This window comes from Nicotiana tabacum, chromosome 10 (assembly GCF_000715075.1).
Source record: "Nicotiana tabacum cultivar K326 chromosome 10, ASM71507v2, whole genome shotgun sequence".
Lineage (NCBI taxonomy): Eukaryota > Viridiplantae > Streptophyta > Magnoliopsida > Solanales > Solanaceae > Nicotiana > Nicotiana tabacum.
This window is the reverse complement of record NC_134089.1, coordinates 116,791,158-116,863,246: the sequence shown is the minus strand read 5'-3', so window position 1 is coordinate 116,863,246 and position 72,089 is coordinate 116,791,158. Positions and strand designations below refer to the sequence as shown.

General features: G+C 38.6%; 2 protein-coding genes across 2 annotated transcripts; both read left to right on the top strand.

The window, feature by feature from the left end:
* The first annotated feature begins 41,418 nt into the window (after positions 1-41,418).
* LOC107767431 (seipin-2-like) lies at positions 41,419-44,660 on the top strand. The gene is made up of 2 exons (XM_016586441.2): positions 41,419-42,447; positions 43,192-44,660. Exons 1-2 carry the CDS (start codon positions 41,506-41,508, stop codon positions 43,675-43,677), a joined length of 1,428 nt encoding a protein of 475 aa, XP_016441927.2. The 5' UTR covers positions 41,419-41,505; the 3' UTR covers positions 43,678-44,660.
* A 7,967-nt stretch (positions 44,661-52,627) lies between these two features.
* Positions 52,628-54,466, top strand: LOC107767430 (NAC domain-containing protein 96-like). Its single transcript, XM_016586439.2, has 2 exons — positions 52,628-53,141; positions 54,107-54,466. Exons 1-2 carry the CDS (start codon positions 52,650-52,652, stop codon positions 54,296-54,298), a joined length of 684 nt encoding a protein of 227 aa, XP_016441925.1. The 5' UTR covers positions 52,628-52,649; the 3' UTR covers positions 54,299-54,466.
* The last annotated feature ends 17,623 nt before the right edge of the window (positions 54,467-72,089 follow it).

Below are 72,089 nucleotides of genomic sequence, written 5' to 3'. Positions count from 1 at the left end.
TTTTTTTCTTGTGAAAAGCCCTCGAGATCGGGTACCATCTCGAGTCTTGTAATGATATCAATGGCCCTTTGGATCTTGTCTTCTTCTTGGTGGAGGTCCTCGAGATCGGGTACCATCTCGGGACATATAGTGGGGGCATTGATCTCCCAGAGCCTGTTTTCTTTTTGATGGAGGTCCTCGAGATCGAGTACCATCTTGGGGCTTGCAGTGGTACCAATGGATTCCTGGAGTCTAACTTCTTTTTGATGGAGGTCCTCGAGATTGGGTACCATCTCGAGGCTTGTTTGGTGCGGGGGTCTCCGACCCCAAAACATCACACGGCGTTCATCAAATGGACGATACAGCTGCAAAGTGACTGAGGCGATCCCGCCAGCACCTCTTCCCAAAGTGATTTCGGCTAGTATTTTAATCGGCCTCTAAGGCAGGCGGATCATCGCTGCTTTTTCCATTTATATGGTTGTTTCCGACCTTTTGGAGATTCCACCATTCTAAGTAGTTACCCTTTTTCTGTGTTAGGCCTTTCATTATTTCAATATTAATGCTCTTGCCTAAATTCCTGCTCTAGTTCTCTTATTTTGCTGTAGTCATGACCGTTACATCATGATCCGTTCGGCAGGGAAGAGAGAGTTATGCCCCCAGTTCTCTTCTTGTTGGCGGAGCGCCACTGATGCCAGGTGGGCCTAACTTGTGGCATTTTGCTTCGAGAGGGGGACTTTTCATTAGAAAAGTACCCTGATGCTCAGGATTAACGGGAGCATACCTTGAAGTTTACTTCTTCGATAGGAGAGGGACACCTTAAGTTGGTGAGGAAGGACTGTGGATGGGGGGAAAAGGTAGTAGTGTAGATACCTTCCCCAGAAGAAAGCATCACAGACCGCGTCGAGGGGTTGTTGAATGTGTACACGTATCCTTTCATACTGGGCCCTCTTGATAGGGTTGTGCTCAACTTCTGTTTAAAGTATTGGGTTACCTTGGCATAGATTCACTCGTCATTTTGGCGGATAGTGTTTATAATGAGGTTCTTTGTGGAGAAGGCAGGGCTTGAATTCATGTTTAGTCATCATATCAGTTATATCGACCTTTTAATCATCAAGGTCTGCTAACCTTACGATGTCACCAACCATGCCTTTCATTGTTGATGATGAAGAAGATAGAGGTCGGGCGTGGATTAGTCGATTCGTACGAGTACAGACTGTTGACATTATCCCCGTGGAGTTTATGCCATTCCCTGAGGATTGGAATTATACACATAAATGGTACACTCATGCCTTCGCAATTTTTTAATTATGGCGAAGGAGTGTTCTGTAATTGTGCCTTCTTTCCCTCTTATGTAGCAATTTCATGGATGTCGTGCGAGGTCTCTGATCTGCAAGATTGGGCTCGGGAGCTGGTGACCCACTTGACCTGCGATGAGCGTAAGTGGAGAGCTTTGAATAGGGGCAGATGGGAAGAAAAACATCACGGTATGCATTGTGCGATCTGTTCCCTTCTCTTCTTTTAGTTGGAAAAGCACTTTCTCTTTCTGTGTACTAACGCTGTTATTGTAGGCATCGGGGGGCCTTCTGAGACGAGGCCATTCCCCCTTGGAGATAGAGAAGGATTGCTAGCTTATGGGCTAAAGAATGATAATAATAAGTAAGAGATACCTTTACAGGGCGACGGTGTTCAAAGAAAGGCGAAACTAGACCGAGGGCCCGGAGTGGAAGTATTGACTGAGCCTGCCGCGCCCATGATTTATGGTATTGGAAAGGCGGTTTCTCCTCCCCTGTCGTCTTCTTTTTTCATCGGAGGTACTTCAAGGGATACTTGAAACCTGGGATCATATGTACCGAGCGACCGTTCCCCAACAGGGTCGACTCTTTCGGAGCTGAGGGAGCTAGGCTAGTAGATACGCGCTCGACCTTCGAGGAAGCCCAACAGCTTAACTCTGTAGTGAGTTTCGGCATAGGCCTTTCGAGTTTCGCGCCTTCCCTTCCTTATTAAGTTTTCTTTTGCATGCTTTTAACAAGCTTAAGTCTGAGCTGCTTCATCATGAGGCCAAACTACGGAAAGCTCTGGATGAGGAGAAATCCCTTAGGCTCCTTTGTGATGAGAGGGAAGTCGAGTTAGCACGCTTACATTATGAGGCAAGTCGGAGCTTGAATTATGAGAGCTATTTGAAAGAGCAGGTAGTTTTTGTTCCGAGCGAGTGTGCGTTCCTTCTTCTAGATTCTGGTGCTAATGTTTCATTTATTTCAGTTACAGAAAAAGACGGAGGATTTGGAACACCTTCGGGATGAGGTTGGCCGAGCCAAGCATGAGTATGATGAGTTAAAGGCTTAGGCGGACGCTCAGGCTTCGACGAAGAAGGGTGCTCTAGCTAAAGCTTCTGCCCTTGAAGTTCAACTTCGCTTAGCTAGTGATAATACCTCAGTTCAAACAGATATGATTACGAAACTCGAGTCCGAGCTTTTGAAGGTCAAGGCCGAGGCTGTGGATGCCCGAGCTAAAGCTTTAATAAGCTGAACTAAAGTTGACTAGAAGGTAGCGGTCTATTTGAAAGATGCTGCTGATGCTCAGGATGAGCTGAGAAAGATCCTTGACCGTGAAGATAGGAGCAAATAATATGCTCGATGTAAGTTTCAGAGGAAAACCTTTGAGGAAATTTGTGCCAGGGGATTTGACCTCTCCGAAGAGTTGACGCGGACAAGGGCGGACGAGCGTAGTGCTCGGTTACTTCTATTTAACGTCGAGGATAGTGAAGATGAGGCCGACGGGCCATAACCCCCAGGGAGGATGTAGATTTTACTTTCTAATTCAGTATATAGCACTTCCAAAGCACGTTTGTAAATGGAGCTTGTGTTTTTCTATATATGTGTACAAAAGAAGACCTTGCAGTTTTATTTCTTCTATATCTCTTCCTATCTCAAATTTAGCCAGATGAACTGGTCTTTGAGTTAGAACGAATCCTTAGATTCACAATATGGCCTTGAGGCTTATCGGGCTGGCCCGTAGGCTCTTACGCGCTTGGCCGATACGAGCCTTTAGAATAAGACGACATTTGAGCTCTTATGCTTTTGCTCTTAGGCATGTTTTGGTCAACTATTTTGGGCTCAGTCTCTGAGTTGAGTATCGACTCGAGCTCATTTGACCCTCAAGTTGTTGAATTTTAGGCTGGCGACAGTGGCTCTTACGCTTTTGGTCGATGCGACCTTTTAGTGTAAGCCGGCGTTTGAGCTCTTAAGCTTTTGCTCTTAGGCATATTCAGTTAACAGTTTTGTGTTCAGTCTCCGAATCGGGTTTTGACTAGAGCTCATTCGACCCTCAAGTTTTTGAATTGTAAGCTTGCCCTTAGGCTCTTACGCGTTAGGTCGGTGCGACCTTTTGTGTGGGCTGGCGATAGTGGCTCTTACGCCTTGGGTCGATGCGACCTTTTATATGAGCTGGGGACAATGGCTCTTATCCCTTGGGTTGGTGCGACCTTTTATATGGGTTAGCGACAATGGCTCTCACGCCTTGGGTCGATGCGACCTTTTATGTGGGCTGGCGATAATGGATCTTACGACTTGGGTCGATGCAACCTCTAATATAGGATTTAATTTTCCCTCATTAAGGACATTTTGAAATAATGTTTCCCTGACTCTTCCACAGTTTAATAAAAAACCTCGATTGTGAATCATTATATGGCGATGGTCGAGAACCTTAAGAGGTTTGGCTCGGAGGCTAAGTATTTCGAAGTCAGTGTTTAGGAGCTAACGTGGTCGAGGCTCTTTTGCCTATGTCAAGGGTAGCATGGTTAACCGGTTCTTTCCGAAGTATATTCAAAGTAATTTAAGGCCTGTGATTTATAGCGACGGTCGGGCATCCTCGAGTCACGTTAGTTTGGCTGGTACAGCCTTGTGATTGGAGTCATTTGTGTTTGGCTAGAGCCTTTAAGTCCCGAGTGAAGTAGTTTCTGCATCTATATCGAGGGTATGCCTTTTTAGGGGTCTTACAAGTTCGATATATAGCCTAAACTTTGAGATCGAGTTTATGCCTTTAGTAAGGTCTTACAAGTTTTACATGCCTTTGAGGTCTTACAAGTTTGCATGCCTTTGAGGTCTTACAGTTTTGGATACTTGGTACAAGTATGGTTCATGCCTTGCTTGAGGTCTTACATATATTGTTGTTTCCTTATGTAAGTCTTACGAGACCGAGGCTACCCATATGTGGCCTTACGGCCTTGAGTTTTGATAAGTCGATGTAGATAGTGATTGACGCCAGTCCCTAAGTCATCGTGGATTCCTTGGCTCCGGAGCCATTACTTGTGAACTTGGTATTGCCTCATCGAGGGCTTATGATTTTGGAGTTTCTGATCCAGAGGTCATGTAGCCTTGAGTTTTCGATGCTAGTCCCCGAGTGTTCGGGACATTTTTTGGCTTTGGAGCTGTTTTGTGGTCTCATTTTTGCCTCATTGAGGTCTTATGAGTTTGAGGTTCCGACCCGGGGGTCGTACTGTTTCGAGTTGTTGACGACAGCCCCCGAGTGTTCGGGACATTTTTGGCTCTGGAGCCACTTTGTGATCTTGATGTTGCCTCATTAAGGGCATATGAGTTAAGAACTCCGACCTGGGGGTCGCATTGTTTTATGTTGTTGACGCCAGTCCCCGAGTGTTCGGGACATTTTTGGCTCTGAAGCCATTTTTTGCAAAAATATCGAGCTTCCTTGAGATGCGAAACGCTTTTGGAAAGTATTCTTTTATTACATGGTACAAGAATACATGTTTTTGTTGTTGCGGACTTGGTTATTCTACGCGGACACGGTTCGTTCGACCATTTGGCCCGGTACATTATTTTCCTACCGATACCCTTCTCGGCATATCTTGGATTCTCTGAGTTGGTGACCTTCCCGGGGGATTCCCCCCAATATTCGAGGTTGATTGCAAGAGAAACCTTGAATACTTGTTGAGTCTTCCTCAGGTAGCATATGGGTGTTGCCTCGTTAAAAATCTTGCCGGTAAAACCCTTTTCGGGATAAAAACCCGGTCGAAGGAAAAGAGTACAACGCATGTTTTTGAAACCTAAGGCCTTAGAGTCGGGGAGTGCTCTGGCCATTTCGATCGGATACCTGCACTCAGGTCAGTGTAGAATGTAATTGAAAGAGAAAAGAGATGGTCTACCTTAGTATAGAATGTGTCGACGACGTTTCGAGCCCTGATATATTTCAGTCGTTTGTGATGAGGGCGCGGTATGGTCCCCTACTTTATTTAGTCGGGGATAGCCAAGAGTGTGGCTTGTTATCGCTATTTTACTATTTGTTTATCCTTCAGCTCTTTCGAAGGTGGAGGTACCGGTGTCGGGGCCACATCGTGCACTACGAACATTTCTCTCGCCGCATGTTGTTCCCCATAGACGGTCTTAATCCCATATTTTGTGGGGAATTTCATCATTTGATGGAGGGTGGAAGGTACCGCTCTCATGCAGTGTATCTATGGCCTTCCAAGCAAGGCGTTATACCTCATGTCTCTCTCGGTGATATGAAATTTGGCATTTTGGGTTGTGCCGGCCACGTTGACTGGGAGGGTGATTTCCTTATTTGTTGTTTCACTCGCCATGTTGAATTTATTGAGGACTCGAGAGGCGGGTACGATTTGGTCAAGCAGGCCGAGCTGCTCTACCACCCTCGACCTGGTAATGTTGGCCGAGCTACCTGGATCCACAAGTACATGTTTAATTTGAAATGTATTTACAAGAAAAGAGATTACTAATGCGTCATTGTGAGGCTGAGACAAGGTCTCGACGTCCTCATCGCTGAAAGTAAGGGCATCCTCGGGTATGTAATCCCGAGTTCGCTTTTCTCTAGTGATGGATAATTTTGTTTTTCTCATCATGGGCTCCTGTGGGGCATCGATGCCTCCCAAGATCATGTGGATGACATGTTGTGGCTCATTCATTTCGTTTTTCTTGGTCGCCTCTCTCTTGGAACTGATTTTTGGCCCAGTTGCTGAGGAACTCTCAGAGGTGACCTTTATTGAGTAGTCTGGCTACTTCCTCTCGGAGCTGGTGGCATTCCTCGGTCCTGTGGCCATGCGTATTGTGATATTCACATACTAAGTTATGATTTCTTTGCGAAGGATCTGGCTGCACAGGCTTGGGCCACCTGTCATCTCTAATTTTACTGATGGCGAAAATGATTTCTGATACATCTATGTTGAAGTTGTACTCCGATAAGCGAGGTGCCTTTGTTGGCCCCGTGTTCCTGTCGAATCCGGCTCTGTTGACGAGTCCCTAAGGGTTCTGGCCTCGGTCCATCCTTCGGTCATTGCAGGGTATGTTACGCCTCGGGGTGTTTCTCCTGTCGTCAGTGTATGGCTGGTACCTTTCCTTGTTTGGCTTTGGCTCCTTCACCAGAAGCCTGCTTGGGTTTACCGAGCTCGAGTGGGCTCCTAGTTGGTTGTCCTCAACCCTGATTTTCGATTGACATCGATTGTGAATGTCGCACCAGGTCACGGCGGGATATTCGACTAGGTTCTGTTTTAGTTGCTTTGAAGCCACCGAGCTTCGCTCATTAAGACCTTGAGTGAAGTCCTGTACTACCCAATCATTAGAGACTGGTGGTAGTTCTATTCGTTCCATTTGAAAGCGAGATACGAACTCTCGCAGCATCTCGTTCTCCCGCTGCTTGATCTTGAAGACGTCAAACTTCCTTGTTGCTACTTTGATGGCACCGGCATGTGCCTTTATGAAAGAATCTGCCAGCATGGTGAATGAGTCTATGGAGTTAGAAGCTAGGTTGTGATACCACATCATAGCCTCTTTCGAGAGTGTTTCCCCAAACATTTTTAGCAAGACAGATTCGATATCATCATCCTTTAGGTCGTTGCCCTTCACTGCACAAGTGTAAGCAGTAACATGCTCATTGGGGTCTAAGGTTCCATTGTATTTCTGAAGGTCTGGCATTCTAAACTTCTTTGGAATGGGTTTTGGAGCCTCTTTCTCTAGGAACGGCCTTTGTATGAACTTCTTTGAGTCCACACCTTTCAGGATCGGGGGTGCGCCCAGAATTTGGCCGACCCTGGAGTTGTAGGTCTCGACCTTTTTGTCGTTGGATTCTATCTTATTTTGCTCGATTTGATCCTCTTTGTGAGGTCCTCGAGCATATTTACAATGGCGGGGTTGGCTACCGACCCATTGTTGCTTGATCTCTACGGTACCTGCTCGGCTGGGGGAGCCGTCCCCGATGCTACTGTGCTGGGAGTTTTCTGATGACTTTGTAGCTGAGCAATCGCTAGTTGTTGTGCCTGCAATATTTCAAAAATAATGTGAAGGCTAACCTCTTGTTCTTCCCTAGCCAGGGTTTTCTGAGCTTTTTGTTAGTCTCCTAGGTGCACGCTCCTGTTCGTGTGGGAGCTTACATCAACATGTTGAGCATCGCATGAGACCGCGTTTACGGGAATTGAATATTGCGCGTTCTTAGGGTTTCGTGGTAGTACACCAACACCTGGAATATCCACACCATTTTCTCCGTGGTTCTCAAGATTGTTGTTCACTGAGTCAGACATTTTGACCTGAAATCAAAGATCTTGGGCAAGAAAAAGTGTGAAAGATAACTTGCGTTATGTAGTTAAACCAGCAAGAAAATAATCACTATTATTGTTAGCCCCACGGTGGGCGCCAAACTGTTTACCATGAAAATGGTAATAACAATTAAATTTAATTTAGTGGTTCCAAAAATACGTGATCTATTTTTATGCTAGTTGTTAGGTAGTTGATGCTATGTGAAAGATTTATAATCAAGAAAAAACTTAGAAACGAGATGTTAACCAAACCGAATCACTATCAATCGGGGCCCCGAGCTTGCCTATTTCAGGGCCTCGGGGTTGAGTTTGAAGCTCGTTTGGGAGCTATCGAGGGTGGTCGATGGAGGCTAACAGTTATAAATAAATCAATGACGGCTCTTTATGGCCAATACTAAGCAATAAATGATAAACATTAAGTAGAACACAATAGATACGAGCAATAAATTAAGTAATGAAATCAAGAAAATATGTTAGAGAGCTGAGAGAATGTTCTTGAGTCTTTTGTATTGAGCAACATATATTTACAAAATGATAAGGAACCCCCTTATATAAGGGGGGAATCCCAACATAGTACAAGTGAATTGATTACAAAGATATGGAGATGGGACAACTAGTTAATGCCATGATATGGGCTCAGACTAGCCTGACAGACTTTGTCGGCTTTAGCTTCACATCTTGGGAACTCCCCACTTTCTTTCCGTAACCGTCAGTCTCATACCGTCCTGAGGTCGAGCGTCGATGGCCCTCGAGGGATGAAACTCAACCGTGGTCTCGAACCTTGAGACGTGCCTACAAGAGGTCATAACGATTGATAAATCGGACCCTCATATTTTACAGTATACACCTTTTTAATTGCATAATAAGCATTTGATTTTCTTAATACCACGGCTCTTTCTAAATTTGGTTTTTGTTTGAACAAGATGACTTTACATGCTTTCCTAATTTAGTTTAGCTTCTTTAGCACTAGTAATAGCTATTATGAATAAAATCTTGAATTGAGTTCCTCCGTTGGTAGATATTTGTGTCTCATGTGGTACCAACACATTTATCTACTTGCATATGGTTCAAAACAATTGTTTGATTGGTTTTTGTGATGATATGGTTATCTTATCTAGTGACTTTGAGGTTCTTTGGTTACCTTTGAGTCATTGATTGGATTATATGAGCCATTGAGATCATGTGAAATGATTGTGACCTTGGTGAGTTTTGAACTCTATCTTCTCGTACGGTTCATTAGCATGAGAGCTAAGGTCATTTTGCTAGAGTTCACTTGCATAAGTCGATAGTCTCAAACTTGCCTCGAATGTGCTTCAAAGTGAAATCCTAGACTACGCTTGGTGAAGAACATGATTTTAGGCCTTTTTTGGAACATTTGAACCTATAGCCTCTTCCCTTGGCAACCCTGTTACAATCCCTTTCCCCTTTATTCGTATATCCACATTTGATGCCCCGACCTTCTGAGCACTTGAAGTCACAACTTCCATAAGTCTAAGTTTGGGAGAGAAGATAGGAGAACTGTGATTAGGAAGCTACTTGAAGTTGAAGAAACAAGGAAATTACCAAAAAGAAAAGAAAAAAACAATGAAGAAGGATACAATTGTTGTGAATTGAGAAAATGACAACAACAACAACAATTCAGTAAAACCTCACTAGTAAGGTTTGGGAAGGGTAGTGTGTACGCAGACTTTATCCCTACCCCGAAGGAGTAGAGAAGCTATTTCCGAAAGACCCTCGACTCAAGAAAACAAAAATACAAAAGGAGAAAATATCAGTATTACCACATAAAGGAGTTGACAAAAATAAGACAAAAAATAAAGTCAAATATGTAAGCCTTGAGGAGCATAAAGTTTGGATGAAACTGACAACAAAGAGTGATATCAAGTCTCTTTAACTCCAAGTAAGGTGGATTACACGAATTCAGTTCATCATTTTGCCACACCTTGTTGAAAATTAAAAAAAAAAAAGGAGAAGAAAAGGATTGTGCTATTGAATTGATTGTGTGAAGTGCTTAGGAAGGTGTTAGCTACTCTTATCCAAATTTGTATCTTACCCCTAACCAAAACTTTTCATTACAACTCGAACAAAGTCCTAATTGATTTGGAGCCGAGCATGCTTATATTAGTAGAGTCGTACATAAGGGACAAGCATATGGTACTTAAGACCTAACTTGTGAATATTCTTTGTGAGAGAAGAGTGAATTTTTGCGAGAAGTCCCTCTTGTGTGCTATAAGTTTGAAATGAGAGACATGGCTCCTTTGAAATGGGTGAGGCCAATGAAAGGCAAAGGAGGAAGAGTTTAGACTTACCATGATGTGCATAAATGAGCAAGAACTCTTGATGACTCAAGTTAACCCTTGAGGCTCAAGTGTCACAATTGGATTGCAAGTTTGAATGTAAGACCTTGAATTTGGAAACCTTGTTAAGAATGCATATGTCATGTGGATAATTGTTGGTACCAACTGAATCATGAATGATGTGTGCTTGATTGTCTTCTTGGGTTGGGATTTGCTTGAGGATAAGTAAAAGCTTAAGTTTGGGGGAGTTGATAAGTTGGTATTTTTCTAACTTATTCATTCCTTTTTCTTGAATTTTAAGGTCCTTTAAGTAGGATTTAATAGCTTTAACTAACATAATGTGGTTGATTTCAGGTGTGTCAGCTTAAATGATATAGTTGATGAAAGAGTGGATCAAAAATAATGAAAGAAATGGAATTTGGAGCATAAGATTGAAGAAATTAAAGATTGAAAAGTGAAGAACAATGTCTCCACAAAGGTCAATTGTGGAGCCAAAACTAGGGGTGCAAAAGTGCATGAAAAATATTCCAAGTAGAGAAACTTTAGAGCAAACTTAGCCCAACTCAATAATCTTGATCATCTCCACAAACTACTTCACGATCTTAAAGGGCATCTGAAGCAAAGAATTGTGCAAGTTCTGTCTAGCCATTTCAGCCTGCGAACTAGGCCGCGAACATCATCGTCTACACGAACAAAGCCACAATTGGACACCGTATGGGCACTTTTGTCAAATATAGCAAACGATTATAAATAGCAATTTAGGTAATGTTTAGTACATCTTAGATCCTTTTAAACATAGGAGAGCAGCTTTTGGAGTATCCCTTAAGGGTTTTGGGTGATTTCATCATAGTTTGTTTGATCTTTCTCTATTATCTTAGCTAATATGTTTAGATTATCGTTTATCTTTGTATTTTCTTTCTTTATTATGGCTAACTAAGCGTCTTAAGCTAAGAGTGTGAACCCTAAGTATAGTTATATATTTGGGTTATTAATATTAGCTCTATATTTGATTAAGCTTTGTGTTATCTAATTACTCCAGCGTTATTGATTGATTTTGTAGTTGCAAACACTAAATCCATGCCTATTTTGCTTGTTCTAACTTGGAAGAGTAGAACTTAGCTTAGGTACAAGGTAATTAGAAATTAATTAAGTGGTTTAATCACTTGATTAATGAAATCTAACTAGGAATATTGTGATTTCTACTTGGGCTAATCAATTGTTCATCATTGAGCCTTAGTTGACTTGAAAGAGCAGCTTGGGGTAAACACCTTTTAAGTATTGGAAGACATTAAGTTGATGGAATAGAAATTGAAGTCATAACACATGCTTAATTAAGTAGAATTGAACATTTATATACTCGAAATCATAGCCTACACGAAGGGGAAGCAATCCTAGTGTCTTTCTCTTATTTGTTACAACTACATCTTCACTCGCACTCCCAGTGTTCGAGAAAATTCCTAGACTAGTTTTTGTAGTAATTTTAGAAGTAATTGAACAACCACTCTTTGTTTGAAAATTACATTAAGAATCTTCAAGTTTACACACATTTAGACACTCTAACACACACCTACTTGAGGCTTCAGGTATGTTTCTTGAAAGGTTCGAGGACGAACGTTTGTTTAAGAGGGGGGATGTAATGACCCAGCCGGTCGTTTCATGAGTTACTGCCATGTTTTCCCCATTTCTACTTCTTTACATGTTGTTCAGCTATATTTCATCGCATTGTGTTGGTTAGTTTGGGTTCGGAGTGGTTTTGTAGAGAAATAAAATACTTAGTCTCCTAAGTTGGCCTTTTTATTGGAAAAATCAACCAAAAGTTGACTTGTGTGAAAATAATCTCGAAATTTGGTTTTTATGGGTCAGATAGCTTCGTTGGGTGATTTGGACTTAGGAGCGTGATCGGAATGTGTTTTGGAGGTCCGGGGTAGATTTAGGCTTGATTTGGCGAAATTGGAATTTTGACGTTTTCCGGTTGGTAGTGGAAATTTTGATATAGGGTTCGGAATGAAATTTTGAAAATTGGAGTGGGTCCGTTGTGTCATTTGTGACGTGTGTGCAAAATTTTAGGTCATTCGGACAAGGTTTGATAGACATTTTGATCAAAAGTGGCATTTGGAAGTTTTGTGAACCTTAGACTTGAATCCGAGGATGTTTTAGTGATTTGATGTTATTTTTAAGTGTTTCGAAGATTGGTATAAGTTTGGATAGCGGTATATGACTTGTTCGTATCCTTGGTTGAGGTCCCGGGGGCCTCGAGATGAATTTGAAAGATTTTCGAAAAGTTTGGCTTTGGAAATGAGCAGTTGAAGCTGATGCCCCTATCATAACCGCACCTGGGGATTGGGGACCGCATGTGCGTGATCGCAGAAGCGTTGGGGAAGTTGTAGAAGCAGCCAGGGGCTAGAGGACTAGAAGTCTCAAGTGCAAAAGCTTGAGTGCACCTACGAGACCGCAGGTGTGGAAGGTGAGGCGCAGGTGCGGTTCCAAGAATTTAAGTGAAAACCGCAGAAGGGGTAGTTTGACCACAAAAGCGGTAGCGCAGAAGGGGGGAAAGGGACCGCAGGTGCGAAATCCTTCGGTCAGAAAATATATAAGGTTTCCTTCGTGAATTTTTGCTAAGTCCTCCATTTTTTAAGGCGGGAAGTGAGCTAGGGCAGTGATTCTTCAAGGGAAATCAAAGGTTATCAGTTGGATAAGCCACTTAAGCTTTATTACTTGTGTTTATGACCATTTTTCCGTTGTTTAATCATGGTGTTAGTGAAAATTAAGGGATTAGGGTTTGATATTGGAGAGCTTTGAGTGGGGATTTGAGGGGCCATTTGAGGTCTGATTTCGATGCTTTTGGTATGAATAAACTCGTGGGAGGATAAGGATTTTATTGATGTGATTTTTATCGGATTCCGAGTCGTGTTCCCGGGGGGTCTGGTTAGACCAATTTCGGGATTTTTGATGTAATTTGATTATTTTTGCATGGGCTTCGTTCCCTTAGCATATATTGATGTTATGATTCTGATTTTAGATAGATTCGACGCGAGTTGGGGCCGAGTTGAGAGGCAAGGGCATTGCGGAGTAGTATTTCACCCGGTTTGAGGTAAGTAGCCATTGTAAATCTAGACCTGAGGGTATGAAACCCCGGAATTTTGTACTGTTTTGATAAATGAGGTGCCACACATGCTAGGTGACAGGCGTGTGGGCGTGCACCTCTAGGGATTGTGACTTAGTCCGTCCCGTGGCGACTGTAGAGTTGCATATTTTGATATATTGTATATGATATCCACGTGTTTTAGAAATTGGTTTGTTAACTTGGGCTGAATGCCATGTTTGGGGCCTTTGTGCCGACCTGTTTAGACCCTTAGGGGTATTTTTACTAATTTCCACACTCTGTTTAATTTGAAAGCATATCCTCAATCATGTTTTACCTGTTATTTATTTAAAACTGGTTTCATCACTCTATTTCCTAATATCTGAAAATTGTTTGGGCTGAGTTGCCTGATTTTTCAGTGATATGCCCGAGTGGTCGTGAGGTTAATGACTGAGAGACATTTAGGACCTAATGGTGAGGATTACATATCTATTATGGATCGGGCTGCATGCCGTAGCGATATTATATATATGGATCGGGCTGCACGCCCGCAGCGATATACATATGGATCGGGTTGTACGCCACAATAATATATTTTGGATCGGGTTGCGCGCCATAGCGATATGATGCTTGGGTTGTAGGAGCCCCTCTGGAGTCTTTACATCCCTAGTGAGCGTAGTCGACTATATATTACGGATCGGGTTGCACGCCGCAGAAATTATAACTATTATTATGAGATGTTTATTAGGCTGGATTGCTGGGTGTGAGTACTGTGTGACGAGAGTTGAGTCACGAGTGACTGAAAGGCTTGCCCGAGAGGCTATACTTATGAGTGATACCTTGCCCGAGGGGCCTATTCATGACATTTTGCTGCTTCCACTCTTCTTTTATACTGAGCCTCTATTGAAAAATGTCAAATAAATGTTTTCAAAGGATTTTGAATTGAAACTGGAGTTTTACGAGATAACTGGCTATTAAACTACAGATTTTGACTTGATAATTCTGTTGAGACTTCTTATGTGATTTTAAATGCTCGTCACTGCACTCAGACTTTATTTACTTTAGTTACTTACTGAGTTAGCGTACTCACGTTACTCCCTGCACCTTGTGTACAGATCCAGGTACCCGACCATTAAAGTGAGAGCTTCCTGCACTCTCAGAGCTTTACCGGAGATCGCAAGGTAGCTTCACGGCGTTTGCAGCCCTACTTTTCCTCCTTCCTATCTTATTATTATGTTTTTCAGACTTATTTTGTATTATTCAGATAGTGTTTTGGTTGTATTTAGAAACTCATGACTAGTGATACCGGATTCGGGCTGTGTTATTATCATTTTTTACTGGTTTCCGCATATTTATGTTGATTTATTTATTGCATATGAAGAATTGAGACTTAATTGGTTCTAGAAAATGATTTTTATCAAAAGAACTCAATGTGGTAAATGTTGGATTGGCTTGCCTAGTACTGTAATAGGCGCAATCACGAACGGGGTATTTGGGATCGTGACACTACTCCACGATCTTAAAGGGCATCTGAAGCAAAAAATTGTGCAAGTTTTGTCCAGCTCCACGATCTAAATCGTGGAGCCATTTCAGCCCGCAAACTAGGCCGCGAACATCATCGTCTCCACAAACGAAGCCAAAACTGGACACCGTATGGGCACTTTTGTCAAATATAGAAAACAATTATAAGTAGCAATTTAGGTCATTTTTAGTGCATCTTGGATCCTTCTGAACGTGGGAGAGCATCTTTTGGAGTTTCTCTTAAAGGTTTTGGGTGATTTCATCATAGTTTTCTTAATCTTTCTCTACTCTCTTAGCTAATATGTTTAGCTTAACATTTATCTTTGTATTTTCTTTCTTTATTATGGTTAACTAAGCTTCTTAAGCTAGGATTGTGATCCCTAAGTGTGGTTATATTTTTGGGTTATCAATATTAGCTCTCTATTTGATTAAACTTTGTGTTATCTAATTACTCAATGCGTTATTGATTGATTTTGTGGTTGCAAACACTAAATCCATGCCTATTTTGCTTGTTCTAACTTGGAAGAGTGGAACTTAGCTTAGATACAAGGTAATTAGAAAGGAATTAAGTGGGTTAATAACTTGATTAATGAAATCTAACTAGGAATGGTGTGATTTCTACTTGGGCTAATCAATTGTTCATCATTAAGTCTTAGTTGACTTGGAAGAGCAACTTGGGGTAAAAACCTCTTAAGTATTGGAAGACATAAGTTGGTGGAATAGAAATTGAGGCCATAACACATGCTTAATTAACTAGAATTGAATATTTGTATACCCAAAATCATAGCCTACACGAAGGGGAAGCAATCCTAGTGTCTTTCTCTTATTTGTTACAACTACATCTTCACTTGCACTCCAAGTGTTCGATAAAATTTCTGGACTAGCTTTTTTGTAGTAATTTAGAAATAATTGAACAACCACTCTTTGTTTGAAAATTACATTAAGAATCGTCAAGTTTATACGCATCTGGACACTCTAACATACACCTATTCTTTGTGGGATTCGATCACAACCTTTTTTCGGTTTATTATTGCTAAAGGCCGTGCTACGCTTCCTTTGAAGGTGTAGGATTGGACGTCACCAGAAGACTCGTCTATTAAACCACTTCAATTAAGATTAAGATCAGGAAATGAGTTTACAGCACTATTAAGATCAGGTATATGTTGTGCAACACCATAAGAATTATCAGGCTCAACAGGAATATTTAGATCTATTTGGTCCAATGAGATTTGATGATTATGTCTTGTATCCATTGTTGTTCGAACTCTCATTACAATGAAGCATGTTTTATAGTGTATGTTTTGGTGGGAAAATTTTAATTTCATATACTCTGAAAATTAAAATAATGTTTGCCTCCAAAATATTTGGTTAAGGATTTTCTGAATGGTTTAGCTTCTTTTACTCATTCGTTTGGCTCCAAAAAAGAATCAGGCTTTTAAACTAAAGAGATGGTTGTGTAAAATGTTGATATCTATAAAAATTAAACGTAATTGGAACTTCATAGTAGCTATTATAAATACGTATGGGAATTTGGTTTCAATTATTGAGATTAAGTATCAATTAATAGGGTTATTGTGAAAAACATTTTATTGTCAATCGTGTTTCTTAAAAATGTGTAAAAAGTCAAAACGTGACAACTAAAAATATACGAAGGAGGTACATGGTTGTGGTGCTGAAGCACCCATTATTCCTCACTCAGTACTTGCATTTTACTTGGCAGTTAGCACCCATTAATATTGAATGCTAGTGGGTGCTTTGGTCTTTGGGGCGGGAAATGGAGCGATTGCACCATATAAAAATGCAAGATCAAATCCAGTGGCATGCTTTTATTTCCATTCAATTAATGTTTTTTGCCCTCTCTACCACCAACAAATTGCTTTCCTTTTTATTCTCTTTTCCCTATTTACTTTCTGTTACAGCGAATTGCTTTCATCTCTTTCTTTTTTAATTTTTATTATCTTTTTCATTTCCTAGACCTGTTATCACTTATCCTTCAATAAAATTCCTTGTATACGGTAAAATCAGAGAGTCCTATTTTCGGTCAATAAGATGCTTCATAAGCACGTTTCCATAAGCTCGAGATTAACACCCGAGGGGTTACTGACATACAGCCTCGAGGCAGTGCAGATTGACAGCTATGGTGAAAAGTGGGAGGCTCCCAAGGCATATGGCTAAAGGTGACCTAGTCTATTTGGCTAGCTCCAGCCCGTACTGTAGCATTAAATAGCTGTGCTAACCATGTATTTTTGTAATAAATGCATTTGTACTATATTGGGATTCTCCCTCATATATAAAGGGGACCCTTGTCATTTTGTAAGGGGCCCTATTCTTAATATTAAATATACAAGAACATTTTTTTTTGCTCTCTAACATATTCTCTTGATCTCATTACTTACATTTATTGCTTATATTCATTGTGTTCTATTCATTGTTCTTCATTTATTGCTCATTATTGATCATAAAGAGCTGGTATAGCATCTTTCATAACTGTTAATCCCCCCTCGATTGCCCCTAGCCAAGCGTCCGACTGAACCTTGAGGCCCGTATACGCCAGCTCGAGGCTCCGATTTCCAGCCATTCGGTTTGGTCATTATACTATCTACAAGCTCTTATCTCATTTTCCAATCTTTTACTTAGTATCTACTGCCTAACAACTAACATAAAAATAGATCACATATTTTTAGAACCACAAAATCAAATCTAATTGTAATTACCATTTTCAAGGTAAACAATTTGGCGCCCACTGTGGGGCTAAAATAATAGTGATTATATTCTTGCTGGTTTACTACCTAACGCAAGTTACCTTTGACACTTTTTCTTGTCCAAGAATCTTTGATTTCAGGTCAAAATGTTTAACTCAGTAAACGCACGTGAAAACAACAATCTTGAGGACCATGTAGAGAATGGTGTGGATGTTCCAGGTGTTGGTGTACCACCACGAAACCCTGGGAATGCACTAGAACCAATTCTCATGGACGTGGTCTCGCGCAACGCTTAACACGTCGAAATAAGCTCCCACACCAACAAGAGCATACACCAGGAGGATCAACAAGAAGCTCAAAAAACCCCGGATCAGGAAGAACAAGGTGTTAGCCTTCACGTCATCTTCAAAATGTTACAAGCAAAACAGCTGGCGATTGCGCAACTACAAAGCCACCAAAAGACTCTCAGCATGGTAGCTCGGGAGACGGAACCCGAGCTGAGCAGGTACCAGAAAGATCAAGCAACAACGAGTCGGCAGCTGACCCCGCCATCATAAAGATGCTCGAGGACCTCACAAAGAGGAGCGAGTCAGGTGAAAAGAAGATAGAAGCCAATGACAAGAAGGTAGAGACCTACAATTCAAGGGTCGATAAAATTCCGGGCGCACACCCAATTCTGAAAGGTGTAGATTCAAAGAAGTTTGTACAAAAGCCATTCCCATAGGAAGCGTCCCAAACCCCCATTCCAAAGAAGTTCAGAATGACCGATCTTCTGAAGTACAATGGAACCTCGGACCCCAACGAGCACGTCACTGCTTACACTTGTGCAGTGAAGGACAATGACCTAAAGGACGACGAGATCAAATCCGTCCCACTAAAAAAGTTCGTAGAATCACTTTTAAAATGGGCGATGATGTGGTATCACAACCTAGCCCCAAACTCGATAGATTCATTTTCCATGCTGGCAGATTCTTTTATAAAGGCACATGTTAATGCCATCAAAGTAGCTACAAGAAAATCCAACGTCTTCAAATCAAGCAAAGGGAGAACGAGATGTTGCGAGAGTTCGTATCTCACTTTCAAATGGAACGAATGGAACTACCACCGGTCTTCGACGAATAGCGGTGCAGGCCTTCATTCAAGGTTTGAACGAGCGAAGCTCGGTAGCTTTGAAGCAGCTGAAGCAGAACTTAGTCGAATATCCCATTCTAACTTGGTCGGACGTCCAGAACCGATACCAATCAAAGATCACGGTCGAGGATGACCCACTAGGAGCCCCATCAGGCTCGGTATATCCTAGCAAGCTCCTGGCGAAGGAGTCGAAGCTGAATAAAGAGAGATACAAACCATACATTAAAGACAGAAGAAATGCCCCAAGGCGCAACACACCCCGCAATGACTGGAGGATGGATCGAGGCTAGAATCCTCAGGGACTTGTTAGTAGAGCTGGATTCGATAGGCACACAGGGCCGACGGAGGCAACCCGCTTGTCGGAATATAACTTCAACGTTGACGTTTCAAACATCGTATTCGCCATCAGTAAAATAAGGGACACCAGGTGGCAAAGGCCTGTACAACCAGATCCTTCGCAAAGAAACCATAACTTAATGTGTGAATTTCACAACACGCTCAACCATAGGACCGAGGATTGCCAGCAACTCCAGGAAGAAATAGCCTGACTACTCAGCAAGTCTGAGAATTCTTCAGCGACTGGGCCAAAAATTAGTTCCGGGAAAAAAAGGCACCCAAGAAGAATGAAACAAATGAGCCACAACATGTCATCCACATGATGTTAGGAGGAATCGATGCTCCACAAGAACCCATGATCAGAAGAAAGAAAATATCCATCACTTGAGAAAAATGAACTCGAGGTTACATACCCGAGGATGCTCTCACATTCAGTGACGAGGACATCAAGACCTTGTCTCATCCTCATAACGACACACTGGTAATCACTTTTTCTTGTAAATAAATTTCAAATTAAACGTGTACTTGTGGATCCAAGTAGCTCGGCCAGTATTATCAGGTCAAGGGTGGTAGAGCAGCTCGGACTGCTTGACCAAATCGTGCCCGCCTCTCAAGTCCTCAACGGGTTCAATATGGCGAGCGAAATAACAAAATGGGAAATCACCCTCCTAGTCAACGTGATCGGCACAACACAAAATGCCAAATTCCATGTCATCGAAGGAGACATGAGGTACAACGCCTTGTTTGGAAGGCCATGGATACACTGCATGAGAGCAGTACCATCCACCCTCCATCAAATGATGAAACTCCCGACAAAGGATGGGATAAAAACCATCTACAGGAATAGCATGCGGCAAAAGAGATGTTCGCATTGCACGATGTGGAACTGACACCAATACCTCTGCCATCGAAGGAGCCAAAGGATAAGCAAATAGTAAAATAGCAATAACAAGCTATATTATCATCTATGCCCGACTAAACAGAATGAAAGATTGTACCGAGTCCTCATAAAAAACGATTGAATCGTGCCGAGGTCCAAATCGCTGTCAGCAATAAGGTATGATCATCCCCCTTTTTCAGTTACATTTTATACTAACATGAATGCAGGTATCCGATCGTAATGGCCGAAGCGCTTTCCAACTCAAAGTCCTTAGGTTCCAAAAACATACATTGCACTCTTTTCCTTGGATCGAGATTTTATCCCAAGAAGGGTTTTACCGGCAAGGTTTTTAACGAGGCAGCATCTATATGCTACCTAAAGAAGACTCAACAAGTATTCAAGGCTTCTTTTTCAATCAATCTCGAATACTGGGGGGCATCCCCCTGGAGATCGCCTCCTCGGACAAGCCAAGATGTGCTGAACGGGGTCTCGATAGGAAAATAATGTACCAGGCCAAACGGTCGAACGAACCGTGTCCGTATAGAATAACCGAGCCCTTAATAGCAAAAACATGTATACTTGTACCAAGTAATCAAAGAATACTTTCCAAAGCATTTCGCATTTCAAAGAAGCTCGGTATAATTGTAAACAATGGCTCCAGAGCCAAAAAACGTCCTGAATACTCGGGGACTGACGTCAACAACTTGAAATCGTACAACCTCCAGATCGGAGATTCAAACTCGTAAGCCCTCAATGAGGCAACATCAAGTTCACAAAATGGTTCCAGAGCTAAAAACGTCCCGAACACTCGGGGACTGGCATCAAAAACTAGGACGTATGACCCCCTGGTCAGAAGATTAGAACTCGTAAGCCCTCGATGAGGCAACACCAAGTTTAAAAAGAATGGCTCCCGAGCCAAAAAACTCCCGATGACTTGGTGACTGCTGCCAATTGCCACACCCATCGACTTATCAAAAAATTCGAGGTCATAACACCCCATGTGGGCAGCCTCGGTCTCATAAGACCTATATAAGGCAATAACAATATCTGTAAGACCTCAAGCAAGGCATAAACCACACTTGTACCAAGTGACCAAAACTGTAAGACCTCAAGCAAGGCATGAACTACACTTGTACCAAGTGACCAAAACTGTAAGACCTTAAGCAAGGCATGAACCATACTTGTACCAAGTAACCAAAACTATAAGACCTCAAGCAAGGCATGAACCATACTTGTACCAAGTAACCTAAACTGTAAGACCTCAAAGGCATGTAAAAATTTGTAAGACCTTACAAAAGGCACAATCCCGATCTTAAAGTTAAGGCTATATATCGAACTTGTAAGACCCCTAAAAAGGCATACCCTCGATATAGACGCCAAAACTACTTCACTCGGGGACTGAAAATCTCCGGCCAAACACAATGACTATGGTCACAAGGCTATACCAGCCAAACTAACGTGACTCGGGCATGCCCGACCGTCGCTATAAATTCATAGGCCTTCAATTACTTCGAAAGTACTTCGAAAAGAACCAGTTAAACAGGCTACCCTCGACATAGGCAAAAGAGCTTCGACCATGTCAGCTCTAAACTATAGGCTTCGAGATACTCATCCACCGAGCCAAACCTCCCAAGGTGATCGATCATCGCCATATAACGACTCACAATCAAGGTTTTTATCAAACCATCGAAGAGTCAAGCAAACATAATTTCAAAAGTCCTTAATGAGGGAAAAATAAATCCTACTAGAGGTCATACCGACCCATTGCGTAAGAGTCACTGCCGCCAGCCCATACTAGAGGTTGTACTGACCCAATGCGTAAGAGCCACTACCGCCAGCACATACTACAGGTCGTGCCAACCCAAACGCATATTGGTCATACTGACCAAACACGTAAGAGCCTAAGGGCCAGCTTTAAAATTCAAAAACTTAAGGGTCGAATGAGCTCGAGTCGAAACTCGATTCGGAGACTGGACCCAAAACAGTTAACTAAATATGCCTAAGAGCAAAAGCATAAGAGCTCAAACCCCAGCTTATATTGAATGGTCTTACCGACCAAGTGCGTAAGAGCCTACGGGCCAGCCCAATGAGCCCCAGGGCCATACGATAAATCTAAGGATTCCTTATAACTTGAAGATCAATTCATATGGCTAATGACTAACAAATATCAAGGCAAAGGGAAATGCATGAAAAATAAAACCGCGAGGTTTCCTTTTATACATATATGTGAGAGAATACAAGCTTCATTTACAAAGTTCTTTGAAAGCACTATACATAAAACAAGAAGGGAAAGGCCTAATCAACATTCCCCTCGAGGACGATGATCCATCGGCCTCTTTCTCGCTATCTTCGGCATCGGACAGAAGGAGCTTAGCAACATATTCTTCTGCCTTCTCCTGCTTTATCTCTTCCGAGAGGTCGAAGCCCCTGGCATGAATTTCCTTGAGGGTTTCCCTCCGAGATTTACACCTCACGTACTCTTTGTTCCTACTCTTATGGTCGAGAGCCCCTCTTGGCTCAGCACGAGCGTCGGCAGTGTCCTTCAAATAGACAGCCACCTTTTTATCAGCCTTAGTTTAGACTATTTCCGCTTCAGCCAGGGCATCTACGACTTCGGCCTTCACCTTCAAGAGCTCAGACTCGAGCCTTAAAATCATGTATGTTTGGACCAAGCTGTTCTTGTGAGCATTGCGAAATTGCACCTTGAGGGCGGAAGCCTTGGCCAAAGCGTCTTTCTTAGCTGATATATAGGTGTCCACCCGAGCATTTAGCTCATCACGCTCGCACATGGCTTGACCAACTTCGCTCCTAAGGCATTCCAGGTCCTCCGCCTTTTTCTACAACTGAAATAAACTAGACATTAGCCTTAGAAAGTAGAAGAAGAAATGCGCACTCCCTCGAAACAAACATCACCTGCTCCTCGAGGTAGTGAACTTGTTAAAAGCCTATGAAAGAGAAAATCGGTAACAGAGTAAAAATTACAAATCTATAAAACCAATACGAATGGACAAAACTCAGCTCAGAGTAGAGCCGCTGAGCTTCCTCAAAGGTTGAGCACATATCTACTAGTCTAGCTCCATCTACCACGGTAGAACCACCCCCGGTTGGGATACAATCGCCCGATATATGCGGCCCCTAGTATCGACATCCCTCAAAGTGCCTTCGACAAGAGAAGCAGTCAGCGGTAAAGAACCCACATTCTTCGAAGTACCTTCGACAGTAAAAGAAGACGGCAGTGGAGGAGAGATCATTTTTTTAGAACCAGAAATTGCGGGTGCTGGGGTTGGGTTGATACACCCTCTCTGAGCCTCCGGGCTGAACTCGTCTCACTATAATCTCTGTCGCCCTGCGAAGGCCTTTCCTGCTTATTATTATTATCACCTCTCGGCCCTAAAGCCGACGATTCTTCTCCCTCTCCTAAAGAGATAGTACCCAATCTCGAGGGACTCTATCAAGAAGAACATAGGCTCTAAGAAGCTATTAATATCATTACAAGCCTAGAGATAGTATCCAATCTCGAGGACCTCTGTCAAGAAGAAGATAGGCTCTAAGAAGCCATTAATATCATTATAAGCCTCGAAATGGTAACCAATCTCGAGGACCTCTGTCAAGAAGAAGATAGGCTCTACGGAGCTATTAACGTCGTTATAAGCCTCGAGATGTTACCCGATCTTGAGGACTTCAATCAAAAAGAAGACAAGCTCTAAAAATCTACTTATATGGGCCTGACTTCGAAGGGGTACCCTACCTCGAGGATTTCTTCTATTGCAAATGTGAGACATCTACTCGATCCTCAGGCCCTCGAGCTGCCTGAGCTCGAGCCAATTTGCACTCGAAAACTACTAATAAAGCCTTAGTGCTATTTCTAGCCTTCGAACCCTCGGTTATTTCAATCCATGGACTATCCGAGTTCAGGCATACCCTTATTCGGGATCTATCTATAACACTTTAAGGGTATCTTTGCTCTAAATTCAAAACAAGTTCTTAAGTCGCCCGAGCTTGAGCGAACTCTCACTCAGGGACTGCCTTTGAAATCCTAAAGGTTGTCTTTATTCTCAGGCATCCGAGCAAGTCCCCCCTCAAGGACTATCAATGGGGTATAAAAGGATAAGTTTCGTTCTGAAAGTTTGAAGTCCTACTCTCATTCAACTCGAGATTAGGGGTCTCGATGGCCTAAGCTCGTATCAATTCAATTCGGGCTCGGCCCGAGGAATGACAAAGGGCTCCACAGGATAGCGTATTAACCAATCAAGGATTTGGTAAACACCTACACCCGAACTCGGTATTCAGACCAATCGGTAGATTCATGCACTCAGATTCTTCATAAATGCAAGAAAAATAAAATCCGGCATAAATCAGGTACAAAATTAAAGAAACATCTTTTCATTAATAAATGATGATTACAAAAGCCCACGAGGGTCCTTACACAGAACCAAAGAAACAAAAACAATAGCTAAAAGTCTAATCTACTCTCGGCAGTACATCTTTAGAAGCAACGCCTTCAAGAATCATTTCTTTGGAGCCTCATCTCGGCCTCCCCAACAGCGTCTTCAAGGACGAGGAAGAAGCAGAAAAGGATGAAGAAAAAGTCGTAGCCCGCCAAAGAGCAAAAGCTTTTACCTGGCCGAGAGGACTACAGCCTAATAGAAAACTTGGCAAGCGTAGGCCCTACCTACACGGATACTTTGAGTCCACTTCTTGGGACTTTGTTCCATGAAAGATAGTAGCCAGTAGTGCCGCTACACCACACGGAAAGAAAAAGGGATGAAGTGCCACACCAGGCCGAAGTAGGGAGGTGAGCAGTGGTGTAAAGTTCGAACATCCTCCTGAGCAGTGGTGTAAGGTTTGAATACCTTCTGAGTAGTGGTGTAAGGTTCGAATACCTTCCCGAGTATGAATAAATCGGCACCCCTATTTCATCATCTCGGGCCAACAACAACAACAACAACATCAACAAATCGGTACAATTTTGCTCAGGTAGGGAAAGCTCTGGAAAAAGGCCATGGCACAACTGATTAGAACACTGCCATATGACTTTAAGGCCACGGGCCTCAAACATGGAAGATAACAGTGGACGAGGATGAAGAGAAGAAAGGGGTAAAAGGCTGTTGAAGAACGTTTGAATGAAGTTTTTTGTTCAAGTAGGCTTCCATTTATAGGAAGGGTGGCAGCATAACCGATGACGCAATCAATGACTTTGAAAAACGTACTGACAGGCGCAATCAATATGTTTTAGGAACTGGATCGGCGGCGATATTATCACTTTGTAGAATATGAATCGGTGGTACATTGAATGATTCTGGAAAGGTGAACCGACGGGATGCCTCGGTTATTACAAAGGCTTACGTCATAAGTGTACATAACCGCGGGAAGTTCGAGGAGATGGATATCAAAGTCATTTCTTATTATTTCACTCTAAGAAACGTGGGGACTTTCTGTATACAGTAAAATCAGAAGGTCCAATTTTCGGTCAATATGACGCTTCATAAGCACGTTTCCATAGGCTCAAGATTACGACTGATATTGACACTCAAGGTGTTACCGACGTCCAACCTCGAGGCACTGCAGATCGATAGCTATGGAGAAAAAGTGGGAGGTTCCCAAGGCATGTGGCTAAAGCTGACCTAATCTATTTGGCTAGCTCCAGCCCGTATCATGGCATTAAATAGCTGTTCTAACCATGTATCTTTGTAATAAATGCATTTGTACTATGTTGGGATTCCCCTCATATATAAAGGGGACTCTTGTCATTTATAAGGGACCTGATGCTTAATATTGAATATACAAGAACATTCTCTCTACTCTCAAACATATTCTCTTGATCTCATTACTTACATTTATTGATATTCATTGTGTTCTATTCATTGTTCTTCATTTATCACTCATTATTGATCATAAATAGCTGCCATAGAAGCTCTCATAACTGTTAATCCCCCCTCGATTGCCCCTAGCCAAGCGTCCGACTGAACCTTGAGGCCCGTATACGCCAGCTCGAGGCTCCGATTTCCAGCCATTCGGTTTGGTCATTATACTATCTACAAGCTCTTATCTCATTTTCCAATCTCTTACTTAGCATCTACTTCCTAACAACTAGCATAAAAATAGATCACATATTTTTAGAACCACAAAATCAAATCTAATTGTAATTACTATTTTCACGGTAAACAGTTTGGCGCCGCCACCGTGGGGCTAAAAATAATAGTGATAATTTTCTTGCTGGTTTACTACATAATGCAAGTTACCTTTCACACTTTGTCTTGTCCAAGAATCTTTGATTTTAGGTCAAAATGTCTAGCTCAGTAAATGCACATGAAAACAACAATCTTGAGAACCATGGAGAGAATGGTGTGGATGTTCCAGGTGTTGGTGTACCACCACAAAATCCTGCGAATGCATCAGAACCAATTCCCGTGGACGTGGTCTCGCACAATTCTCAACACGTCGAAATAAGCTCCCACACTAACAGGAGCATACACCAGGAGGATCAACAAGAAGCTCAGAAAACCTCGGCTTAGGAAGAATAAGGGGTTAGCCTTCACGTCATCTTCGAAATGTTACAAGCACAACAGCTGGTGAATGCTTAGCTGCAAAGCCGCCAAAAGACTCCTAACACGATAGCTCGGGAAACGGCTCCCCGAGCCGAGTAGGTACCAGAAAGATCAAGCAAAAACGGGTCAGCAGCCGACCCCGCCATCATAAAGATGCTCGAGGACCTCAAAGAAGATAGAATCCAACGACAAGAAGGTTGAGACCTACAATTCTAGGGTCGATAATATTCCGGGCGCACCCCCGATTCTAAAAGGCGTAGATCGAAGAATTTTGTACAAAAGCCATTCCCACAGGAAGCTGCCCCAACACCCATTCCAAAGAAGTTCAGAATGCCCGACCTTCCAAAGTACAACCGAATCTCGGACCCCAATGAGCACGTCACTACTTACACTTGTGTAGTGAAGGGCAACGACCTAAAGGACGACGAGATCGAATCCGTCCTACTAACAAAGTTCGGAGAGACACTTTCAAAAGGGGCGATGATGTGGTATCACATACTATCCCCAAACTCAATAGATTCATTTTCCATGCTGGCAGATTCTTTCATAAAGGCACATGCTCGTGCCATCAAAGTAGCTACAAGAAAATCCGACGTCTTCCAAATCAAACAAAGGGAGAACAAGATGTTGCACGAGTTCGTATCTCACTTTCAAATGGAACGAATGGAACTACCACCGATCTCCAATGACTGGGTGGTGCAGGCCTTCACGCAAGGTTTGAACGAGCGAAGCTCGGTAGCTTCGAAGCAGCTGAAGCAGAACTTAGTTGAATATCCCCCTGTAACTTGGTCAAACGTCCAGAACCGATACCAATCAAAGATTAGGATCAAAGAAGACCAACTAGGAGCCCTCTCGAGCTCGGTATATCCTAGAAGGCTCCTAGAGAAGGAGTCGAAGCGAAATATAGAGATATAGCAACCATACACTAAAGACAGAAGAAATGCCCTAAGGCGCAACACACCCCGCATTGACCGGAGGATGGCTTGAGGCAAGAATCCTAGGGGACTTGTTAGCAGAGCTAGATTCGATAGGCATACAGGGCCGATGGAGGCACCCCGCTTGTTGGAATACAACTTCAGCGTTGACGTTTGAGACATTGTATTCTCCATCAGTAAAATCAGGAACACCAGGTGGCCAAGGCCTGTACAATCAGATCCTTCGCAAAGAAACCATAACTTAGTGTGTGAATTTCACAATACGCACGGCCACAGGATCGAGGATTGCCAGCAACTCCGAGAAGAAGTAGCCCGACTACTCAGCTAAGGTCACTTCCGAGGATTCCTCAGCGACCGGGCCAAAAATCAGTTCCTGGAAAGAGAGGCAACCAAAAAGAATGAAACAAATGAGCCACAACATGTCATACACATGATCTTGTGAGGCATCGATGCTCCATAAGAACCCATGATCAGAAGAACAAAAATATACATCACTAGAGAAAAACGAACTCGAGATTACATACTCGAGGACGCTCGCACGTTTAGTGACAAGGACATTGAGACCTTGTCTCAGCCTCATAACGATGCACTGGTAATCTCTTTCCTTGTAAATACATTTCAAATTAAACGTGTACTTGTGGATCCAGGTAGCTCGGTCAATATTATCAGGTCAAGGATGGTAGAGCAACTTGGACTGCTTGACCAAATCGTGCCCACCACTCGAGTCCTCAATGGGTTCAACATGGCGAGCGAAACAACGAAAGAGGAAATCACCCTCCCAGTCAACGTGGCCGGCACAACCCAAAATGCCAAATTCCATGTCATCGAAGGAGACATGAGGTACAACGCCTTGTTTGGAAGGCCATGGATACATTACATAAGAGCAGTACCATCCACCCTCCATCAAATGATGAAATTCCCGACAAAGGATGTGATAAAAACTGTCTACGGGGAACAGCATGCGGCAAAAGAGATGTTCGCGGTGCACGATGTGGCACCGACACCAATATCACCGCCATCAAAGGAGATAAAGGATAAGCAAATAGTAAAATAACGATAACAAGTTATATTCTCATCTACGCCCGAATAAACAGAACGAATGACCGTACTGAGTCCTCATAACAAATGATTAAATCATGTCGAGGTTTGAATCATCGTCATACTAAGGTATGATCATCCCCCTTTTTCAGTTACATTTTATACTAACCTGAATGCAGGTATCCGATCGTAATGGCCGAAGCGCTTTCCAACTCAAAGGCCTTAGGTTCCAAAAGCATATGTTGCACTCTTTTCCTTTGATCGTGATTTTATCCTAAGAAGGGTTTTACCAGCAAGGGTTTTAACGAGGCAATATCTATATGCTACCTAAGTAAGACTCAAAAAGTATTCAAGGCTTCTTTTTCAATCAACCTCGAATACTGGGGGGCATCCCCTCAGAAGGTCGCCTCCCCGTAGAAGCCAAGATGTGCTAAACAAGGTCTCGATAGGAAAATAATATACCAGGCCAAACAGTCGAACGAACCGTGTCCGTATAGAATAACTGAACCCTTAATAGAGAAAACGTGTATACTTGTACCAAGTAATCAAAGAATACTTTCCAAAGAATTTTGCGTTTCAAAGAAGTTTGGTATAATTGCAAAAAAACGGCTCTAGAGCCAAAAAAACGTCCTGAATACTCGGGGACTGGCGTCAACAACTCGAAACCGTACACACTCCGGGTTGGAGCTTCAAACTCGTAAGCCCTCAATGAGGCAACATCAAGTTCACAAAATGGCTCTAGAGCCAAAAACGTCCCGAACACTCGAGGACTGGCGTCAAAAACTCAAGGACGTATGACCTTTGGATCAGAAGATTAGAAATCGTAAGCCCTCGATGAGGCAACACCAAGTTTACAATGAATGGCTCCCGGGCCAAGAAACTCCCGATGACTCGAGGACTGCCGCCAATTTCCACCCCTATCGACTCATCAAAAAACCCGATGCCATAAGACCCTATGCAGGCAGCCTCGGTGTCGTAAGACCTATAAGGCAACAGCAATATCTGTAAGACCTCAAGCAAGGCATGAACCACACTTGTACCAAGTGACCAAAACTGTAAGACCTCAAGCAAGGCATGAACAACACTTGTACCAAGTGACCGAAACTGTAAGACCTCAAGCAAGGCATGAACCTCACTTGTACCAAGTGACCAAAACTGTAAGATCTCAAGCAAGGCGTGAACGATACTTATACTAAGTAACCAAAACTATAAGACCTTAAGCAAGGCATGAACCATACTTGTACCAACTAACCTAAACTGTAAGACCTCAAAGGCATGTAAACATTTGTACGACCTTACAAATGGGATAATCCGGATCTCAAAGTTAAGGCAAACTTGTAAGATCCCTAAAAAGGCATACCCTCAATATAGACGCCAAAACTACTTCAGTCGGGAACTAAAAGGCTCCGGCCAAACACAATGACTACGGTCACAAGGCTGTAGTAGTCAAACTAACGCGACTTTGGGATGCTCGACCGTCGCTATAAAATATCTTTACCATCACATTTCAAATAGTTATGTACTTTTACATTTTGGATATAGCATCTCTACGTCGACCCAAAACCAAGAAGAAGAAAACAAATGTTTATAATAATATTGTAAAACTCTCTCTACTATGAACCCTAAACCCTATGAATCTTCATCTTCTATACCATCCAAAATCACCTGATATCACTGGTGGCACCATGAACATAGATCCCACTGATTCCCAAACACAACCAGGGAATTTTACCAATAAACCATACCTTACCACACTTATCTCTCATAATAGTACACTTTCCCATACCAATCAAACTTATTCACTAAACCCTAGCCTCGATATCCTAGATGAAATGGAGGCACCTATTGACCCTAAAATTCCACTATCACTAGAAGAAAAAAACAGACTTTATGCTCCATGGAAACATGCAGTTATTATCAAGGTTTTTAGTTGAAAGGTTGGACACCAACTACTTCACCAAAAAAATTATGCATAATGGAAACCGACTGAAAATCTTTCACTAAAAGATCTAGACTCTGATTTTTTCCTTCTCAAATTCCAAAAGGAGGAAAACAAGCTTCATGCTTTGCAGGATGGACCTTGGTTTATTTTAAACCATTTTCTCTCCGTCCATCAATGGGAGCCAAAATTTATGGCTTCTGAAACGAAAATCACATATTCCGCCATATGGTTGTATCTCCCAGAATTACCTATAGAACTTTATGACCTTGAGATACTGACGAAACTGGGAAATAAAATAGGAAAATTACTTACAGTTTATACATGTACCTCTACAACAACACGAGGAAGATATGCAAGGCTCTGTGTTAAGGTACCTTTGGATCAACCGTTAAAAACTCACCTCTTTATAGGCAACCACAGGCAAACTATCCTTTAAGAAGGATTAAACATGCTCTGCATTACCTGTGGTCGACTTGGCCATAACCAAAGGGCATGTTCTTACAAACTCTAACAAAACTCTCCCCCAGAATTAACTACATTGAACCAGTCCCAAACTCAAAACCTTACAAAAATTCATCCTATCAAATTACCGACTCCATTTAATGAAGAATGGAAAATTGTCCAATATCCAAGGAAATCCATGATGAAAACAACTGCCACCCAACCAAACTCCTTCCAATCCATGCCAGTTGCCCCTTCTTCAGATTCTCAATCATCAAGTAAGCACGTGAATCGATCAGATATATTAAAAAACCCTAACAAGCTGTTGTTTAATAATCTGCCTTTTAACAATACTAATCCTATAAAAATAATATTATCAGTAAATCTTCCATATCAGCTATTTTTACTAATAATAAATTTGCTTCTTTATTAAATAATGAATCTTCGTCTAATACCAGCTCTAATACCGCTAATTTAAATAAGGATACTTCTTTAAACCCTGTTAAACTCAGCCCTCTAATTACTAATCATAGCCTATTAGAACAAGTTATTCCTACGGGCCAATCAAAACACCCACAATTTCCAACACCTACCCCAGCCCATGCCCAAAGACACGACACCCAAACCCATATGCAGGACCTCTCACAACACTCAACCCAATCCCACTCAGCACCCTTACAAAACCTAGAACAAACCCTACACAATCATAACACCTCTACTACCAATGACAGTTTACTCTCCTCACCATGCCAACCTACTACACCTTCCAAGCAAACACCAAATGATGATATATCAACTACTAACACTTCACAAAATCTACATCAATCCCACACACATTCTCCAATTCATCAAAATCAACCATCCTCTTCCACTATTGATATATCTTCCTCTTTAAATCCAGTCCCAATTTCTACACAAATCACCCAACATCCTTTATCATCTTGTTTAAATAAAAAAGATGTTTCCAAACACTTTCAATCACCTATGTAGACACTCCAACACCAACAACAGACAGACTATTCATCATCTCAACCACTATCAAACTCCATACTCACTCCCTCATTCACATCTCATAATGGAACCCAACACTATAATATACACTGATCAAATACCACATGCAACGATAGATCTAACATCTTGGATAGAGATAGGCCTCCAGAATCATGCTCTAACCTTCACAATAGAGGTAAACAACTAAGAAGTGACACTTACCAACAATCCGAGGGACCTTGCGCAAATAGTAGCGGAGGGAGTGAACCTAGGGACAGAAATTTATGGCAGGTATCATTGGTCTATGATGCATGCCCCTTATCTTGCACCATATCATCCTCTATATTTTCCAGTACCAATATGGGATCCCACTCATCTCCAATCTAATCTTCTTCAACTGCCTTTTTACCCACCTCCAACCCCAATTCATGCAACACGATGGATACAACCATACTTAGTCCCACATATACACACTCCATTATTGGAACCCATTACACCTCCACTCCCCTCACCACTACAATCTCTACCAAACCTTCCCAATCCAGCCACACAAAATAGAGCTTTTTAGGAAAAACTCGAAGCAGCAGTAGCTTACAATAGGGAGACACGCCCGGTTCATACATGGCTAGATAGAATCAAGGCTTTGTCCAGAAAGAGGAATACGAAAAAAACTACATACGCTGTCTTCCAAATCTAATGACAACATCATTTCACATAAGACCCACCACAAATCCAGACGTGGGAAAATATGCAATGCTTCTCATGCCAACACTACGTCTACGTCCAGGGGAGAACACCACCACCTTGAGGATCACACAGAGTAGCCAACTGCTCACCCCCACTAATAATCATATGAATTTCATTATTTGGAATTGTAGAGGAGCTCAGTTTGCTGATTTTTGACGTAATTTTCGTTCCCTCCTTGACTACAATCGCCCTTCTTTGGTCGTGCAACTAGAAACTCACTATCAAGATCATCAAAATATGAAGGAGGAATTTAATTTCACTGGCATGATTGAGGAAGCTGTTATAGGCCAATCGAGAGATATAGTTACTTTATGGCATTGTGATGTGCTTACAGTAGAACCAGTGGCAACCACAAGACAAGAAATACACTGCCATATTCTGTTACATCCCTCTACTTTTAAGTGGTTATTTTCTATAATATATGCTAGCAATGAGTTATGTAGTAAAAAAATTCTTTGGAATAACCTTATGTGTTTGTACGACAATTACAAGGGTCCATAGATTATCGGAGGGGATTTTAATGAAATAACTCATGCTAATGATAAATTTGGAGGCCAACAGATTAACAACACATGGTCTAATAAGTTTATAGAATGTATAGATTATTGCCACCTTACTGATCTAGGTTACAAAGACAGCTGCTATACTTGGTCGTTATAATCATCATAATAGTCTTGAACGTATTGATCGTATTCTAGAAAATTATGAGTGGATCAGTCATTACCCTGATGCACTTGTCACACACCTTCCACGTACACATTCCGATCATTGTCCCCTCTTATTACAACTAAAGCAATGTCCTTTACCTCGAAAAAAATTTCGCTTTGAAACTATTTGGGCTACACACCCTACTTTCCCTTCATTAGTTCAACAAGCTTGGAATAATAATTCTCAATTACTTCCAGCAATTGAAAATTTAACAGAAATTGTACAAGAATGGAATAAATTCACTTTTGGAATAACCTTATGTGTTTGTACGACAATTACAAGGGTCCATGGATTATCGGAGGGGATTTTAATAAAATAACTCATGTTACTGATAAATTTGGAGGCCAACAGATTAACAACACATGGTCTAATAAGTTTATAGACTGTATAGATTATTGTCACCTTACTGATCTAGGTTATAAAGGTAGTCGATATACTTGGTCGTTATAGTCATCACAATAGTCTTGAACGTATTGATCGTATTCTAGCAAATTATGACTGGATCAGTCATTACCCTGATGCATTTGTCACATACCTTCCACGTACACATTCCGATTATTGTCCCCTCTTATTACAACTAAAGCACTGTCATTTACCTCGAAAAAAATTTTGCTTTGAAACTATCTGGGCTACACACCCTACTTTCCCTTCATTAGTTCAACAAGCTTGGAATAATAATTCTCAATTACTTCCAATAATTGAAAATTTCATAGAAATTGTACAAGAATGGAATAAATCCATTATTGGAAATCTTTTTAAACGTAAAAGAAAAATATTGGCTCGCTTAGGAGGTATTCAATCTTCACAACACTATCATACTAGTACCTTTTTACATAATTTGGAACGTCAATTACATACTGAATTCAATCTTCTTCTCAAGCTTGAGGAGGATTTTTGGAAATTGAAGTCCCGTATTAATTGGTTAAATGATGGAGATGCAAACACAAGTTTCTTCCATCTCTCCACTTTAAATCGTAGAAGACATAATCGTATAACTCCTTTACAAGATCAAGGGGCAACTGGCTCACTGACCCACAAATCATCAAAACAAATATTATTAAATTATTACCAGTCTCTATTTACAACACAAAAAATTGTTCCAATAGACATTATTTAATCAAACCTTCTAACGTTCTAACTCTGGATGAACAAATTTCTTTAACTCAACCACTACAAGACCATGAGATCATCAACGCCCTACATTCTTTCAAACTGTTCAAGCCTCCAGGGCCAGATGGACTACACCCTTTCTTCTATCAAAAATATTGGAACATCATTGACAATTCAGTCAAATATTCTTACCACAAAGATTTTCTTGATCACAAGTTACACCCTAACATCAATAATACTCTTATTTGCCTAATCCTTAAATATAAACACGCTTCATCTATATCCCAATATTGACCCATAAGCCTATGCAATATATTTATAAGCTTATTACAAAAATCATTGTTAATCAGCTCAAACCAATTCTGGAACATATTATTAATCCTACTCAATATAGTTTCCAGAAAAATAGAATAGCTACAGATAATGCCCTTATTATTCAGGAAATAATTACTAGATTCCAAAAAATGAAGGGTAAAAATACTAATATGCTTATTAAATTGGATCTTGGAAAAGCATTTGATAAAATAGAATGGTCTTTCATATATCAAACTCTCGTTACCCTAAATTTTTCACCTACTTTTATTCAACTAATTATGTTCTGTATCACAACTACATCCACATCTATTATTATTAATGGAAGCCCCTCTGAATATTTCACACCCACTAGAGGCCTACGCCAAGGAGACTCATTATTGCCATATCTGTTTATCCTCTGTCTTGAAATGCTCTCGCGCACAATCAACACAGTAGTTGATTATCATTCTTGGCAACCAATCTCCCTTGCCAAAAGGGGACATCAGCTATCTCATTTATTTTTTGCTGATGATATTATTCTAACAGCAAAAATCACTCCTAGTACATGTGAATCAATTGTTGATACTCTTACTCATTTTACCAGTCACTCGGGCCAAACTATAAACTTCCAAAAATCAAATATTTTCTTTTTAAAAAATTGCTCACCAATTACCAAAATATTAGTTCTCCAACGCTTTTAAATAAAGGAAGGAAAAACCTTTGGACGATATTTAGGATTCCCTATCTTTACAAAGACCCCATCAAAAAGGGATTACGAATTCTTACTAAATAATTTCAAAAATAAACTAGCAGGATGGAAAATAAATTTTCTATCCAAAGCAGGTAGGACAACACTAATTCGTTCTACCTTAAACCAACTACCAAATCACCTCATTCAATATAATATAATACCTAACTCTATACTCTCATATCTTACTCGTTATCAACGAAATTTTTTATGGGGTACAACTACTCGAAAGAAAAAATTGCATCTTACTAAGTGGAATACTGTAACACAATCGTTAGATCAAGGAGGCCTGGGGATACAAAATCTCTTAACAAAAATAAAGCATTACACGCAAGTCTTGCATGGAGACTTTTTCAAAATCCCAACAAACTTTGGGCACAGGTACTTCTACACATATACATACGCCCAAAACATCTTACAAAAACAAATGTCTCATCTACTTGGCGAAATATAATGTATGGCTGGTCCTATTGTAGCTTAGGATATAAATGGAACCTTACCAATGACCAACATGTACATTTTTGGACTGACCCTTGGATCAAACAAAATTTTACACTTCGTACTTGTATAGTTGGACCGCTACCACGTGATGAGGAGCAAAAATTAGTCTCTGATTATTATTACAATCACGAATGGCATTTTGAAGAATTACCTTTCCAATTACCAAATCAATTAAAGATTTCCATAAAGGATATTTACATGCCTCTATCACACATAGCCTATGATTAGATTTTTTGGGCCCTTATCCCAAATGGTCTCTTCTCTGTAAAATCCAGTTATACATCACTCATTCCTAATACCACTCAACATTATTCATACAAGTGGATTTGGCATCTAAAAATTCCACCAAAAATATCCTTCTTTCTTTGGTTACTTTCCTATAACAGACTTCCTACTGCTACCTATCTCACACGTTTAGGTATTCTACATTCACCTATATGTACACAGTGTCATATGGCTCTTGAAACAACAACACATATTTTTTTTTGAATGCCCAAATGCACTTCAGCTATGGCATTACCTCAAGTTATCTCTTCCAACTCCGATGTAACGATCCGGCAGGTCGTTTCATGATTTACCGCTCTGTTTCTCCCATTTTTGCTTCTTATTATCTTTTTCAGCTATATTAGGTGATATCGAGTTGGTTGGTTTGGGTTCGAAGAGGTTTTGGAAAGGAATAAGACACTTAGTCTCTTTTGAGTAAGCTTAAGTTGAAAAAGTCAACCGAATATTGACTTGTGTGAAAAAGGGCTTGGATGTAAATTTCGATGGTTCAGATAGCTTTGGAAGGTGATTTGGGACATAGGATCATGATTGGAATGTGTTTTGGAGGTCCAGAATAGATTTAGGCTTGAATTGGCAAAATTAAAATTTTAGCGTTTTCCGGTTGAGAGGTGAGATTTTGATATAGGGGTCGGAATGGAATTATGGAAGTTGGAGTAGGTCTGTTGTGTCATTTATGATGTGTGTGCAAAACTTTAGATCATTCGAGCGTGGTTTGATAGACTTTTTGATCGATAAAGGAATTTGAAAGTTTTTGGAATTCTTAGGCTTGAATCCGATGCCAATTTGGTGTTTTGATGTTGTTTTGAGCATTTCAAAGGTTGGAACAAGTTGGAATGAGGTTATGGAATATGTTGGAATATTTGTTTGAGGTCCCGAAAGCCTCGGGTGAGTTTCGGGTGGTTGAACGGATCAATCCATGTTGGAAAAGTTGTAGAAAAATCTGTTATTGGTGTTGCAGGCGTTTGACCTTCGCGTTCACGAGTGGGCTCTCGCGTTTGCGAAGGGTTAGTATTTGAGGCAGGAAGGTTGTCCTTCACATTCAGGATGTGGGTCTCACATTCGTGAAGGGTTGGGGTCATTGTGCATCGAGTTTGCGATTGTTTTCCCCTGTTCGCGTAGAGTTAATGGGAGCAGCTGGGTCCATGTCGTTTGTGCTTCGCGTTCGCGAGCTAGTTGTCGCGTTCGTGATGGATTGAGAAGCTGGAGCTTCGCGTTTGCGTACAGGACATCGCGTTCGCGATGAAGGAGTAAGTGGTCAACGGAATTTTTGTGTTTCGCGGACGCGAGGCGTTGACCTCGTTCGCGAAGAAGGAATGTGAATAGCTGGGTAGAATGTTTAAAAGACCACTTCCGCGATTTTGGGTCTAAATTTCACCATTGTTGAGAGATTTTGGAGCTTTTTGAGAAGGATTGAAGAGGGAATCAAAGGGAAACACTTGGAGGTAAGATTTATGGACTTAATACTCATTCCTATTGTGATTTCTACTTAATTAAACATGCAATTTGTGGAATCTAAAGCCTAAAATTGGAGAGTTAGGGGTCATTTGTGGTCGGATTTTGATGTATTTGATATGTATGAACTCGTGAAACTATAAGGATTTTAGTTTTGTAATTTTATCGGAATCTGAGATGTGGGCCCGGGGGTCGGGTTTGGCCAATTTTAGAATTTTTGATGTAAATTGGTTATTTTCGAGTGGGCTTTGTTCTCTTAGCATATTTTGATGGTACAGATTTATTTTGGATAGATTTGGAGCATCCGGAGGCCGATTTGAGGGGTAAAGGCATCGCGGGCTAGAGTTTGGACTGGATAAAGGTAAGTAATGATTGTAAATGCTGTCCTGAAACCCCGAATTTTACAACGTTGTACTACTTTGAGGTGAGGCACATGCTAGATGACGAGCGTGGGGTCGTGCACCATTGGGGATTGTGACTTAGTCCGTCCTGTATGATTGTTAAACCGCGTATTTAATTGAAAACCATTTACTATCATTGTGTTTTGGAAAGTATCATTATGTTTTGGGCTGAATGCTATATTTGAGCCTCGTGCCAACTGTTTTGGACGCTTAGGGAATTTTTACTACTATTCCCCACTGTTTTAAATTCATATTTGTACTCAGTCATGTTGTATTCTACTGTTTTCATAACTCAGCCATATTTACTTCGTTTTGATATTTTGGGCTAAGCATCATGTTTTACTATGCCCGAGTGACTTGAGAGATTTCTGACTGAGTAAGACCAAGGCCTGTGTTGTGAGGATATTATGGGATCAGGCTGCGTGCCGTAGTGGTGTTGTATTGATTCATGATTATGAGGCCGAGAGCCTGATTTGTTACGCCACGAGGTGGCTTGTTGTAAGGTTGAGGGTCATTTGATTATTCCACGAGATGGCTTGATATAGCGCTTGGGTTGTAGGAGCCCCTCCGGAGTCTACACACCTCCAGTGATTGCGGGTACCCAGTGTAAGATGTGAGATAGCCTGAGGGGCTGGTTCTGTTGGTATTTTACCCGAGGGGCTGATTTATGTTTCTACCCTTTTCTCCATGTTTTTATCACTCGTTTGAACTACTGAAAGAGGTTTTGAAGAGGTTTTTACTAAACTAAGGTGTTTTATGAGCTTTTACTATTTTATTGCATTGTTCTAGTTTTATATTGTTTTTATTATAGCATTATGCTGTATTTTACGTGTTTTCTTATCGCTCAACTACTTTTACTTTTACTACTTACTGAGTTAGCGTACTCACATTACTCCCTGCACCATGTGTGTAGATCCAGGAGTCTTGGGTCATGCTAGCAAGTGTTGATTTGCCTTCCAGCAGGCTTGTTTGGAGTTGACTAGGTAGTTGCTCGACTTTCGCAACCCAGTGCTTCTCCTTCATATATTTATTTCACTTTGTACTAGCTTTGTATCAGACTATGTTGTCTTTTCATACTCTTAGACGTATTGTAGATGCCCATGACTAGTGATACCCCGATATCGGGCTGTGTTTGTTTCCGTACTGTTCTATTCTACTCTTTATTTTGGGATTTTTAGCTTATTAATGACTTGAAATGACTTATTATAACTGTTTAGTTGGTTTGGGGGTTTGTGTCGGCTGGCCTAGTTTCACGGTAGACGCTATCACGACCGGGTCCGGTTTAGGGTCGTGACATCCGACTACTAATACATCTCAAAATGATAATACATCATGGATGTATGATATTATTCATACACATTTATCATCCACTCATCGTCAAATCCCTTTTACTACACTGTTACCATTTGCACAATGGCATTTATGGATTATAAGGAACAAAACTATATTGGACCATAAAAGAGTTCCTTTAAATATTCACTTATTAATCAATACAACAGCAGAATACTATTTTCTAACATCTAACAACCTAAAAAAAATCATGCCACGCCTCTTTATATTAAATGGCTTCCTCCAGCTGCAAACTACTATAAACTAAACATAGACGGGTCTGTCTCATCTTCCCACAAACAATATGGCATTGGTGGAGTTTTTCGTAACCACCAAGGCAACTTGATCATGGGCTTTGCAGGAAAATCAAACTCAGGTACAAGCATTCAGATAGAACTCTTTGCATTACTCATGGGACTGAAAATTGTTGCTCAACAACAAATTACACCCATTATCATTGAAACAGATGCGAAAGAAATCATAGGTATGTTCCAAGCAATTACTATGCACTATACTAACACTATCAATGATTGCAGGTTGTTACTTCTATAGCTGGATAGGCCTCCTATCCAATATATCTACAAAGAGCAAAATCATGCAGAGGATAACTGTATACTTTTTGCACACCCACCACTTTTTGCCACACCTTTTTACTAGCAAGATCACAAAGGAACACTACAAAGGAGGCTCGTTAATATCAACCTATCTGCTTCAACAAAACTGCTCCCTGTTACATCTACTTGTTGTAATAGTAATGGTTTGCCTAATTCTGACTTAATATCTAGTAATGATCCCCATGTAGGGGAACTTGTAGTAAATGCTACTATTTCTAGCTTACTACTAGGATGCCTTTGACGCATCTTACTCCATGTACTAATCTTACTGTTTAATTATCTATAATAAAAGTACTTCTTTTCGACCAAAAAAACATCTCTACGTCAAAAGTGATGGAGTACTCGTTACTTTCAAATCCTAGATCTGCCACTGCCGCTAATTGTCACTTTTATTATGTGAGTAGGGGAAAGTTTTAGATTTTTATGTTAAAAAATATAGTTATATGACTTTGATGAAAAATATTATATTCATATGACTATTCGTAAAATTTACTAGCTACTAGGTTAGATCGTTTCGCTTATCTAATGAAAAAGAGAAAAAAATCAGAAATTGTGATATGAACTATTGATCATTTTGAAAGTCGTTTAAAATAACCTTATTAGAAGTAAATTTTTTTATTACTATTCCATATTGTAAATTTCAAATTGTAAACAACCTATAACAATAACGTATAGGCAGAGATTCATCATATCTTGGAAACCATATTGAATTGAGTGAATTATCTCATTTAAAGTGAATGAAAATATTTTCCATTCACATAAAAAGATTAAAAATTATTAACAGTCCATATTTTCAATTATGTAACAAGCATATATAGCCATTGCTTTTTTGCTTTTGTATCCTTAATTATTTTCAGTAAATATTTTAAATAAAATTTAATGCAAGGTACATGTTCTTCTCCTGGTTCTCTGAGGCAGTTATGGATTCCCATCCAGCCAAAAATACAAAAGATCAAACTTGAGATGCGGAGAGTCACAATTTCTCTGGGTGTGCGTGCCATTGCCATAAAAGATCTGACATTTTGGACTATATTCTACATAGATAATAGTGAAAATAACATGGACTAGCCAATTTTCAGGCTGATAATTGAAAAATAGTTTTTATTTGCAAAATTATTAAAAAATAGCTACTATTCTATGCAGAGATAAAATCTGAATAAAATACCGTGGTTGAAACACGAAAAATTCTAGCGTAATATGTTGGATTTTGGAGCTCCTGCATATAAATTTTCAACATATTATGTTGGAACTCCAACACATTTTGAAATTCCAGTACATTATGCTGGAATCTCATAGAGCTCCAACATATTATGTTAGGATTTTTCCGGATTTTAAGGATATTTTTGTTCAGATTTTATTTTTACATAAAATGTGGTTAAATTTCATTACTTTTGAAATTGTCGCTACTTTTCAATTGGCAATTGTCAATTGTAAATTAGGCTATTTCTAATTTTATTTCCCTATATAAAATAATTATCATATACTCCAAGGCTGGTAGTAAAAAAATATTAACCAAATAAAAGTTCCATGAATTCTATTAATATGTTTTCTTCTTTCTTTATTTTTGTTTCGGTTTTCACCTTTAGTTTTGATTTTCTAAGTTTAGAGGGAATTAAGAGGGCATGTTGATATGTGTGTCACACTGCAGCATAAATTATCCTGAAGCAGTGAGCCAGTGAGAATGAAAGTTGAGCTGAGAATTCCAGTCATCAGAAGACAATGTACCAAATCTATTTTATTGTGCCATTGGCTAATGCAACTAGCAAATCTACCAATGTGAACCCTCCATTTGTTTAGCATTCCAAGAAAATAAAAATTATTGATTTCTTCCTTATAAAATAGGCCTCTTGCCATCAGTAACAATTTTCACAGGGAAGTCCCTCTTTGTCACCTCTATTTTTACTATCCAATTCCTGAATTAATCTTCCCCATTATACCAATGGATGAACAAGCAAGAATTTGTGAAAATGCTGTTGACATTGATAGTAATTTTCTTGGATTAAGTTGCAAAGATCACAAAAAATCACCAAATTTTCTCATGAATTTGATGAAGTATTCTTTGCTTGTTGGAGCTGAAAAGGCTTTACTGGTTCGAAAATCACAAGAGCCATTTTCATGCTCCAGCTTAAGTTCATGGACAGACGAAGAAACTGCTCGTGAAAAAAGGAGAAACAAAGGCAAATCACCTCTTCAGGATAATAAATCATGTGCAATTGAGTCATGTAAAGAGCATTTTGATATGCCAAAAGTGGTTAACTCTTATCCTTCAGGAAGTTATAACACTGAATTATCATTCGATTTCACTGCATTTTTTACAGTAATGATGTTCAAACTAGTTGGATTTCAAATGAATCTATTGGTAAGACTCTTCACATTTCCTATTTCTTTAATGAACTATTGGATAATGATCTTGACCCTACCATTTCAAACACTAACCTTAGCCAAAGAGCAATTAAAGAAACAGCTGATGAATCTTGGCACGAAATCTTGGTTAAGTTTGATGTCATTTGTATTCAGCCAGATTAAGGCACAAAAATCTGTGTTGAAATTGACAGTAAGGTTCTGTTGGGCTCTGTTCTGGGCAGTCTATGTTTGTTTTTTGTTGGTTGGTTTGTTGGTAATGGGATTTGTGATAAGTGGAGTTACAATGAGACGTTTGGTGGAAGAACCAATTGAGACAACAAAGTCATTAAATTTTGATTACACAAAAACTAGCCCTGTTGCTTTTGTACCACTTGCATCATCTGCTGGTCTCTCTACTCCACTGATCTCCAAACCAAAAATTGTAGACCGGCCCATACCTTATAATCACAAGTTGCAGCTTATTGTTTCATTAACCATGCCTGAATCTGAGTACAACAGGAAGCTTGGGATTTTCCAGGTACTCTTGCTTCTTTTTCTTTTCTTTTTTTTTGTCTGGTTTTTTTATTTTTTAGGGTGTGTTTGTATGACAGAAAATATTTTTCAAAAGATTTTTTAGTGTTTGGTTGCCAGAAAATATTTTTCTCGAGAAAAGTTTTTTCATTTAAAGGGGAAAACAACTTCCCCTCATATTAGGGCGGAAGTCAACTTTCTAAAACAAATTATCTCAATTTTTAATTACATATCACTATTTTAACTAATACTCAGATATTATTATCAATCTTTAATATTCAAAGTTTTCAGAAAATGTTCTTCACTCTCTCCAACCAAATACTGAAAAATATTTTTCGAAAAATTGGTTCTTCCATATACCAAACACTCTCACTATAGCATTGTCTATTCTTATAGAAAGAGATGCTTACATCCTGTTTTGGTTGGTGCATGCAATAAGAGATTTAATCTCCACATTAAACTCAATATATAATTACATATACATTGTTTGATTGCTTCTTTTATGTTACGCATAAATAAGGCATGCATGAGTTATGCAAATTTATTATTTTATTGCGGAGTAGGATTTGGAATAAGAATATGACTATCAATAATACATGGATTAGAATAGAAAATAACAAAAATGTCCTCAGGCTGTTTAGATTCATTCTTCTTTTTTCTTGAAAATATTAAACTAGAAATAACTTGTGCAATATACAATCCCTACATTATAATCCATGTATAATTGAACCTCTAGCTTTTGTCCCTGAAGGTAAGGGTGGACTGCTTGTCAGCAGATGGCAAAGTGACAGCAACCTCAAGCTATCCAAGCATGTTAAAATTCAAAAGCCAACCAATCCGAATTGTTGAAACCGCGATAAAAAGCATCCCTCTTGTCACTGGTTTTCAATCAGAAGTCCAGAATCTGAAACTTGTCATCAACGATTTCACCGAAGGTTTCGAACCAACGGTATGTTTTAAAGTTGTTCTTGAAAAAAGAGCTGAGTACCAACCAGAAGGCGCAGGTATACCAGAAATATATGCAGCAGCCTTACATGTGGAATCAGAGCTTCCTCAAATAAAGAGAATTATATGGCTTTGGAGAAGAACTGTTTTTGTTTGGATTGGGATTATGTTATTCTTAACTCAGCTAAGTTTCGCTTTGATATTTTGTCGGCCTGTGCTTTTACCAGGAAGAAGGCTAATGACAGTTCTTGGAACTAAAAAGAATGCCCAAAAGAACAAAATTTCGTGGTAATGGATTCAGCATATCAGATGAGAGATTGATTGATATTATTAATATGTTGTTCAAGAATTAATGCTTTGAATTAGCATCTTCATATTTTGTTAGGCTTATTGTTACCTCTCCTTGTATTTCTTATTGTCAAGAATGAATGACAATGAGTAATAAAATTATCACGACTTTAATAGTTTAAACGATGTGTGAAATTTACACAAACCAGAGTCGGTAGAGATTTTGCGTTAAAGTAATCAAAACAATTTTCAACGTTACTCAAATGAAGTATGCATGTGAAAGTATATGTTTTCGCCCAAAAATAAACAAATAAATGTTTCTCATGCTTAACAATTGTATCAGACTTTAATTAAATAAATAAAGGTACTAGATCTCTAATACTGTAATTAACTTTTAGATTATTCATTTTATACAACTTGAGAATATTAGAGTGAATAGAGATTTTTTTGTTTTTTTGGGTGAAAGAAAATTTTTATTGATCTCCATCTGACAAAGATATTTACAAATTTATATCCCTACTATAACTAATTGTATTCTCCTTTTTCATCCCTACTAGGTAGGTCTGTTCTATAGTATATTATCTATACAAGAGATTGATCCATTCTTTTTCTTTCCTATTCTTCCTATTATCAACTATCAGCTACAATCTGTGTTTACTATCCTCTTTGATATTCTTCAACATCTTTGTTGCCATTGGCACGGCCTGATTCCATAGAGCTTCATTTGTGAATAGAGATTTTGTATCCAAATTTTACTGCGATCGATTAAAGTAATTATATTATGAAAAATAATTAGGTTTGCACGTGAACATGCATATTGTTGGCCTTAAATAAAAGAAATAAATAAATATTTTTCCTTTTTAACATCTTATTTTTTAGAGGGAAATTCAAAAGCCTTCCGGTAATAGCTATTTCGTTTATCTAGAGTTTGGTTTGCTCGTTATTGTATTTGTATAATAGATTCAACCAATTTTTTTAAGAAAAAAACAGCCACATATATATATATATATATATATATATATATATATATGTTATTAGTAATGTTGGGAATAAACCCCGTACAAAAATAATATTCACGGTAATAAAAGCGGAATAATAACGTAGCACCGAAATACGGTAATTAACAAGAATAAAAGAGCAACAACGACACCAAGATTTTTACGTGGAAAACCCTTTTGAATAAGGGAAAAAACCACGGCCCTGAGAAGAGCAACTGATATCACTATAGCAAGGAATTTTACACTTTGTAGGTCCGAATCAAATACCCAAAAGACCACTACAACACTCAAAAGAAATAACCCTCTTTTGATATTCCCACCTCACTACAATATCACTCACTCTCTATTTTTATCACAGACTATTTTCTTATACCCTGTCTGTAAAACCTCACTCTTTCTTTCTAACTCTCAGATATATTTTTCCTCTGAGATTGGTGTGTCAAGATGAGAGCTGAAGCTCTCCTTTTATAGGCAGAGCCTCACTCTCTTACGCCTACTACATTTGACATTTTCTCTCATGCAGATATGCTATGCCTACCAATCTTGACATTTTTTTCCTTGACAATTCAAGAATTGCGGTGGCTGCCAATTTCAAAGAAAAAGACTTAGAAGTTTTTATCAATGCCTTAAATTATGGGATGGACCCCACAAATCTCCCCCTCCAGTCACATTCACCTGAAGGAGGTAACACCGAAGGTTCTAGTTTGAGTGTATGCCGACAAGTTCTTTGCATAGCTCAAACTTCTCTCTTGGTACCACTTTGGTCAGCATATCCGAAGGATTCTCACTTGTATGGATCTTCTTTACCTGCATAGACCCATCCTCTATCCTTTCTCAAATCCAATGATATCTCACGTCGATATGCTTCGTCCTTGCATGATACATGGTATTTTTGCTCAAGACTATTGCATTTTGACTGTCACAATAGACGACATACTCCTTCTGATGCAATCTAAGCTCTTGAAGTAACCGTTTGAGCCATACCATCTCTTTGTCAGCTTCAATAGTGGTAATATACTCCGCTTCAATTATAGAGAGTGCGACACACTTCTGCAACCTCGACTGCCATGATATAGCTCCCCCTGAAAATGTAAACAAATATCCAGTAGTGGATTTTCTGTTATCAATGTCACATGTCATATCAGCATCTGTATAGCCCTTCAAGAAACATGTTGACAACACCAACTGCGTAAGCAATATTAGGTCTAGTATATACTATTGCATACATCAAGCTTCCGACTGCTGAAGAATAAGGAACTCTATCCATGTTCCCTTTCTACTCCTCTGTTGTAGGACATATCGTTTTGCTCAACTTTAGATGACTAGCAAGAGGTGTGCTGACTGGCTTAGCATTCTTCATGTTGCTGCGTTCTAGTACACGTTCAATGTACTTCTCCTGAGATAGCCACAACTTTCTACTTGTTCTCTCTCGAACTATCTTCATCCCTAGAATTTGTTATGCTGGGCCCAAGTCCTTCATATCAAATGACTTGGACAAATCTCCTTTCAACTTTGCTATCAACCCCTTGTCTTTTCCTACAATTAACATGTCATCCACATACAACAACAATATAATAAAGTTATTCTCAGAAAATTTTTTAAAGTATACACATGGATCAGAATAGGTCTTTAGGTATGTTTGACTTTTCATGAATGAGTCAAACTTCATGTACCACTGCCTTGGTGCCTGCTTCAATCCATAAAGACTCTTATTCAATTTGCACACCATGTGTTTCATTCCAGCTACTTCAAATCCTTCTGGCTGCTCCATATAAATCTCCTCTTCCAAATCTCCATGAAGAAATGTAGTTTTCACATCTAACTGTTCCACTTCAAGATCTAGGCTAGCTGCTAATCTCAAAATTGTTCGAATAGAAGTCATTTTGACAACAGGTGAGAAAATTTCATCAAAATCAATACCTTTCTTTTGTTCGAAGCCTTTAACCACCAATCGAGCTTTGTATCTGACCAACTTCCATTTTTCTTGAGTGTAAAGACACATTCGCATTTGAGTGGTCTTTTACCCTTTGGAATTTCAACCAACTTGTACGTACCATTTTTCTGTAAAGATTCCATCTCTTCTTGCATAGCTTTAATCCACTAGTTCTTTTCTAGATGGGACAAGACCTCCTTAAGACTTTTTGGCTCCCCCTCATCACTGATGAGGACATACTCTGTGGAAGGGTACGTGCATGACTCTACCCTTGGCCTCTTTGATCTCCTCAGAGGTTGAGGTTTTTCTTCTTCCTGAGTGGGGTGCTCCACTTCCTCGACACCTTCATCAAGTTGCTCCCCCCTGCTCAATAACCTCACCAGGTTGCTCCCCCTTCTCGGCAACCTCGTCGATCGTACTTTCTGCACTTGTGGGATTGTTAGAAGTAGAAGGAATAGTAACAAGGTTAGGAATTATACCATTCTTCGCCTTTTCTAACATATCAGCAGCAGTTCCAACTTCACTTTCTCGGAAGACTACATCTCTACTTCTGATGACCTCTTTTTTACATGATCCCACAATATATACCCGAACTCTTCATCTCCATATCTAATAAATATGCAGGGAACAGATTTATCATCTAGCTTTATTCTCTGCTCTTTTGGTACATGTGCAAAAGTTCTGCAACCGAACACCTTCAGATGCAAGTAGGACACCTCCTTGTTGGTCCAAACTCTCTCTGGGATGTCAAACGCCAACGAAACTAATGGACTCCTATTGATCAGGTAACAGGATGTTTGAACTGGTTCTCCCCAGAATGACTTAGGCAGTTTAGCCATTCTGAGCATGCTTCTCACCTTCTCCACAATGGTGCGGTTCATCCTCTCGGCTACGCCATTGTGTTGTGGGGTTCCAGGAACTGTCTTTTCATGTCTGATACCATGACTTGAACAATACTCTTCAAATTCCTTTGAAGTGTACTCACCTCCATTGTCACTTTGGAGACTCTTTAGCTTTCGACCCGTCTCCCTTTCTACTAGAGCATGAAACTTCTAGAAAACTTGAAACACCTGATCTTTGGTTTTCAAAATATAAACTCATAGTTTTCGTGAAGCATCATCAATAAAAGTAACCAAATATTTGTTACCGCCCATTGATTCAATTTTCATTGGACCACAAACATCAGAATATACTAAATCAAGTATATTCAATTTTCTTTCAGACGATGTCTGAAATGAGACTTTATGCTGCTTACCAAATAAACAGTAGTCACAAAGTTTACCATTGTACCTTTGGCATAAGAAATGAGTGATTTCTTGGAAAGAATCTACAATCCCTTCTCGCTCATATGACCCATTCTTTTGTGCCACAAATCTGCAGAAATCTCATCTTGTGCCGCGTTCAATTCACCTTGGCATATTTCTGCATTTGTCATGTACAACGTGCCGCGAGCAACTCCCTTTGCAATCACCAATGATCCCTTAGTGAGTCTCCACTTTTGATTTGAAAAATAGTTCTCGTATCCATCTCGGTCTAAAGCAATTCCCGAGATCAAGTTCATCCGCAAATCAAGTACATGCCGCACATCCTTTAGAACCAATATGCATCCGACATTTGTTTTGATACGAATGTCACCAATCCCTGCAATCTTTGAGTAACTTGTGTTACCCATTCTCACTGTGCCGAAATCACCTGCTACATATCTGCAAAAAAGATCTCTTACCGGTGTGGCATGGTAAAATGCCGTTGTGTCAACCACCCATTCTGACTCTGGACCTGACAGGTGCATGCATTCATCTTTCTCATTTATAAAGAGGACAATATTATCATTGTTTTGCACCATGGCGGCTGTGTTGTCGTCATTCTTTGGGCCACTGGTTTCACCTTTGCCCTTCCTTGGATTTGGGCAATATCTTTTGAAGTGACCTGGTTGATCACAGTTGTAGCAATTTCTGGCTCTTGATTTGGATCGGTTCTTTGACTTCCCACGAGCTTAGGATCTACAATAGTTGCTCGAACTCCTTTGATAACTCCTGCTTCTACCTTCTGTGATGAGAGCTTGTCCTTGATTTTTAGGCTTCTTTCTCATCTTCTCATTGAGTAGAAGAGCCGATGTGACATCTTTCAACTCAATAGTAGTCTTGCCGTGCAGGATGGTTGTTGCCAAATTATCGTATGAAGATGGCAACAAGTTCAATAGCAAGATGACTTTATCTTCTTCCTCGATTTTCACTCCGACGTTGGCCAGCTGTGTGATTAGTCCGTTAAACATATATAAATGTGACAAAAAAATCATACCTTCACCCATATGTAGGTCGTATAACTGTTTCTTTAGGTACAATTTATTTGTCAGCGTTTTGGATATGTATAGGCTTTTCAACCTTGTCCAAATTTCACGTGCAATATCTTCATAAATGATGTTATTTACCACATCATCTGATAAGTGCAACCTGATTGCACTAGCAGCTCTTTCATCCAAGTCAGTCTAATCCTCAGCTTTCATGGTATCAGGATTCTTGGCATCAGCATCTAGTACCTTGTGTAATCCTTGTTGGATAAGCAGGTCCCTCATCCTTCTTTGGCATGTTGAGAAACCAATATCTCCGTTGAATTTTGTTACCTCGTACTTTACTCCGGACTTTTTTATTTTTCACCGAGTATAGTACTACCGATAGTGAATAGTATTTTAGTGAACGAGCAGAACCTGTGCTCTGATACCAGTTATTGGGAATAAACCCCCTACAAAAATAATATTCACGGTAATAAAAGCGGAATAATAACATAGCACCGAGATACGGTAATTAACAAGAATAAAAATAGTAACAACGACACCAAAATTTTTACGTGGAAAACCCTTTTAAATAAGGGAAAAAACCATGGCCCTGAGAAGAGCAACTGATATCACTATAGCAAGGAATTTTACACTTTGTAGGTCCGAGTCAAATACTCAAAAGACCACTACAACACTCAAAAGAAATAACCCTCTTTTGATATTTTCACCTCACTACAATATCACTCACTCTCTATTTTTCTCACAGACTATTTTCTTATACCCTGTCTATGAAACTTCACTCTTTCTTTCTAACTCTCAGATATATTTTTCTTCTGAGATTGGTGTGTCGAGATGAGAGCTGAAGCTCTCCTTTTATAGGCAGAGCCTCCCTTTCTTATGCCTACTACATTTGACTTTTTCTCTCCTGCAGATATGTTATGTCTACCAATCTTGACTTTTTTCCCTTAATAATTCAAGAATTGCGGTGGCTGCCAATTTCAAAGAAAAAGACTTAGAAGTCTTTATCAATGTCTTAAATTATGGGATGGACCCCACAAGTAAAACGCTAAAGCCCTATTTATGATACGGTGCGATTTCTTGCGCACTAGCTTGTTTTTCTTACTTGCAGCTAGGTAGAGGTGTTAATAGGAGAAATTCAAAAATAATTAGATTTACAAGTGGTCATTCAAAAATAGCCACAATTTTAAAAGTATCGAAATTTAGCTACTTTTTATGTAAAGATAAATCTGAACGAAAATACTGTTCAAAATCCGAAAAATACTCCAGTATATTATACTGGAGTTCCAGCATAAGTATACTGAAACTCCAGTATAATATACCGGTCCAGCATAATATACTGGAGATTGGAGCACCAGTGCTCCAATTTCCACTATTTATGCTGGACCGGTATATTCGGCAAGTTTCAGTAATATGCTGACCTGTGAGATATATATATATATATATATATATATATATATATATATATATATATATATATATATATATATATATATATATATATATATAGTTATTTATAAAACGCTAAAGCCCTATTTATGATACGGTGCGATTTTTTGCGCACTAGCTTGTTTTTCTTACTTGCAGCTAGGTAGAGGTGTTAATAGGAGAAATTCAAAAATAGCCAGATTTATAAGTGGTCATTCAAAAATAGCCACAGTTTCAAAAGTATCGAAATTTAGCGACATTTCATGTAAAGATAAATCTGAACGAAAATACTGTTCAAAATCCGAAAAAATACTCCATTATAATATAACGGTCCAGCATAATATACTGGAGATTGGAGTACATGTGCTCCAATTTTCAGTATATTATACTGAAACTTGCCGCGTGTTGAAGTTTCAGCATAATATGCTGGAACTTGCTCCTGTGATCTCCGGTATTTTATGCTGGAACTTTTCATGTTGCAGCAAAATAGTGGTTATTTTTTAATGACTTTGCAAACGCTGGCTATTTTTGAACGATCAGTCCGAAAACTGGCTAGCCTGTGCTATTTTTACCTGTTAATATTGACCGGCCTAGCCCAGCCCAATCCCACGTGAGCAGCGGGCCCATTATTTTTAAAAATATTTTTCATATTTTCTTATATTTAAGTTCTAACATAAAAATACAAACAAATAAATATTTACAAGTCAAAAAAATATTTTATTGCACATAAAACTTATGTATAATTTCATAACTTTTGGCATTGTTCCAGTAGATTGCAAATTTCATAAGTTTTGACATTGTTCCAATAGATTGCAATATTCAACATATTGAACAAAATAATTTATTTATTAAAAGTCAAAACAAACTACTTAGAAAAACTTCCCTGTCACTAATGGCATATTCAACACTAACACATTATTTGAGTTCACTTGTGACAAGGAAAGAGCGCTACTTCTTTTTAGAGTTTAGGAAATTTAGGATTTTATTATTTACTTATTCATAATTTTATTAAACTTAAAGTTACGTTTAAACTTTAAACTTTAAGACTTTGATCTTTTAAAATGATGGGCTTTTGGACTTTAGGTTGGGCTACTCTTCTTGTATTTTTAGTTTTAAATTTTCTTTTATTTCTTATATTTTTAACTAAATACTTTTATTAGGCTCACGGGCCGTGCCGGGCCCAACCTCAGTCAAGCCTCATGAAACATAGTTTTTAAATAGACTCCAAAAAACTTGGTCAAGCCAGGCTGATCCAGCCCATATTCACGGGCGAAGTTAGGGTGGCGGAAGGGTGTTCATTCGAACCTCCTTCGTAAGGAAAATTACACTGTATATATAGGGTTAAATTTGAATTTTAGTGATATATATTAGTTGTTGCATTCCCTTAACACAAATCTAAAGTATAACTTAGTTGTCAAGGAGGTTCAAAATTTATTTGAGGGCCCAAGTTTGATCCCACTTCCCACACATTGCAATTATTTTTTCCTTCCACTGCTTGATCAGTACATTACGCAGATCATATTGAGGCGAATAAGATCATATTGCCTGCCTTCAACTTCTTTGTCTTATTTAATAACTAAAATAGTTGTTTTTGCAATTATCTTTTGCTCATTTTTTGTTTATTATTTATTATACATGATTATTTTTGCCTTTTCTTCCTTATAATGGCCCTTTTTACTAGTTTTTTTTGTGTGTAAAAACAATTACTTCAAAACAAACTAATGTATTAGTTTTAATCCAACATATCGTTAGCATGAGTTTGGAGGATAGTTTAGTTTCTATTTAGATTTTATTTTTTTTTAACCCGTTTGACATTACATTTGGATTCAACAAATTTCGATGAACCCATTCAATCAAATTTTTAGTGTTCACTTCTTTATAATATTGATCCCGTGTTTGGAATTCTGGATGCGCCATTGCCCATATTGACAGCTCTACAGCTAAGATGCCCTTTTGTAAGTCTCTTATTTCCTAGCAAGTGTGCTTTCCAAATTTACGATCGTCTTTCCAATTTAAGAAAAAATTGCCATGTATATAATGCCGACGAGCAAGTGTCGGTTTCCTATAATTACCAGGTTTAATTTTGGATTCTCCTAGTCCTTTTAGAATTATAAGACAGCACAAACTAATGCTAGGAATAGCTGTCCAAAATTAAGTTTCTTAAACCTAACAGGATTTTAAATTAAATTTTCCTAGTCCTCTTCGAATTATAAAACAACACAAACTACTAAATGTTACCAACTCACGTCAATTATAAATACACCCCATGCACAGTACTCCATAAATAAATCTCTCTTCCCCTTATTCCATAAATAAATCTTCTAGTCATGTCTCAATTGGCTTGCACCTCGCAAATAATTATGCACAACATTAAAAACGAAGAAAAAGAGTTGTGCATTGAAAATTCTGCAAATACAGAGGGATTTCGATTTCACCCTACAGATGCAGAATTGGTGAAATATCTTTTACAGTATGTATTAAAGGGACGTTTACCTGAATTAGTTCCAATTGTAGAAGAAGATCTTTATTCTAAAGAACCATGGGTTGTATTTAAAGATAGAAAAGAAAGGACTTTATATTTTTTCACGGAGTTGAAGAAAAAAAAGATAGAAAATTCAAGGTTTATTAGAAGTGTAGGTAAAGGTTCTTGGAAATCTCAAGACAAAGGGAAACCTGTGTGTAGTGAAAAAGGTTCAGTTATGGGATATAAAAGAAGTCTAAGGTACCAGAATTTAGGTTCACCTCAAGATGGACAATGGCTTATGAAAGAATATTCTCTTGCTGATGAGGTCAAGAAGATCTTACATCAACGTTCTAGAGTAAGTTCACATTCATAATTTCTTGATTGCGCGTTTTTTACTTACTCCGTCTGTCCCAATTTATGTGACACTATTCGGATTTCGAGTGTCAGACAAGCTTTTTTGTTGCTGTAATCTTTTGAATTATTAATTATTGTGACTTATGATACTTTTAACGTAGTTTTCAAATATGTAATTTTTTTTTAAACAAATTTAAAGGTTCTATATCGAAATTCACAATCAAAATTAAGAAGTTTGACTCATCCAAAAGACGTCACATAAATTGAGACATATGGAGTTAATTTGTTCTATATATGGTGCTGTTTTAATGCATGTTTTGCTTGCATGTGAAAGAATATTTGGTTTGGGGAGAGGTGACATTAGTATTGTTCAATTATAATCCAGGTTTAATTTAACCCAAGTATTTTGGAGTTAAATTTTGCTAGGTGGTGATTATGTCACATTTGCAATCTTAATTTTTGAGCTTTTGCTTTGTTTAACCAGTTTTTTGCAACAAAAAAAAAAGGAGAATTTTTTGAAATCTTTCAGAAAACCAACAGCAATTAGCTGAATTTTTAGTTTTTTGAGGTGACATTCGTTTGGGGATCTGAGAAACTGAATTTGCAAACTCAATCTTTGAGTTTCTCTAATTAAAAAGTGTTTGTTTGAGCTATTTTCGTATTATGAAATTTTCTTTTAATGATTTTCAAACTCAGCTTTTCAAAAACTTAGCTTATTCATTACTTCTTTAATTAGCTTATTAAGAAGTATCTAATTAGTTCCTTAGCTTATTAAATACTCCGTTCTTTATCCCCAGATTATAACTTTACATATTTCCAGAAAATAATTTCTAATATTCTAACATCTCTATTTTGTTCTCACGTTTATGATATCATTAGCTTTTAACTAAATATCAATTAAATGAACAATGTCATGATCATACATATATTATGCTAAATTACTCAGACACTTGAATCTATTTTCAGGGATATGACAAAGATAATTATGTAGTTTGCCGAGTCAAAAGAAAGGTAGCAAAAGACGATCCAATTGCCAGAAAAGAGAGCATTGAAGCTGCAGAGCTCGAGGCAATTATTAATCCTACCGACGGCTCCACCAAATTTCCTAATTTATCAATTGATGATGTTGCAAAATTAAAAATAATGCGAATGCAGTAGTTTCATGGCTAGGCTTACCTACCACTTTAGCCATATTTTTTTTTGTTTAATTCGTTTATGTTAGTCTAGTAACTAATAATTATACTTACCATAGTTGTGTGTAAAATAGTGAGGAAGCACACCAGTTGGTGCAAATTTACACATTTTCATTAGTTATGAGAATATAGATCGATATCAGACTTATGTATGGGACGATTACTCTTAGTTTTTGCGGAAATACTTGTTTCCGTTTGCATCAAATATGCTCTTTTCCCTTTTCGCTCTTATCGATCTTGGTGTTCAATAGTTAAATATTTCTTTTTCATAATTCTTGTTAAATTTAACCAAAAGAATTTGTTAACTATTTTGACGGAGAACAAAATATCATCTTGATCATAGGTTAAAAACTCGTGTTTTAGTCATTGTAACAACACTTTAATTATTACATTTTACAAAGGTTTGAGCTTAAATAATAATGAATTGTACTAAATTCATGCTTTATGTCTTGCAGGAAGCTAATCCGACTTAAGAAATAAATTTGGGATGAATTTAACTGATTTGGGGCTTTGAAATCTGAGTAAAAGCTAAATAAATCAAGTCGAGATCGTGTTCGGGGGTCACAAAGCAAGGCCGAATAGCAAAACAAATGGAAAAACGCAACAACACAAAAAATTGCACTACCGCGCTGTGGGGCGCACCGCCAATATTTTCGCTACATTGTTTTGCTCCGTTAAAATGCATTCTGCCTCTGTCCAATCCATGTACGCGTCGCACGGGGCGCGCCGCGAGTGTGTAAAAGTCACAAAATTATTCTATTTCGGATTAAAAAGGGTATACTTGTCAAAACCCCTTCCTACACGATTAAAAAGGCAAAAGCAGTGCCATTATTGAGGGAAACCTGTTTTTGGAGAGAAAAAGAAGAAGGAGATTCATCTTGAAGAAGAGAATCAAGGAGGAACATCAACTTGAGCAAGGATTAAAAGAGTTTTTCTAAACCTTCTCCTAGTATTTACTCATATTATGTTTAAGATTTTTATTGTTGATGTTTGTATCATTATGAGTGGCTAAAAACTCAAATATTCTGGGGTTATGGGTGTTAGATGATTATGTTGTTTGAAGCTTAGATTGATGATCTTGAAATTATCGTTAAGAGTTGTTTATTTGGTTCTGCTGTTAATTATTTTACTGCGTAGCTAACAGTGAATTACTATTTACGAATCTTGAGTTAAACTTGAAAAAGGAAATTCTTGATTGCATATAGAATCAAATAGAGCAAGATCTGGATCCTGGGCATCGGGTGAAAGATTCGCGATTAAGATAGACTATACTTAATTGCCTTGTTTGGTTGAGAAATAGGATTTGTAAATGTATTTGAGTTAATATTAATACCATAGAAATATAGGTATTAATTTAACTTGAATAGGCGCATAAGAAATCGACAGATTCTTATGGGTATTATTAACCCTATAATCAATAACCCAGATAATTCAATAAATCATTTTTAAGCTAAAAACGTAGCATGATCTCTAGCAAGCCCATAACCCCGGGATATCTCTTTTATTATTTGTTAAAAGAAAAATTCATAAGTGGCGTAGTAACTTTGCGTTGTATTATTGTTTGTCTACTAGTTAAATTGTAAATTGGTTATTTATGTATTTTGTGATGAATTAGCTTGAATCGATAATTGTTTGAGTTTGCATCAGTCTATAAGTTGATCACAAGTCCTCGTGGGAACGATACTTTACTTATTACTATATTACTTGAAGATCGCGTACACTTGCGTGAGTGTTTTGGTCGCAACAAGTTTTTGGCACCGTTGTCGGGGACTTGGAAATTAGCTACTTGACTAAGTTAAGCTTTTATCAGCTATTGGTTTAAGTATTAATTTTCAGTTCACTTTGTTTGTGTCACGCAAGCTCTTCTTTTAAATGCGGAGGAGTAGAAGCACAAGCAATCTCTTCCCTCTTGATCCTGAAATTGAAAGAATACTTCATAGAGCGAGGAAGGAGTTGGAAGCTAGATACAAAACAGAAAGAGCGTTGGACATCTTAGTTCAACCACAGCCAACAGTGATGGCAGGTAATGGAGGGCGTCCGGTGATAGAAGCTGCAAGGCCAAATCTTGCTAATATGACTCAGGCTATTGTGAAGCCTGATATCACTGGTCACTTTTAGCTTAAACAGTACATGGTACAGCTGATTCAGTCCACTTGGCAATATGTAGGTCTATCTCATGAAGACCCGCAGAGGCACATTCAGAAGTTTTTGGAAATCACGGTTACTTACAACTATCCAAATGTTTCCAAGGACTATGTCAGGCTAACCTTGTTTCATTTTCATTGTTGGGGGAAGCTAAAGAACGGTTGTAGAAGGAGCCTGCTAATTCAATACATACTTGGGATGATTTAGCAAAGAAATTTTTAATCAAGTTTTTCCCCACTAAAAAGACAAAGTCTTTGCGGATCCAGATTCTTGGGTTTCAACAAAGGGATGGTGAGACTCTTCGCCAAGCTTGGGAAAGATACAAGAAACTACTCTGAGACTGTCCACATCATTGTCAAACTGATGAGGTATTGAGCTATACTTTTGTTGATGGATTAGATGAGACTTCAAAGATGAATCTTGATTCAGCTTGTGGAGGTAGTTGCATGGTGAGACCATATAGTGAAATACAACTTCTGCTAAACAACTTCACTGCTAATGATCATAATTGGCAAGGTGAAGGAGAACCAATGAGAGCAATGAAACAAAAAGCAGCAGGGGTACTTGAACTTGATAATTTTTCAGCCATGAGAGTAGATATAGCAAAATTGGCAAATCAAATGAATAGAATGACAATGAACCAGACACAACAATTGCAACATATTCAACAAATGTCGATTTTTTGTGAAATGTGTGGTGACAATCACATAAGTGACATGTGCCCACGAATCCTGAATCTATTTATTATGTGGGACAACGAAGCAGAGGTCCGATGAACCAACAGGCACAATATGGAAACACTTACAATGCAAATTGGAGAAATCATCCTAATTTCTCTTGGGGTGGAAATCAATAAAATCAGAATCAATATAGACCCCAAGGAAATTTTAATCAACCACAAAGGCCACCCCAGCAGGTAGAAGAAAGTACAACTGATTTGTTTAAGAAATTGTTGCATGACAATCAACAACTCAAAACTGATTTCAGAAATCTTGAAAGGCAAATGGGATAACTAGCTGCAAATCAAAACACCAGACCTGCAGGTGCTCTTCCAAGTGATACAGAAAAAAATCCGCAAGTTAGTGCAATTACACTTAGAAATAGAAGGGAATTAGAAGAAGTTCCAAAGAAGAGAAAAGACAAGCCTATACCTGAGGGTGAATTGATTCCCAAAACAACACAGGAAGCAAAGAAAGATGATACCGTTTCAGCGCCTGTGAATGTTCCAAGGCCACCACCACCTTTTCCACAAAGATTACAGAAAAAGAATGATGATCGCATGTTCAACAAATTTCTCTCTATGTTGAGTCAGATTCAATTGAATATTCCGTTGGTAGATGTGATTCATGATATTCCAAAGTATGCCAAATACATAAAAGATATTGTGGCTAACAAGAGGAGACTGACTGAATTTGAAATAGTTGCACTTACTGAGGAGTGCACTTCAAGGGTCCAAAATAAGCTTCCTCAAAAGCTTAAGGACCCTGGCAGCTTTACTATCCCTGTGAGAATAGGCAATGTTGATGTAGGCCATGCACTTTGTGATTTGGGAGCGAGCATAAATTTGATGCCATTGTCTTTGTACAAAAAATTGGATTTGGGAGCTCCAAAACCCACAATTGTGATGTTGCAACTAGCAGACAGGTCCATAGCTTACCCGGAAGGGGTGATTGAAGATGTGCTGCTGAAAATTGGGAAATTTATTTTCCTGGCTAATTTCATTATCTTGGATTTTGAAGCAAACGAAAAAGTTCCTATTATATTGGGAAGGCCTCTCTTGGCTACAGGTGATGCTATAATTAAAGTAAGAGAGGGAAAAATGATCATGAGAGTTGACAACGAGGAAGCTGTTTTCAATGTATACAAAGCAATTCAACTTCCTCGCCATTATGAAGAATTGTCTATGATATCTGTCATGGAGATGGATGAGCAACTTATTGCCCCAAGTGTATATTTGAAAGATTCTTTAGAGAAAGCAATTGTGTTGTTCAAGATTTTGGAGATTAATGATGAGGTTGAAGAGATGAAGCATATTTTGAATGCATCATGTGAATATATGAAAGGTTTAAATCCCTTTGAACCTTTGAACAGACCAAATGGTCCTCCTCTGAAGCCATCAATTGAAAAAGCTCCAAAATTGGAACTAAAGCCTTTACCTTCTCACCTTCATTATGCTTATTTGGGTAGTTCTGATATGTTACCTGTTATTATTTCTTTTGACTTGTCTGAATTGCAGGAGGTAAAATTGCTGAGAGTACTACGTGAGCATAAAAGAGCAATTGGGTGGACAATGTCTGACATAAGAGGTATTAGTCCAGTTTTTTGCATGCATAAAATTCTCATGGAGGAAGGACACAAGCCGAGCATAGAACAACAACGCAGCCTAAATCCCAACATGAAAGAGGTGGTAAGAAAAGAAGTGATTAAATGGCTTGATGCAGGTATTGTATTTCCAATCTCTTATGGCAAATGGGTAAATCCAGTCCAATGTGTTCCAAAGAAAGGAGGAATGACCGTAGTGACAAATGAAAACAATAATCTAATTCCCATTAGAACTGTTACTGGGTGAAGGATTTGCTTAGATTATAGAAAATTGAATAATGCCACCCGAAAAGACCATTTTCCTCTCCCCTTTGTTGACCAAATGCTTGATAGATTAAATGTGCAAGAATACTACTGTTTTTTGGATGGTTACTCGGGATATAATCAGATTGTTATAGCCCCAGAGGACCAAGAAAAGACCATATTTACATGTCCCTATGGGATATATGCATTTAAAATAATGTCATTTGGTCTTTGCAATGCACCTGCGACTTTTTAAAGGTGTATGATGGCTATTTTTACTAATATGGTTGAAAGATTTGTGGAAGTATTTATGGATGATTTTTCTATATTTGGATGTTCTTTTGATGAATGTTTAATGAATCTTGACAAGGTACTTGCTAGGTGCGAAGAAACAAATTTGGTACTATATTGGGAAAAATGTCATTTCATGGTAAGAGAAGGCATAGTCCTAGGGCATAAAGTGTCCAAGAATGGATTGCAGGTAGATAAAGCAAAGGTGGAAGCAATTGAAAAATTACCTCCACCGACATCAGTTAGAGGCATTCGCAGTTTCTTGGGCCATGCAGGTTTTTATCGTCGTTTCATTAAAGATTTTTCAAAAAATTCATCTCCTTTGTGCAGGCTTCTTGAGAAAGATACATCCTTCAAGTTTGATGATGCTTGTCTGAAAGCATTTGATGAGCTAAAAAGAAGATTAGTTACTGCACCAATTATCATGCTCCAGATTGGAAACTTCCATTTGAGTTGATGTGTGATGCAAGTGATATAGCCATTGGAGCTGTTTTGGGGCAGCGGAAGGAGAAAATCTTTTACTCCATTCATTATGCGAGCAGAACTCTTAATCCAACTCAAATGAATTACACTGTTACTGAAAAAGAGTTGCTCGCAGTAGTATGGGCATTTGATAAGTTCAGGTCCTATCTAGTGGGAACCAAAGTCATAGTTTACACAGATCACTCAGCTATCAAGTATATATTTGCAAAGAAAGATGCCAAGCCAAGGTTAATCCGATGGGTTCTTCTTTTGCAGGAATTTGATTTGGAGATTCGAGGTTAAAAAAGGACAGAGAATCAGGTTGCAAATCACTTATCCAAGCTGGAAAATCGAGGCCATGTCACTGAAGGAGAATCAATCAAAGAAACATTTCCTGACGAACATTTGCTAGCCATCACTTCAGATGAAACCCCGTGGTATGCTGATTATGTGAATTTCAATGCAAGTGGGGTGACTCCACCAGAATTCACACCTGATCATAGAAGAAGATTATTATATGACGTGAGGTTCTATATGTGGGACGAGCCTTTTCTATACAAGCAATACGCATATCAATTGGTAAGAAGGTGTGTCCCTAAGGAGGAGATGAATGCAATATTGCATGATTGTCATTCTTCTCTTTATGGAGGTCATCATGGTGGAGACAGAACTGCACAAAAGGTTTTGCAATCAAGTTTTTACTGGCCAAAATTGTTTAAAGATGCACATGCTTTTGTTAAAAATTGTGACAGGTGTCAAAGAACAGGTACAATCACGAAGAGGAACGAGATGCCTTTGCAAAATATTTTGGTAGTAGAGCTCTTTGATGTTTGGGGAATTGATTTCATGGGACCATTTCCATACTCTAATGGTCACAGATACATTTTGGTTGCAGTCAATTATGTGTCTAAGTGGTGGAGGCCATTGCTCTTCCTACTAATGATGCAAAGGTAGTGGTAAGCTTTGTAAAGAAGCACATTTTCACACGTTTTGGAACTCCAAGGGTATTGATAAGTGATGGAAGAACACACTTTTGCAACAAATTGTTGAAAAATATTCTAGCAAAATATGGAGTAAGACACAAGGTTGCTACTGCATACCACTAAGACACAAGGTTGCTACTGCATACCACCCTCAAATGAGTGGTCAAGTTGAAGTGTCAAACAGGGAGGTAAAATAGATTTTGGAGAAAATAGTGAGTGCAAATAGGAAAGATTAGTCCGGTAAGTTAGAAAATGCATTGTGGGCTTACCGAACTGCATACAAGACTCCAATAGGTACTTCTCCGTACATGTTGGTTTATGGAAAGGCATGTCATTTACCCGTTGAGCTAGAACACAAAGCTTATTGGGCAATCAAAAAGCTAAATATGGATATGGACTTAGCCGGTGAAAAAAGACTGCTACAACTCAATGAACTTGATGAGTTTCGGTTGCATGCTTATGAAAATGCCAAGTTATATAAAGAAAAGACCAAGAGGTGGCATGACAAGCACATCCAACATCGTGAGTTTGAGCCGGGTCAAGAAGTTCTCTTGTTTAATTCAAGGCTAAAGCTTTTTCCTAGAAAGCTTAAGTCCCGTTGGGCAGACCCTTTCGTTGTGGTAAGTGTGACTCCTCCTGGAATAGTTGAATTGTGGGACATAAATTCAAGTGGTACATTCTTGGTGAATGGGCAGCGAGTAAAACACAATTGGGGTGGTGATATTAAACGTCACAAGACCTCGATAGATTTGGTTGATGCATAATGACGTGTTGAGTCGTGTCGCGATGTTAAATTAGGCGCTTGTTGGGAGGCAACCCAATGACTAACATCACTAACTTTTAATTGTAGTGTAGAATTATTAGATTTTATATGTATAATGTTTTTAGTCAGGTGCAAGCATGAATTTGGCATACAATCAGTGTACAATGATGTAGGGGGTAAATGGTGAGCTAAAAAAATCGAAAAATGTGCTAACTTAGTGAAAAATTGGCCTACCGCGTCGCATGGGGCATCGTACCACACTCCGCGCTAGGCAAAATTGCACAGATGAGGCAAAATACAAAATTTTCGGAGCAGCTAGGATTTTTGGCCTACCGCGCCGCGGGGTGCGCCGCGGCAGACCAGTTTTATATATATAAAAAAATTATTGCTTAAATCTGAACCCCCTCCCTTTATTTCATTATTTCATTCCCCAAACTCTCTTCTTCTCTCTCACTAAACTCAAGCACCCCAACCAAACAAATTCATTCAAAGATTCATCCACAAATCCTTCTTCTTCTTGCAAGGTAAGTATTCTCTTCTCTCTTTTCCTTCAAACTAGTAGTATTTCATTTCGTATTTCTTTCTTATTTTCAAGTATATTTGTATAAACCCTAGTAAGAATTGTGTTCATAATCTTCTTTTAGTTTCTTTTGTTATTATTGTTAAAAATAGTATTAGAAACTTAGCTTGTATATTCTTTTTGGGGTTATGGAGTATTTGAAGGTGTGTTGAGGTGAAATGAGTTGAGTTTCTTGTTGAAGATTGTTAAGGAGTGTACTAATCCGAAAATACATATAAGAAAGTGAAAAATTGTGTATTGAATATTATTGTGAAGATGTGGTAATGTTATAGTTGTGATGAGAGGCATATTGGTGTTGTTGATATGGTTATTATGCCTCTTTTGAAGTTGAAATTTTAAGAATAAAAGATATGCTTACAATGTGTTTGTTAAAATGTCTAAGTGACATAAAATTGAGTAATGTTGCAAATTGAGAAATAAATTGCATTGTGAGATGTTATTATTGATAACAACTATAACATTAGGCCAAGCCATGATTTTTTCGCTTTTTTTTATGTAAAAATGAGATGTAAGATTCTTGCTAATGTGCCTATGTAGTATATTTTGTATATAAATTTTGAATTTTGTAAAATAGACAAATTTCTTTTTATGTTTATGTTTAATATTAATTTAGCTTGTAAAATCTAGCTTAGTTTTTAATTTTTATTTTATTTTTAATTGTTGCAAGTCTCTTTAATGATTGGGTAGGCCGATAAGCATTATATCATTCTAATTGAAGAACAAGATAGTCTGAATCCCTGTTATACATGCTAAGTGTCAACATGATATATATAACATAAGTGTGGGGTATTTACTCCACTTGCTCTTAAAATAATTTTGTGTATCTTTAACTAATATATCATGTTGTGTAGGTATAATATCTCGGAGCCCAAGCAAAAGATCAAACAATGGCCTATCTGAGGCTGCATCTACTAGCCGATGTGGAGGTAGAAGGGAACCACCTCCGGCACCAGTGGAGGAGGAAGAGGAACACTTTGACCCTTATGCAGATGAGGTGCCAGAGTGCAAATATGACATCAGGGCTATTCCAGTCCATACAATACAATAGTTCCAATCCTTTGTCCATGCTGTGCCACCAACCCCAGAAGTTGTCATAGATGAAGCAAAGCTTGCCCGTAAGTATAATGCTATATATACTAACATTCGAGCATTAGGTTTTGAAGGGTTGTTTCACCAAGGTGATAGTGGGAACATCAACTTGGTAAAAGCATTTTATGCCAATTGGCAACCAGGCGGTGATTTAGATGCCATCTATCAAGTCAGGGTCAGAAATAGAGTGATCCCATTTTCGTCAAAGGTCATAAATCAAATAATGGGTTTCACTGAACATTCACATAAGTTGTTCCAGAGGTTCGTGCGTAGACCAGATTACCCAGACATCTGCAGACAGCTATGCGGTAAAGATTCCTTTGCCTTGTGGACTAGAGATACAAATGAGGGTCACAAGGAAATGAAAAAAGGAACATTCCAGCGTCCTGCACGAGTCATTTTGAAGATAATAAATGCCAAAATCATGCCAACACAAAGTGATACAGACATATCAAAACTAAAGGTTTGCTTGATTTATGCATTTTTAACAGGAATGCAGGTGGATCTTGGGAAAATTATGCTGGAACATATGTCAAAGGTGAGACCTTTTCGGGGACGCCGCCTACACTATCCGAGTATGATTACTCGGTTATTGCGGATGCAATTCATTGAAGAAGAGTATCACTATGATCGGCGGATAGAAGTAACATATCCTATCAGGGCGCTTGATGTCACGACTGCGATAGATCCGCCTGCAGCTGCACTTAACCCCAATCAAAGGTTTGTCCGGGTGGAAGAAACTTTGCAGATATTATTTGCTGACCTGCGCCTTCGCGCTTCTAGAGGGGAAGTAAACTTTGAAGAGTTGCAACAAAATCACCCTTTATCTCCTTTCACACAACAGTGGTTAGGAATGGCTCAGCATGGACAAATCCCACCGGATGAAGATGTGAACTCTATTCCCTCAGATGACGAGGAATATTTGCGCACCTTTGAGGATGACGATGCTTAGGCCAATAACCTCAGAGAGTCTTTTCTGATCTATTTTTGATCTTTTCGCATTAGGGACAATGCAAATTTTTTAAGTGTGGGGTGGTTGGCCCCTATTGTAATGTACTTACTTTTATATTTTTCGTATTTTGTTTGATTGAGTTTAGTTATTTTGTTTGATTTTATTTAGTTTGTAAAATTGCTTTTAGTTTGTTTTTTTAGATTATAGTGTTGATAGATAGTAAGTAATCCTAATTTCGGTATAGATCCCTGCTGGATTTTCTTGTTGAAAAATAAAGTCGAAATTCGAAAAAAAAATATATATCCATCAGAAAAATTCGAAATATTTGAGTTAGCAGTTTTTGTTTTGTTTTATTTTCAGTTTAGTGTATGCTAGTTTTGGTTTAAATTAAAAATTTCCCCTTGGTTTTTCTTTACACTACGGTTCTTTTCCAAGGGTGTATTTGAACCGGGTATGGTGTAATTTTTTATTTCAATTGAATAAAAAGTTCCTAACTTACAGAGTTAATCTCCTCAAATGCACATGCTTTAGAAGTTATATGTACCTTATTTGTGATGTTCAAATCTCAGTTCTTGATTCTAAAGTAAATGCCTTAAATTGTGTATTTATAACTATGCTTAACTGCTTTGACTAGAGAGTCAAGAAAGATCCAAGCTTGAATGATTTATGTGTCAATGTGTAAGTGAGGTTGTTGAAATATTCTGTGCGTAACAGTTGATATCTAGAACTTGCCCTCAAATGTTTTGCAAAGCGAAATAGTAGCATTATTCAGTTTAGGAGATGATATAGGCATTTCTTTGTTGAACCAGTTTGATAATTATCACCACCTAATTGTATATATCTTAGTCAAACCTGTTGAGCTGTTAATCCTATTTCTTTGGCATCAACATTATAAACCTTACCAATTTATGTAAATATATCAGTTGTTGGAACCTCTATCTCTTATGAGCACTTAGTCTTGTTTTAATATTGGTAAAGTTGAGAAGAGATTTGTTGGAAGAGATTTGTTGGTTTATTGAAGGAGTTTAATTTAAAAAAAAAGAGTGAAGAATAATTCATATATGTGTATATATGTATATATATATAGGGGTGAATTTTCAGTAGTAACATTTCCTAACTTATGGTGCTTAAAGAAAAAGGGATTTGTTATTAGTATGAAAAATCTCAAAAAGGTTGGAGATGGTTTAACATAAGAGTAATGCTGAAATTGTGAAATGAAATGGTGCATATATGAAATGCTCAAAGAGATGTAGCTAGTACATTCTATATTTATCACACCCTTCCTAAGTCTGCATTACAAACAATTAAAGTCCTATTTGATCCTTTATTGAATAAGCTCAATTAGTAGAGTATTACACTAGGGGCAAACATATGGTATGTCATTTGTTGCATATAAATTTCAATTCTGAGAGTGAGTTAATTCTTTCTATTTTGAGTTCCTAAATATTTGTGAATAATATGTTGAGAGGAACTAGTCTATATTAGTTCTGGGAGGGAATATGATTTGTGAAAGCAAGTAGACATTTTGACCTTTGTGTTAGAGTAAGTGAGCAAGTTATGAAAATGCATGGCACTTGTGAGTCATGTCTTGAGGTTGAACTATTATAAATTGGTACTTAAGTGTCGGCATGTGTTGTTAGAGAAATTGTTTGATAAAAAGGCCGTCCTTATGTGAAATGTAGGTCAATTGCTCGAGGACGAGCAATAGTCTAAGTGTGGGGTGTTGATCATAGGCTAAAAACTCGTGTTTTAGTCATTGTAACAACACTTTAATTATTGTATTTTACAAAGGTTTGAGCTTAAATAATAATGAATTGTACTAAATTCATGCTTTATGCCTTGCAGGAAGCGAATCCGACTTAAGAAATAAATTTGGGATGAATTTGACTGATTTTGGGCTTTGAAGTCTGAGTAAAAGCTAAATAAATCAAGTCGAGATCGTGTTCGGGGGTCGCAAAGCAAACGCGGATAGCAAAACAAATGAAAAAACGCAACAGCACAAAGAATTGCACTGCCGTGGCACGCGACAGTGCAAATATTTTCGCTGCATTATTTTGCTCCGTTAAAATGCATTCTACCTCTGTCCAATCCATGTACGCGTCGCACGGGGCGCCGCGGGGCGCGCCGCGGGTGTGTAAAAATCACAAAATTATTCTATTTTGAACTAAAAAGGGCATACTTGTCAAAACCCCTTCCTACAAAATTAAAAAGGCAAAAACAGTGCCATTATTGAGGGAGACCTATTTTTGGAGAGAAAAAGAAGAAGGAGATTCATCTTGAAGAAGAGAATCAAGGAGGAACATCAACTTGGAGCAAGGATTAAAAGAGTTTTTCTAAACCTTCTCCTAGTATTTACTCATATTATGTTTAAGATTTTTATTGTTGATGTTTGTATCATTATGAGTAGCTAAAAACCCAAATATTCTGGGGTTATGGGTGTTAGATGATTATGTTGTTTGAAGTTTAGATTGATGATCTTGAAATTATCGTTAAGGGTTATTTATTTGATTCTGCTGTTAATTATTTTACTGCGTAGCTAACAGTGAAATACTATTTACGAATCTTGAGTTGAACTTGAAAAAGAAAATTCTTGATTGCATATAGAATCAAATAGAGCAAGATCTGGATCCTGGGCATCGAGTGAAAGATTCGCGATTAAGATAGAACTATACTTAATTGCCTTGTTTGGTTGACAAAATAGGATTTGTAAATGCATTTGAGTTAATATTAATATCATAGAAATATAGGTATTAATTTAACTTGAATAGGCGCATAAGAAATCGACAGATTCTTATGGGTATTATTAACCCTATAATCAATAACCCAGATAATTCAATAAATCATTTTAAAGCTAAAAACATAGCATGATCTCTAGCAAGCCCATAACCCCGAGATATCTCTTTTATTAATTGTTAAAAGAAAAATTCATAAGTGGCGTAGTAACTTTGCGTTGTATTATTGTTTGTTTACTAGTTAAATTATAAATTGGTTATTTATGTATTTTGTGATGAATTAGCTTGAATCGATAATTGTTTGAGTTTGCATTAGTCTATAAGTTGATCACAAGTCCTCGTGGGAATGATACTTTACTTATTACTATATTACTTGAAGATCGCGTACACTTGCGTGAGTGTTTTGGTCGCAACACATCTTTTTTTACTAACTCTTAGTCAGTGGAGATAGTGAGAGAAACTCTCCCTTCTCGCTAAAAAATACCAATCCCTACCAATCAATAAAACAATCCTATACCGGGAATTAAATGAAAAACCACACTGATCTAGAGGAACTACCTCCAAAACCATCGGATATTAATCCCCCCCAGACGAATAAACCTATCTCTTTCAACGACAAACTTCTAACCAATGAACAAGAGAGAAGTTTCTCAATATCCTCACCTCTCCCATATTTACTGCCTATGGCTATTGATACCATCGAGGAAGAAGGGGATAAGACTCCCGAAGCCCAAGAGAATGAATACTCGATTCCTATAACTGAGAAAGATAAACAACGCATTTACTATCCATGGAGATTCTCAGTAATAATCAAACTCCAAGGAAAAAAAAATCCTCCACCAAATTCTCAAACGTAAACTGTCGGACCTTTGGAAGCATACAGAGGCATTTCCTCTAATTGACCTTGGTGAGGACTACTATACAGTGAGGTTCAACAAAGAGGAAAATATGGTAAATACATTACAAAACGGTCCATGGTTCATCTTTGGACACTTTTTATCGGTGCAACGCTGGGAACCGAACTTTGTACCATCAAGAGCCAAACAATCACTCACTGCAATTTTGATACGCCTACTCTAATTTTTCATAGAGTTTTATGATGAGAAAATTCTAAAAAAATTGGGCTAACACTATTGGAAGACTACTCAAGGTTGATGCCTGCACATCAACAACTTTACATGGGCATTATGTCAGAATTTGTGTTGAATTACCGTTAAACAAATAGGTTAAATCCAATGTGTGGATTGGTTCCCATAAACAGCAAATCTTATACGAGTGTGACAAACTTCTGTGCTTGAACTGTGGACACCTGGGACACTCTACTGGCCAATGCACAAAGATGAAGCAGCAACCAAAAAATTCAATAACAAAAGAAAAATAAGGAAAAGGGCAAAGTAGCTACATGTAGGAGCAACAACCCAAGACTAAGGAGGAGTGGAAGACGGTCACTTTTCACAAAGGAAAGAAAAAGCTCACGATGAATGAAAGCAAAGAAAATCCATCAAGGACAGGTATAAATATCAATATTTTCGATGCCACTACAAGTAAGTTCCTTACCTCTCAAACTTTTAACTACAAAGCCCGTCACAAAAAAAACTCTTTGGGTGATAATAGATCTGGGAAAAAAGCTAATGCTAGGAATCACTCCATAATTAAAATAGACATCAATTCAAAAAACCAGTTTTCCTCTCTAATGGTGCAGGACATGGTTTTGGATGATACCAAAAATCAGGCATCCGAAAAATTAAAAAAATAATAATATAAAAACAAATGAATTCTATTATAAAGACAACTCAGAAGGACATGTGTCCTCTATTACGGTCCCCACCCTAAATTACTCTCTCTGTAATACAAATAACGGAAACAATCTACCTATTAATAATCACGCCAACACCCTAACACACTCTACTAATGAAAATATTTACCCTATGCATGCCACAAATGACAAAACTTACCTGTCAAAACAACAATCATCCTTGTTCCAAATGGCCAATGCCATGGAACACGTACCCCAAAACTAATCTACTCCTTCTCTTAATAAAACCTCTACGGTACCCCTCCCAAATAACATGCAAACGGATTCTACAATCATTGAAACTGATTCTGTGATTTTCCAAGATACCAACAATATTTCTAAAACCTCTATAAGATCTTCTTCCTTAATAAAGAATGCCAAGAATACCTATCTCCAAGAGGAGACGATGCAGGCTCATTCAAATCCTACGTCTCAATCGTCTTCAAAATATGGCAAACCTAACACCTCCCAATCCACAAACAACCAATACCCCCACAATCTTCATCCAACTCCCAATGCTGGAGAACCACCAACAATTATACTGGGTGGAGTTGGGACTAATGGTTCATGTCATCTCCTTCAATATCATGTTTAACGGTAGAGAGACAGTTATTGTACTTCACAACTCTCACTATCTCGCCCAACTAATCTCGGAGGGCATCCGGCTGTCAATGAATAACTACATGAACCATATCTGGCTGAACAATATTCTTCACCTAGTAGCACCAAACTTAACTCTCAATGCAACTCAAACGATGATGGGAGAATGGAACCTTCCACCCTACTTTGTTCCAATCCAAAATGCCCGCCCAGTGATGGACTTACCATTCTTCACTCCGGAGATTGCGACCAACATCAATCCAATTTTTACACCATAGGGTGCACATGCAACTCAAACTCCAACTCCCAATATTCAGCATGCACCTCCAGTTCCTCACAAACAAGTTTACCACATCAAGAGGATATGATGGAAGAGGCAGTGGAATCCATCAACTTAATCCTAGAATCAATAATCGAAGATTCAAATCTCAACGAGGTAAAAGTATTTATCTTCATGGAGATGCAAGAATAGAGGCAAATTCTCAACTGTCCAATGGCACTTTACAAGTGCACAATGGACATAAGGCCACCAGCCGACCCAACAGTAGGGCACCATGCAATGATCCTGGTGCCCTTTTAGAGAAGAAACCTAGTGCATGCACCAATAGTACTAGAGAATAGAGACCTACACAACTGGAACCTCAACATGAATAAGGCTATCTCTTTCATTATATGGAACATGCATGAGGGAAACAATGATAATTTCAAATTACACTTTAGGGAAATGATTGACACCCATCGCCATTGCATGGTCACACTCTTGGAAACAAGAATGGACAACTATATGCCTCTTCTGAATCTATTTGATTTCTCTGACATGATTGAAATTCCGGCTGATGGATGATCGAGTGGTATGGTTATTCTCTAGGACCATACACTTGTTAATGTCCATATCTTTGTTCGTAGAAGTCAAGAAATTAGTACAACTATTGAGGTAATTCCTACTCACAATACTTGGTTATTTACCTCTATATATGCTAGTACTAAGATTAGCTATAAAAATCAAATGTGGTATAATCTTATCAACATGCATGCTAATTATAAGGGTCCATGGCTAGTAGGGATGGGGGGAGTTTAATGATGTCTTAGAGTCAAATGAAAAATTTGGGGGCAAACTTGTTAACAGTAATCGCACTAAGCATCTTTGGAGCTGCATTAACAAATGCAGTCTCATTGATCTTGGCTTTAAGGATTTCAAGTATACCTAGACTAATCGTTGGAGAAAAAATAAAGACCTTATTATGAAAAGATCAGATAAAATCTTTGGTAATAGTAATTGGATCAGTTGTTTTCCTAATGCTTCAATTACACATCTACCAAAACTCACTCCGACCACAACCATTTACTTCTTTAATTAATCCATAAATCAACCATTTCCCTTCCAAAACCATTTATATTAGAAACTTATTGGTGTCGACACCCTAGCTTTAACAATCTAGTAAAAGAAAGTTGGAAGGGTTCAAATTAACTAGAATCGTCTAATTCCTTCCTTGGAAGTGTTAAAGCCTAGAAAAATAATGTCTTTGGTGACATCTTCAGGAAGAAAAAAAGAATACTAGCTAGGCTAAAAGTTATCCAAGAATCAAAGCACTACCCTAATAGTATATTCCTTCAGGAATTGAAACACTCTTTACAAATTGAATACAATAACTTCTCAAAAATTGAAGATGATTACTGGAAACTTAGAGCCAGAATCTCTTGGGTCCAAGAAGGTGATGCAAATACAAAGTTCTTTCACATCATGGCCTCTAACAATAGAAGAAAAAACAAAATTATGTTCTTTAAAAATGACCAGGGCAATTGGATCAATGATCCATTGGAAATTCTAAAGCATACCCAATACGTCCTCAACACTTTCACAACATCTCATGAATCCACTAATTGATTGAGTATCTGCCAAGATCCCACAAATTTCAATAAAATTAACCAAGGAACTTGGATAATCCCTTAATGCTCTTTGAGGTCACAAACGTTGTTTTTTCGTTTAAACCTTTTAAGGCACCAGGGCCTGATGGTATTCACCCCTTCTTCAATCAAAAATATTGTATGACCGTTGGACCATCAGTTATAAATTTTTGTCTACAAGTATTCCGTAACAATACACTCCCAGTGAGCATTAATAATACTTATATTTGCCTAATTCCAAAAATCCATAACACAAACAATTAAAAAACAATTCGGCCAATAGGCCTCTGCAATATGATGTACAAAGTAATTACTAAGATTATTGCTAATAGAATAAAACCCTATTTAAATTACTTGGTTAGCCCCTTTCAAGCTAGCTTTATTAAAGGGGGAAGAACTAGCGACAATGCTATCATAGTGCAGGAAATCATCAATCAATTCAAGAAAATAAAAGGGAAAAGGCTAGTATGATCCTAAAATTAGATTTAGAAAAGGCTTTTGATCGACTAGAATGGTCCTTTCATCTATCATACACTTAAATTTTTCAACTTTCCACCATCTATCTCTAAATTAATCATGCACTGCATCTGTACAAACAATATTGCAATTTTAGTCAATGGCTCAACGACTGAATTCTTTAGTCCAAGCAGAGGTATTTTATAAGGTTGTCCCTTATATCCTTATATTTTCATTCTCTGTATGAAAATGTTCTCTTGTCTAATCTCTCATGAAGTAGACATTTGTCAATGGGACACCATACATCTAAGTCCACGAGATCCAGGCATATCTCACCTATTCTTTGTTGATGATCTTACCCTGATGACTACGGTTAATTAGAAATCATGCAACTCCATCAAAAATAGTCTATCTTTGTTTTACAAATTATCAGGACAA

Excerpts from the sequence above, each read along its gene's own strand:
- LOC107767431 (XM_016586441.2), top strand. The coding sequence starts at position 41,506 with ATGGATGAACAAGCAAGAATTTGTGAAAATGCTGTTGACATTGATAGT. Across the intron at positions 42,448-43,191 it reads GGAAGCTTGGGATTTTCCAG|GTAAGGGTGGACTGCTTGTC; the intron begins GTACTCTTGCTT and ends TTGTCCCTGAAG.
- LOC107767430 (XM_016586439.2), top strand. The coding sequence starts at position 52,650 with ATGTCTCAATTGGCTTGCACCTCGCAAATAATTATGCACAACATTAAA. Across the intron at positions 53,142-54,106 it reads TCTTACATCAACGTTCTAGA|GGATATGACAAAGATAATTA; the intron begins GTAAGTTCACAT and ends ATCTATTTTCAG.